Source organism: Balaenoptera borealis, assembly GCF_965194805.1.
Source record: "Balaenoptera borealis genome assembly, chromosome: 3".
NCBI lineage: Eukaryota > Metazoa > Chordata > Mammalia > Artiodactyla > Balaenopteridae > Balaenoptera > Balaenoptera borealis.
This window is the reverse complement of record NC_138866.1, coordinates 62,080,723-62,141,670: the sequence shown is the minus strand read 5'-3', so window position 1 is coordinate 62,141,670 and position 60,948 is coordinate 62,080,723. Positions and strand designations below refer to the sequence as shown.

General features: G+C 37.0%; 1 pseudogene across 1 annotated transcript; it reads left to right on the top strand.

Annotated features, from left to right (window-relative positions):
- The first annotated feature begins 2,997 nt into the window (after positions 1–2,997).
- Positions 2,998–31,192, top strand: LOC309625822 (large ribosomal subunit protein uL15m pseudogene; annotated as a pseudogene). Its single transcript, XR_014249426.1, has 2 exons — positions 2,998–28,963; positions 31,160–31,192. The product of XR_014249426.1 is annotated as a large ribosomal subunit protein uL15m pseudogene (transcript).
- The last annotated feature ends 29,756 nt before the right edge of the window (positions 31,193–60,948 follow it).

Genomic DNA, 60,948 nt, shown 5'->3' with positions numbered 1-60,948 from the left:
AGCAGATATGTAGGCGGGAAGTAGAACAGTTTAACCAGAGTCAGTGACAGAAACAAACACTTATAAAGTTGACTTCCTCTCACCTAACAAAAATCCTGATATAGCAAATAACTTCTAAAATAAAAGCAAGAGTAAAAATAGTTAAATTATCTATTAGCCTTGATAAAGGAGAATAAGAACAGGAAACTTCAGGGAAACCTACAAATGTTTTTTTAAATGAGTATTAAAGTTCGTGATATTTAGAGCAAAGACTAGACCTTCGTTTTCCCTGAAGACTAAACAGAGAAGCTGCGGTCCATCTCACTTGTGTTTGAGTGAACGTCTCGTTGTTCTCCCCGCTCCTGTAATGAAGTCATTCCCCCACGGCACCCTTCCTAGGAGAAAAGCCTCTCCAATATTTATGTGCATGTGAATCACCTGAGGATCTTGATAAAAATCCAGATTCTGATTCGGTAGGTCTGGAGTGGGGCTTGAGAGCCTCAGGTTCTGACCAGCTGTTGATGCTGCGGGACTGCACAGAGCTGAGCGGCACTACTCCTCCCCTCCCCGTGTGGTCTGGGAGGGGGGCTGCCACCCCGAGCAGCTGGCGCATCATGCTCCCTCCACTCTGCACTCTGCACGAGGCAGGAGGTCCAGACTGGGCCAGATAAAGTTGCTACCTGGAATTTTGTTCTCCTGTCCCCAACTCACATGCCTCAGAGAAGCCTGGCCTCAGGTGGAGGCAATGAGGCCCATTAATTGAGAGATTCTGAGAGGAAGAGGAAAGCAGAGGGGAGAGAGAACAGGAGAGAGGCCAGATGACATGCCTTGAGTCCTGGATGCCCTATCCCGGAACATCTCAGTCACACAGCCAATGAAGTCCCTTTTTTGCTTAAGCTAATTTGAGTAATTTCTGTTATTTGCAATTAAAAGGGTTCTGCACAGTACAGGAGCGATTTAGACTTGCTATAAAGGAGAATTCTTTACCGTGGCAGGAGGGTGGCTGTAACTCTTACTGAAGATCCTTAGGAAGGACTGGCCTCATCAGAGGCTGCTGTTAGTTCACGGGAGAATGAGCCAGACATCCGTGCTGAGAAAAGGTGACGTGTTGTTGCAGGAAGATGACCTAACAGCCGGCCAGATCATGAGGTCACCCTGCTAATACGCTGAAGGCCCAGAAAGCAGGTGTAGGTCATGACCTGTAGGCTGGGTCTCTGTATCAAGCGTCTCTACCTGGACCTGTGATAGTGCCCTGAATCCACCATGATTGCATCTTTCCTTTGGACCACTAAGACTTTCATGATTGCACCTAGTGTTGACTAGGAGGGTTAGGGAATGGAGCCTGAGGCAGAGAGTGGAGGTTATTTTGGAGGGACTTGCAGGAGTAATGTTAAAGTACTTGTATGGCATGGACCCTGACCAGTGAAAACAAATACCAGTCATGGTGACATTCCAGGGAGCGTTAGTTGAACACCAACCATGGTCTCCTGGATGCCCTTTGTAGTAGGTACAGGATCTGCAGTATTTTTGTATTAGTACTGAATTCTCTAGGCATATAGTTTTTCAAAAGAGATTTTTAATAATGTTTACAAATACAATGTTCTTTTACTGTTTGTAAATTAAAAACATCTATTTCCCTCAATATTTTTATACAGGGTGTATTCACTGTCATGCCAGGTGATCACCTTTAGGTTTTCTAGAATAATCTTCAGACTTTTCTCCTATAAAACTAATGGGTCATTGATTAAATGTTTCCAGTTTTGTAATATTGTTAATCTTTTGGATTTTTAGAATGTTAGATAAGTCAAGAGTGATATTATAATTTGGTTTTATTAAACATGATAAAAATCTACCGAAAGAAGCCCAAGGAGAGTCAGTTTTCAGGAGTTACAACCATGGTGGACTCTTATCTTTAGATGTGCTGTTAATTTCACCAGGAATAGAAGAAATTCTTGTCCATTAGTGATGGTGATGGGAAAATTGTGGAGACTTTTTAACTTACTCAAGGCTAGTCACTTTTTTAATGCTTTCTTTGTTTACTTATTTGAAAGGCAAGAGCATTGCATTAGACGTCCAGAGATCTGGGTTTTAGTTTAACACCTTTTTGGCATTTCTACTCTATACCTCCACCTCCCCTTTCTCAGTTCCCACCTCTGAGCCCCAGTTTTCTGTAGACAGCATTTTGTAGAGCACAGCAGAGGGAAGAAGCTCTTCCTTGGAATGAGGTGCTATACATGGTTTTTACAGTGAACAATAAGCAAACTTATGAGTGGAGACTAAGATTCTCCAAGAAAGTAAAAAGGCCTTGACTTAAGACAGAGCAGCCTGGGTTTGTTCTTGTCCAGAGTATGGGTGGTTCCCACGTTGGGGACAGTGGAAATATTACCAGGGGTCTGTGAATCCTGAACAAACATCCAGCCTTGTGAATATACTGAATAAGTACCTCACACGTATTGCACTACTGTTTTCCAATATATGGAGGTGATGTTTTAATGACCAAGTAATTCCCACAAAGTTATGTGGAAATGAATTCACTGTTGCTTTCTGCTGTATTTTTCTTAATATAAATATAAGGTCTAAAATATAAGATACTAAGTCTCGATCCTATGGCATTTGACTCCTTTAAAATTTTAAACATGTTATACTAATTGAAGTAAGACAGACAAAGACAAATATCATATGATATCATTTATATGTGGGATCTAAAAAAATGATACAAATGAACTTATTTATAAAACAGAAATAGACTCACAGACATAGAAAACAAACTTACGGTTACCAAAGTGGATAGCAGGGGGTGGGAGGGGTAAATTAGGATTTTGGGATTAGCAGATACACACTACTATATATAAAATAGATGAAGGACAAGAACCTACTGTATAGCACAGGGAACTATATTCAATATCTTGTAACAACCTATAATGGAAAAGAATCTGAAAAAGAATATAGATTTATATATATGTATGACTGAATCACTTAGCTGTGCACCTGAAACTAACACAACATTGTAAATCAACTATACTTCAATTAAAAAAAAAAGATTGAAGTTCTGATGCATGCTATGACATGGATGAAACTTGAAAACATTATGCCAGTTGAAATAAGCCAGTCACAAAAGGACAAATGTTGTACGATTCCACTTATATAGGGACCTGGAATAGGCAAATTCACAGAGACAGAAAGTAGAATAGAGGCTGGGGGGAGGGAAGAATGGGGGGATGTTGTCTAAGGGGTACATTCTGTTTGGGATGATAAAAAGTTCTGGAAGTGGGTTGGTGGTTGTGCAATATTGTAAATGTCATGTCACTTAAAATGATAAATTTTATGTTGTGTATATTTTACCACAATAAAAAAGTTATGTAATATTTCTGAATTACAAAAAAATTTTAAGCATATTAAAAATAGGTCCATAGAATTTTATAGGTAACTTGGATTTCAAAAAAATGAAAACTGAAATTCTCTCAGCAGCAACTTTTTAAAAAATTCCCTGGACTGATCAGAGGGTGTTCTCTAATATCCTTAGTTCTGTGAAGAATTACCTAGAGGCATGATGAGAGCATTAATTAAATATTTCTGTACTGGACACTCATCCTGCCTGACAGTTCTCTCATTATGTGCCCCTGAGAGGGATACTAGTTGTCAGCAGCTGATGTAAAATAATTTTCTCGCTGCTGTAACTGGAGGAGAAAAGGCTTGATAGCAGTTCTTCATGTCTATTAGGTAAATTATTCGAGGAAAAATGGTTTTGCACTGAAGGGAAAGTCAAAACATCTCATGCAAAATCTTAATTTGTTTTTCATGACAAGAAAAAAATGAACTTTCTCCAAATGTAAACATCTTTTGCTAATGCCCCAGGGACCCCTCCACCTTTGCATTGCTGCCTCTTTCCTCAGGTATATTTCTTTTTTTATTATATAAAGAATATTCTACATGCCTTGATGCACTGTAATACAAGTGCTGAGTGTGAAGAATTCAGTTGTTTTTAGTGAATATTATAAACAAATTCAGCAATTCTTTGTGACCTTTTTGGTGGGCAAGATCTCTGGGTACTCTCTCAATATTATTTTTCTTAACAGAAATGAACACAGTTAAAAATCCATATCTATGTCAATGATCTACATCTATATCTATATCTAAATGGAATGGAAATTTTTGCTTTGTGGGTTCTTTTTTACATGAATTGCAAAAGTAGAGATCCGGTCATTTGGACAATTATGCTGGTTCCCATAAGTAGACCAATCACATCCTATTTTCATAGCTGGTTCAAATGAAGCAAAGAAAGGCACATCTTGAAATGCAAAAAATGGCCATCTGAGACTTTGCTCTGGAAAAGCACTGGATCCAGATAGTTTTACAAGTAGTTCTTGAAAACTTTCATGAAAGAGACACTATTTTAAATATTTCAAAGCTTCACAATTCATTTTATAATAACTCTAATGCTCAAAGTAAACCACATATAAAACTAACTTGAATACAAAAGTATCAGATTAAAAAAAATAAATGAGCTGGACTAAGGCAGGTTTATTCTGTAACACAGGTGTTGCATTTGCCTTGGTGCTCCACTCACATCCCTTGGCCTGCCTCTGCCTCCCACCACAGCTGGTCTTTCAGCTCATCTGCGTCAGGACTTCTCCAAGCCTTGGGTGCTTGCTCAGTCTACATGCAGAGGTACAGCCAGAGGTGTGGCCCAGAGGTGCAGAGGAATTTATGTCCCCAGAGACAACCTTCTATCATTGGGATTAAAAGTCAATGAGGAGGGCTTCCCTGGTGGCGCAGTGGTTGAGAATCTGCCTGCCAATGCAGGGGACACGGGTTCGAGCCCTGGTCTGGGAGGATCCCACATGCCGCGGAGCAACTGGGCCCGTGAGCCACAGTTACTGAGCCTGCGCGTCTGGAGCCTGTGCTCCGCAACGAGAGAGGCCACGATGGTGAGAGGCCCGCGCACCGCGATGAAGAGTGGCCCCCACTTGCCGCAACTAGAGAAAGCCCTCGCACAGAAACGAAGACCCAACACAGCCAAAAATAAATAAATAAATAAAAAATAAAAAGTCAATGAGGAGGCATTCCAAGGTGCATCATACCCAATTCCTCTGAGGGTCCCCAAAATAAATTAAACCCCAGTTGCCCTCAGTAGTCATCAGCTCATCCATGCACCTTTTCTTTTCTTTTCCTCCTTCCCTGTCTCACTCTCCCCACTCCCTCACTCCAGTTTCCTGGGATCATGTCTCAAGTAGACACCTTGTACCTAGGTACCTATATTGGGCTCTGCTTTTGGGGGAACCTAAACCTAAGGTGTGAAAATGATTCCATGTTAGGAAATCTTTTAATGTAATTAATTTCATTAATATCAATAGAGAAAAGCAATACAATCCTCTTAACCGATTCAAAAAGAGCACTTGACATAATTCAACATCCATTCTGATGAGAACTGTTCGCATTTGAATGGAAAAATTCCTTACTCTGTCTATCAGTTAGGGCTCACTCAAGGAAACAGAAACCACTCTGTATATGTAAAACAGAAGTTTAATATGGGAATTGATTACAAGCGTAATGGAAGGACTGGAGGAAGGTGAGGTTACTAAAACCAGTAATTGCAGTAAACGACAGTACCCTCGGGGCTTGAGGGACAACGCTTCCCGGCAGTCAAGGGCACTAAGCCACAAGGGCTCAAGGTTTTTGAAGGCAGCTGCTGTGCAGGACCCAGGATCCTGCACTTACCACCACTGCTGCTGCTTTGGGCCATTGCCGCTGCTGCAAGCTGACATCGTCCTCGCTGCTGCTTCTACTGCCAGAAATGTCATCAGAAACCAGAAGGAGGAAGAGTGTTGTTTCTTCTGTCCTCCAGTCTTCCAGTAGTGCCTTCCATTGGCAGAATCTGCCAGAAGTCAGCTGGCAAGAGTGTCTTAGGAAATGCAGTTTTTGAATTCCAGCCTCTTCACTATATATCAAAGCACAGAAGGTTGGGAATGAGACCTTGGAGCAAAATGATTTGCTATATAAAACTGTAAGCAAAATTATATAGAACTGAAATACCAGCTTGGAATTTTTTCTTTTAAAGTCAGGACAAGACAAAGAAGCAAGTTGTCAAACTCTTTTTTTTTTTTAAGCTTTTTTTGAGATCTAATACACATGCCATACAATTCATCCTTTTAAAGTGTACAATGCAGTGGTTTTCAGTATATTCACATATATGTGCAACCAGCACCACAGTTAATTTGAGACTCACCTCAAGAAGAAATCCTGTACTCTTTAGCTATTACCCCTGTATCCCCACATTCCTTCCCCACCTCCAACCCTAAGCAACAATTAATGTGTTTTCTCTCTCTATAAATTTCCCTATTCTGGACTTTCATATAAATGTAATGGTATAATATTTGGTCTTTTATGACAGACTTCTTACACTTAGCATGTTTTCAGGTTCATCCATGTCATAGTGTGGATCAGTAGTTCATTACATTTTATGAATATGCCATATTTCATAACTCTTATTTAATATTTTCTTTTAAGTTATAACTAATTTAGTGTGAAAATTGGCATAAGTTTTGGGAAATAAAAGACAAAATTATCCCTATTTTCTGGTTATATGATTGTCCAGCTTGAAAGCCAAAAGGATTAAGGAAAAGTGATTATAACTAATTAGAGAACTCTGCATGGATTTTTCTGTATAACGCCAGTTAACAAACACTGTGGAAAAGTATTTCATTTATAGTATCAACAAAAGCTTCTATACCTATGAACAAAAGTAAGATGCAATGTACAAGATATATACTCACACTCACATCTTCTCAGAGACATGCAACTTCCATAACTGAGAAGCCATAATATTGCTGGAGTAAAGACAATATTGTAAATATAATATAAATTAATTTACAAATATGTTGTTTTTAAATCAAAACCCTAATGACACTTATGTGGGAACTTTATAAAACAATTCTTAAGATTACCCAGAAGAATAAATGGAAGGGAATATATCAGTAAAATTTGGAAAAAGTAGTGAAGTGAGAGGGACCTGCATTATGAGATATTTAATGTAAGAGAGAGAAAAAATAAGGAACTTGTTTCTTTACTGAGAATAGACGGAGTAGTCAGTAAAATATGATACATAATCTAGAAGCAATGTTAAGTATGAATAAGAAATTAGAGTATGATAAAGGTATAATTAAAATTCATCATTATTATTCAACAGGACACCTGACTAGTGATTTGCAACCCTGTAGTCATCAAGGTTCATAGTTGCAGACATCAAAATCCACTTTAATAAGCTCACTTGTGCTTAAATTAGCTAATGCTATTAGGTAACATTCAGAATTTCCAGATCTGAAAGAAAATATCTGCCAACATAGAATTCTATATCCAGTAAAATATCCTTTAAACAGAAGGTGAAATGAAAGTATTTCCAGACAAAAAATGAGAAGATTATTCAATAAACAGACTTGCACTAAACAAAGTACCAAAGATAGGTACTTAGGCAAAAGCAAAATCATCTCAGATGGAAACACAAAAATACAGGAATAACTGAAGAGCCACAGAAGAGGTAAATAGGTGGGAAAATATAATGGAATATATGCTATACATAATAATAATAATAATGGCTTATAGATTTTAAAATATATGTATAACTAAAAGGCATGAAAATAAAAATAATTTAAAAGGTGATGGTGAAGTAAATGGAGTTAAACTATTCTAAGGACCTAACATTGTCTGGGAATTGATAAAATAATTAATTTGTATTCTAAGAAATCAAGAATGCATTCTGTAAATGAGGGTGACAACTAAAAGATTAGTAGAATAATAATTAACAAGTTAATAGAGGGGAAATGGAACAAAAATATACTTTATTGATTAAAGACAAGAAGGAGAGAAATAGTAACATAAAACAGGTTGAAGAAATGGTGAAGAGGGACTTCCTTGGCTGTCCAGTGGTTAAGACTCTGTGCTCCCACTGCAGGGGGTGCAGGTTCAATCCCTGGCTGGGGAAATAAGATCCCACATGCTGTGTGGCCATGGCCAAAAAAAAAAAAAAAGGGGGTAAGTAAAACAGGAAAAATAATAGTTGATAAATACGAACCCAAATTAAACTGTAAGTATATTCAATGTCAATGGAATAAATTCTACAGTCAAAAGACAAAAGTTACCAAACCATATTTAAAAATAACTATACCCAACTATATAAAGCTTAGAAGAGACACACCTTGAATATGAAGACAAAGAAAAACTGAAAGTTAAAAGAATAGACAAAGATATACTATACAAACCCTAAACAAAAGAAAGCTATACTGCTGTCAGTCAGAGTAAACTTGAAGACAAGAAACATTTCTAGAAATGAAAAAAGACATTTCAAAATGATAGAAGAGGCTAAGGACCTTAAAGATAACACAATTATAAATTTGTGCGCACCTAATAAGCTAGGCTTAAAATATACAAAGCAAAATTTGGTATTACTAAGATTAGAAATGTAGAACTCTATGATCATAGTGGGAGACTCCAAAACACATCAATCAGTAATTGATAGAACTAAAAGACACACACACACACACAAATAACTATAAGTGAAGATCTTAATGATATGGTTAATGAAACTAAAAAAATTGGTGCCATCAACAGATATAGAATACTGCAATCAACAGAGTATGCTTTTTTTTCAAGCAACATGGAACATTACCAAAATTTAACAGATGCCGAGCCATAAAACATTTCTCAACAAATTTTAAAAGACAGACTTGTACAGATTATGTTCTCAGGCCTCAATGCAATTAAGCTAGACAAGAACAGAAAGATAACAAGAAAAGGCTGAAATTTTTGGAAATAAAGTACTTAACTATGCAAGGGTCAAAGAAGACAGTACAATGGAAACTAGAAAATATTTTGAACTGAAAGATAATGAAAATATGACATAGCACAACTTATTGTAGGATATAGCTAAAGCCATGTAAAAAGGAACATTAATAGCCTTAAAAAAGCTTATATTGCTGAAAAAGCAATGACCAGTATCTACTTTAAGAAACTGAAATACTATTTAAAATTGAGGCCAAAGAAAGTAGAAGGAAGGAAACTATGATGATAAGAACAGAAACTAAAGAAGTAAAAAGCAAACATACAATGGAGAGAATAAAAATGCCAAATTTGGTTCTTAGAGAAGATAAGTCAAATTGATAAACTTCTAGGAAGACTGATAAGGAAATAGAAGAGTGAAAGCACAAAATTAATATCCAGAATTAAAAAGAGGACAGCACTACACATCCTACAAAATTTATAAAAAAGTAGGAGGGTATTATAAAGAACTTAATGTGAATAATTTTGAAAATGTAGATAAAATGGACACCAAATCCTGAAAAATAACAACAATTTATCAATTTACCAAAAATGATAAATCAAGAAATGGAGAATCTGAGTAGTTTTACAGTTATTAAAGGAAACATCTTCCCATATAGATATCGACAAGCCTAGATTGCTCAACTTCTCCTAATCTTTTTTTTTTCTAAATTTTTATTTAATATTGGAGTATAGTTGATTAACAATGTTGTGTTAGTTTCAGGTGTACAGCAAAGTGATTCAGTTATACATGTATCTATTCTTTTTCAAATTCTTTTCCCATTTAGGTTAGAATATTGAGCAGCATTCCCTGTGTTGTACAGTAGGTCCTTGTTGGTTATCTATCTATTTATTTATTTACTTATTTCTCTTTTTTAAAAAAATTTTTATTGGAGTATAGTTGCTTTACAATGTTGTATTAGTTTCTACTGTACAACAAAGTGAATCAGCTATATGTATACATATAATCCCTCTTTTTTTGATTTCCTTCCCATTTAGGTCACCAGAGTGCACTGAATAGAGTTCCCTGAGCTATACAGTAGGTAATCTATTTTATACATAGTATCAGTAGTGTATATATGTCAATCCGCATCTCCCAATTCATCCCACGCCCCCCTCCCCACACTCTTGGTGTCCATACGTTTGTTCTCTACATCTGTTGTCTCTATTTCTGCTTTGCCAATAAGATCATCTATACCATTTTTTTCTAGATTCCTCATATATGCATTAATATATGATATTTGTTTTTCTCTTTCTGACTTACTTCACTCTGTATGACAGACTCTAGGTCCATCCATATCTCTACAGATGACCTAATTTCATTCCTTTTTATGGCTGAGTAATATTCCATTGTATATATATATATATATATATATATATATATATATACCACATCTTCTTTATCCATTCCTCTGTTGATGGGCATTTAGGTAGCTTCCATGTCCTGGATATTGTAAATAGTGCTGCAATGAACATTGGAGTGCATGTGTATTTTTGAATTATGTTTTTTTCTGGATATATGCCCAGTAGTAGGATTGCTGGATCATATGGTAGCTCTAATTTTAGTTTTTTAAGGAACCTCCATACTGTTCTCCATCGTGGCTGTATCAATTTACATTCCCACCAACAGTGCAGGAGGGTTCCCTTTTCTCCACACCCTCTCCAGCACTTATTGTTTGTAGATTTTTTGATGATAGCCATTCTGAGTGGCGTGAGAGGATACCTCATTGTAGTTTTGATTTGCATTTCTCTAATGATTAGTGATGTTGAGCATCCTCTCATGTGTTTGTTGGCAATCTGTATATCTTCTTTGGAGAAATGTGTATTTAGGTCTTCTGCCCATTTTTGGATTGGGTTGTTTGTTTTTTTGATATTGAGCTGCATGAGCTGCTTGTATATTTTGGAGATTAATCCTTTGTCAGTTGCTTCATTTGCAAATATTTTCTCCCATTCTGTGGGTTGTCTTTTCGTCTTGTTTATGGTTTCCTTTGCTGTGCAAAAGCTTATAAGTTTCATTAGGTCCTATCTGTTTATTTTTGTTTTTATCCTCATTACTCTAGAAGGTGGGTCAAAAAATATCTTGCTGCGATTTATGTCAAAGAGTATTCTGCCTATGTTTTCCCCTAAGAGTTTTATAGTGTCTGGCCTTACATTTAGGTCTTTAATCCATTTTGAGTTTATTTTTGTGTATGGCATTAGGGAGTGTTCTAATTTCATTCTTTTACATGTAGCTGTCCAGTTTTCCCAGCACCACTTACTGAAGAGGCTTTCTTTTCTCCATTGTATATTCTTGCCTCCTTTGTCATAGATTAGGTGCCCATAGGTGGGTGGGTTTATCTCTGGGCTTTCTAAGAAATAACATCCTTCTTATATTCTTCCAGAGAATAGAAAAAAAAAAAGTAACTTTTCTCAATATATTTTATGTGGTTAACATGACCTTGATATGCAAACATGATAAAGACATTGTAAGAAAGAAAACCCAGTCTTTCTGTGAACACAGATGGAAAAGTTCTAAACAAGATAGTTGCAAATGGAATCTAGCAATTTATAAAAAAGATACTATGTCACAATCAGCTTACTTTTATTCTACAAATACAAGGTTGCTTCAATATTAAAAATATCAGTTAATGTAACTCACATTAATAGTATGATGGAGAAAAATAAAATGATTTTCTCATAAGTTGAAGAACACATAGTTGGTAAAATTTAATACTTAAAATTATTATTTTAAAAACTTAGGAATAGAGGAAAACTTTAATCTAAAAATATGTATTGTCAAAAAACATACAGTAAAATGATATTTAATGGTGAAATATTGAAAGCTTTCCCTTTGATACCAGGAAAGAGACAGATGCCTCTGTCATCACTTTTATTCAACATTTCCTGGAAATCCTAGACAGAGAAAAATGCAAATAAAAGAAATACTATGTGTAAAGATAGGAAACAAACAGATAAATTATTATTTGCATGTAACATGATTATGTGTCTAGAAAATCCAAATGAATCTGAAGAAACACTGTTTGATGAGTGAATTTAGGAAGGTCACTAGGTATAAGATCAATATACAAAATCTTTTATATATATATATATATATGGCAGCAATTAGAAAATGAAATTTAAAAATAATATCACATCACCAAAACCATTAAATAACTAGGAGAAAAACCTAACAAAAGATATGCAAGACTTTTATATAGAAAATTATAGGACTTTATAAAAACTGTAAGACTAAACAAGTAAAGAAATATATCATTTCCATGAATTAGACAACTCAGTATTTTAAAGTTGTAAATTCTCCTGAATTCATCTGCAGAGTCAGTGCAATTCCAAATAAAATTGCAGCAGAAAATATTTACAACAAAACCAAGTGACAATGTATGGGACACAGAGATACGCTCTCCAAGGCAAGACTTCCTGCCCAGCTATGGGGAGCTCTCAGCTGCTTCAGAATATGCCTCAGCTGCAGAGAGTTGCTTTGCCTGTAATCACACATTTTCAGGGTAGCCCACATCCAATGAGCAGATGAGATGAGGTATAAACTTTTGGCCATTTTGACCTGGCTTGGGACGATTCTGACAAGCAGTATTTGCTCCAGACACCCCCTGCTGGGCTGTTGGCAGCATTGTCAGACTTGCCTTGCAGTTCTTCATCTCCTTCTGCCCAGTCCCACTTCCTCTCATTCCTTTTATCTGTGTTGTTTCCTAGTAAACATTTTGCCCTCTAAACTCCATCTCAGCAGATGCTTCTGGCAATCTCAACCTGAGATATAACATATCCCTATGAATTTCAAAATACAAGCAAGTAGGAAGAACACCAACTGTCATAGTATCTACATAGGACCTGCATCTTCAGGGGGGAATGCAGTGGGAAGCAAAGCATTGTTTGACTGACTTGAGAAGAGGAGATCTTCAAAGTCACTTATAGGTATTTACTGAAAAGCCTGATGGGCCAAGTTGCAATCCATGAAAATGACACATCCCATCTGGGAGGGGTTTTGCTCACTCTAATAATGGGTTAGGCCAAGGGGACAATGGTAAGGTCTGAAGAGGATGGAAAATCTAGCCCTTGTGAATTCTCAAAACTGATCATCCAGGATTCTCTTCCTGGACTGCGACCCAGATGAGCAGGACAGGGATAACATAACAGATGAAGGAAACAACAGGTCAAGATAGAAGTGGGAGATGGGGACAGACTCTGGAAATCTCAGAAAGTAAGCTGCTGTGTTTTTGAATACTATAAGAAAGCAACAGAAGAGGGAGCTCTGTGAAGTTAGAAAAGCTGCCCTGAATTATGCCTCCATACAAAAGTGGATGGACCTAGACACTGTCATACAGAGTGAAGTCAGAAAGAGAAAAACAAATATCGTATATTAACAAACATATGTGGAATCTAGAGAAAATGGTATAGATGATCTTATTTGCAAAGCATAAATAGAGACACAGACATAGGAGAACAAATGTATGGATACCAAGGGGGAAAGGGGGGGTGGAATGAACAGGGAGATTGGGATTGACATATATACACTATTGGTACTATGTATAAAATAGATAACTAATGTGAACCTACTGTATAGCTCAGGGAACTCTACTCAGTGCTCTGTGATGACCTAAATGGGAAGGAAATCAAAAAAAAGGGGATATATGTATACGTATAGCTGATTCACTTTGCTATACAGTAGAAACTAACACAACATTGTAAAGCAACTATACTCCAATAAAAATTAATTAAAACGAACAAAATAAAACAAAGTTTAGGAAAACTAAGTTCACATGAGGAATAAGCCACAGAAATGATTGAGGTAAAATCCCATGCAAAATGATAAGAAAAAAAATCATCCTTACAGACAATTAAACCAGACCAGAAAGACATGTGAACAGAATAGATGAAATCTGTAAACTCCTATTTCAGTGCGAGCTAAAAGACATGGAGAAAATATAAGGCATGAAGAAAGAAAACAACTTCACAAATCAGAATTAGAAAAACATAGAAATGAGGTGACAGGACTCAGAAAGAATTAGAACTACCATATGATCCAGCAATCCCGCATCTGGATTTACATCAAAGGAACTGAAATCAGAATCTCAAAGAGATATCTGCACTCTCATATTCTTTGCAGCACTATTCACACTAGTCAAGACATGGAAGCAACCTAAATGTCCATTGACAAATGAATAAAGCAAATGTGATATTTAATAAAATAAAATATTATTTAGCCTTAAAAAAGAAGGAAATCTTGCCGTTTGTGACAACGTGGATGAACCTGGAGGACATTAGGGTAAGTGAAATAAGCCAGACACAGAAGGACAAATACCACGTGATACTACTGATATGAGGAATCCAAAATAGCTAAACTTATAGAAGCAGAGAGTAGACTGGTGGTGCCAGGGGCTGGAGGGAGGGGGAAATGGGGTGGTATTAGTCGAAGGGTACAAAGTTTTAGTTACACAAGAAATTTACTGTAAAGCAAACTGCCTATAATTAATAATACTGTATTGTATACTTAAAAATTTGTTGACAGGGTAGATCTTAAGTGTTCTTATCACAGAATAATAATAATGATGGTAATAAAGAACAAGAGGAAACTTTTGGAAGTGCTGGATATGTTGATGTCATAGAATGTGGCAATTGTTTCATGAATGTATACTATCTCCAAACTCATCAAGTTGTACAAATTAAATATATACAGCTTTTTTCTATGTCAGTCATACCTCAGTAAAGTAGTTAAAAAAGAAAGAATTAGAAATAAAAGAAAAAATAATTTCAGACAAACACTAAGCTAGAAGGAACACACAATAAATAAGTCTAACAGACAATGCTTTAAGAGAAATAGGTGAGATGAAGGAAAATTTTTTTAAATAAAAAAGAAATGAAAAACAGAAAGAGAGAGATGAGAAGCACTCAATAGTCAGGATCTGAGAGAGGTTTTAGACCTGGAAGGGGGACATGGAGGGGCTCCAGGTGTGGTAGGTAAAGTTCTGTTTCATGACCTGGGTGGTCTTTGACTCAATAATTGACTAAGCTGTACATTTGTTTGTGTGATTTTTCTGCATCTGTGTTTTATTTTACAATAAATACCTCACATCATTCACAAATGTCAGTTCCAGATTGATCGTAGTTGTAGGTGTGAAAAACCTTCTACAGGATATAAAAAATAAAACTTGCAGAAGAAAACAGAGAAGAATATCTTCAGGAGGAAGCAAGGATTTTTAAGCAGGACACAAAAAGCACTAACTCTAAATAAAAAGATGGATAAAAATGCTTAAGTTAAAATTAAGGACTTTTGTTCAGCAAAAGATAACAATAAGAGAATGAAAAGAAAGCCAGAGAGTGGGAGAATATACTTGCAATATATAAAGAACTCATCCAAATATGTAAAGAACTCATCCAAATTAATTTAAAAATACTGTTAACCCAAATAGAAAAATGGGCCAAAAAGACTTGAACAGACACTTTATAAAAAGAATATCTAAATGTCCAATAAACATATGAAAAGGTATTAACTCAATTAACCTCAGGTAAAGGGAAATTAATATCACACTGAAATACTACTTTGATAAAATGTTTCTACTTCTAGATGTTTACCATAAGGACATGATGAGCTATACACGTGAGAATGTTCATTATAAGATTATTGTAATTTCAAAAAACTGAAAGCTATCAAGATGTCCTATTTAAGAAGATATGTTTTTGGTTAGTCTCCCTCCCTCCCCCCACCTCAAAAAAGGAATTTAAATACCTCTGTCCATGACTATTGGTTAAAACATATAATGAAACATGCTAGAATAGTAATTAAATCTTACTTTTATTTATCATGCACATGTGGTTACATGCTTATTCATGAATATGTGGAATTCTATTCCTAAGGAAGATATACACACATAAAGAATCAGTTAGTGAAAAATTAGATTATAACATCATGAGTTAGAAAAAGGATGTTTCCTCACTCTAGGGGAAGAACTTTTTTTAAAAAAATTGAAATACAGTTGATTTACAATATTGTGTTAGTTTCAGGTGTACCACAAAGTGATTCCGTTATACATATATACACATATCTGTATATATATATATATATTTTTTTTTTTAGATTATTTTCCATAGTAGCTTATTACAAGATATTGAATATAATTCCCTGTGCTATACAGTAAATCCTTGTTGCTTATCTATTTTATGTACAGTAGTTCATATCTCTTAATCCCATACTCCTAATTTATCCCTTCCCACTTCCCTTTCCCCTTTGGTAACCGGAAGTTTGTTTTCTATGTCTGAGTCTGTTTCTGTTTTGTATATAGATTCATTTGTATTATATTTTAGATTCCACATATAAGTGGTAATATATAGTATTTGTCTTTCTCTGATTTACCTTACTTAGTATGATAATCTCTAGGTCCATCCATGTTGCTGCAAATGGCAATATTTCATTCTTTTTTATGACTGAGTAATATTCCATTTTATATATAGACCACATCTTAAGCCAGTCATCTTTTGATGGGCACTTGGGTGGTTTCCGTGTCTTGGCTATTGTAAATAGTGCTGCTATGAACATAGGGGATGCATGTATCTTTTTGAATTAGAGTTTTCTCTGGATATACGCCCAGGAGTGGGATTTCTGGATCATATGGTAGCTCTATTTTTAGTTTTTTAAGGAACCTCCATACAGTTTTCCATAGTGGCTGCACCAGTTTACATTCTAGGGGAAGAAATTTTAATGTTACCAAGCCAAGCTTTCCCCCACTACCCTCCTTGTGCACCTGGAATACTATATTGCCTAGCTTTCCAGGGACTTTGTTGCCACACTTCTCTGGGTTAGAATACTCGCTGAGTGATCTTGGACAAATTATTCAAACTCTCTGGGCTTCATCTTCTTCACCTGTAAAAGCAGATATTATATATAATGTATCAAAGGTTTAATGTGAGTATTAACTAATTTCTGCCGAGGATCTGGCATCTAATAGTGCTCGGTAAATGTTAACACTCTTATCACCTATGATTTGACCCTTCAGTTTATCGTATTTAATATAGATTGACTTATATTGTTCTCTGATTGTTTCACATACACAATGGTTAATCTTATGTGTTCACTTGGCTAGGCCACACTACCAGATATTTGGTCAAACAGTATTCTGGATGGTTCTGTGAAGATATTTCTTAGATAAGATTAACATTTAAATCAGTAGGCTTTGATTAAGCAGATTACCCTCCATAATGTGGTGAGCCTCATCCAATCTGTTGAAGGCTTTAATTTTAAAAAGGCTGACCTGTCCAGGAGAAAAGGGAATTCTGCCAGCAGACGGCCTTTGGACTCAAATTGCAACTCCTTCCTGGGTCTCTCGCCTGCTGGCTCACCCTGTAGAATCTTGGACTTTGCAGCCTCCACAATTCCGTGAGCCAATTCCTTAAATCTCTCTCTCTATACACATTTTATTGATTCTGTTTCTCTGGAGAACCCTGATTAATACAACATATGATGTGTAATTTTTTAGTACTTCATTAAGAATACAGGACTTTAAAGGTGGGAACTGCATACTTTTAAGCGTTTCCTGTACATGTCAGCCACCTCCCCAGCTCTTTCCTATATCCAGCGTCTAGCACATGACAGATTTTTACTAACTGCTTATGAAATGAATGATTGAATGCACAAAAGAATGCTGTAGAGGGAATCTGAAAGGAAAAGGAGTTCATTTAATTTAGGAAGTGTTATATATATATAATTGGCTCAAACCTTGGGGGTAGTTTTTATTTAATTTTTCTTTTGATTTGTTACTAAATATGAGGAGAAAGTCTATGGCTCTATAGAGAGTATACTAATTAGAAGGGGGGGAGACTTTGTTTATTAGTTGGTATGTGGGCAGAGAACAGGTGCTTCATAGACTTGCATTGGATATAGAATGCATAGCAAGTATTGGAGTAGTTCTGTGTGGTCACCAGCCATGGGCCCCTTGAAAGATGCTCCCAAACCACAAGGACACAAATATAATATGGATAATATTCTATCTATCTATTTATCTATCTATCTATCCATCCACCCACTCATCCGTCATAATTTTTTAAGTGACCAGAAGCAAAATATTTGAAAACTAGAAGGAGAAGAGAAAAAGAAAACCACTTCTTATACTGAATTTCCAATTTGAATTAAAAAACTGAGTCTAAAGTCTGTTATAAAGGATAAAAGTGATCAGATTACAAACTAGAAGGAATACAAATGAGGTTTAGAAGTGGCAGATGGGAATATGACAGAGAAAGCAAGCTGAAGCTTTTTGCCACTGAAGAGGCTCAGAGAAAAGGATAAAAACAGAGCGAAAGCTGAAAGCTTTGAGCCACGGTGAGGAAGAGAGAATGCTCCAGAAACTTGAGGCTATCCAAAAAGAGACTGGTTGTTTATAAAAGAATATCTGAAATGTCCCTTTTCCCTCTCTGGTCAAAAGCTACCCCCACAAGTCTACCCTATTCCTCTTACCAACCTCATGTCACAAATCAAACCACCTTGGGTTGTGACTAGGGGGCCTGGAAGGTGGTGATGCCTTCAGATTGAATCCATATGGTGCATTCTCCAACGATGGCCCTCCATGGCTCTGGCAAAGGCCACTCTGATTCTAGAGGCTGAGGACTTTTGAAGGGACAAACAGCTGAGGGGGAAGAGAAATAGCCTTTGTGCCAAGCCCTGAGCTAAGCACTTTGCATATAGAGTAAGAGTCTGGATATGAGGGGCCTTATCTTCTGCTTTTCTGAAAACCTGCTTTCTTTTCCTCTCTTCTCAACCCCTGTCTCCCTTCCAAAAAACAGTTAATGAGCTGGTGCTATGCTCCTGGCATTGTTTATAGGTCACAGAGATGCATCAGTGACCAAGATAAAGTTCTGTACTCTTGAAGTATGAATTCTAGTGGGTGCAAAACAGGCAATAAACATGCATAAAATATAAAATAATTTCAGATAGTGACAATTGCTAGGTAGAGAAGGACTGAGGGGTGCTGTTTATCAGGATTAGGCAGGGAAGTCTTGACATTAAAATTAAGACTTGAATGATTAGAAGAAGGCAGCACACTGAGCTCTTTGCAAACATAATTCCAAGCAGAGGGGACAGAGGCAAGAACAAATATGGCGTGTTTGAGGGACAGAAAGAAGAGTGAAGTGTCTGGAGCACAGTGAGTGAGGGAAAAGTGGCAAGAGGTGAAGTTGGAGAGGGACACAGAGGTCATATCACGTGAGGCTTTGGGGGCCAAAGTAAAGAGTTTGGATTTTACTCTAATTGGAATAAAACGGCCAAGGGAAGCCATTTGCAGATTTTAAACAGGAGAGTGATATGATCTGATTTACGCATTCCATGTGTTGTTGACCCTTTCACTTGAACCCTGGCTAATAATTTTGAGCCTAGCAGTGCCATTAGGGAGCTTCAAATTACTCGCTCTAAATCAAATTGACCAGAAGTGCTGTCATCCTTAGTAGAAAGTTGAAGTCAACGTAGCAGGAATCATCACAACTTAAAAATGATCAAAAGATTTGAACAGACATTTCATAAAAGAAGATATATGAGTGGCCAATAAACACATAAAAAATGTTTAACATTATTCAGGGAAATACAAATTAAAGCCATAGCGAGCTATCACTGCACACAGACTAGAATGGCTAAGATTAAAGATTGACAATATTGAGCACTGGTAAAGATGTGAAGTAACTGGAACTCTCATATGTTGCTGGTGGGACTACAAAATGGTACAGGATCTTTGGAAATTTCTTGTAAAGTTAAACATTCACTTTGCTATATGATTCAGGAATGTGCTCTTAGATATTTACCCAAGAGAAATGGAAGCATATGTCCACACAAAGACTTGTACATGAATGTTCATAGCAGCTTTATTCATAATAGCCAAAACTTGGAGACAACTCAACTATCCATCAACAGGTGAGTGGATAAAGAAATTGTGGTGTTATCCATTCAGTGAAATGCTACTTGGTAGTACATAGGAATGAGCTACCACTACAAATAGCATGGATGAATACAAAAGACATTGGCTTAACCAAATACGCCAGACAAAAAGAGCATATATAATGTAAGACCCCACTTATATGAAATTCAAGAACAGACAGTAATTCACCGTGACAGAAATGAGATCAGTGCTTGCTTGCGGCTTAGGGTGAGACTATAAAGGAAACTTTTTTGAGGAAACTTTTTGGGATAATGGAGGTATTCTATATCTTGTCTGGGGTGATGATTACATGGGTATATACATTTGTCTAAGCTCATCAAATTGCATATTTAAAATGGGTGCATTTTATTTATGTGTTAGTATATTCCCACTAAGGAGCCCTCACCTCTCACAAAAGCCTGTAACCAGGTTCTGTCAGGCCTTGACTCAGTGAGCACGTGGGGACCCAGAGTAGTCAATTCAGAGACTCATCTTCGAACTCCTCTCCTCCACTTTCCCACTTCCAGCTCATTCCCTAGAGCTCACTCTGTTCTCTAACCTGACTCTTGACTCTTGAGCCACAGAATTTCCTGCCTTGCTTGTACGGTTTACATCATTAGGCTCCATTAGGGTGACCCAGAGATCTCATCTTCTGGGAGCTATGGATTAAGTTGGTATAATCAGCATTTCTTTGGGGGCATATTGGCTAATTCACCCTCTTATACCCTATTGATAGGCTGTTTCTATCAGATTATTCTGAAAGACTTCCAGTAGTAATCTTTTCTTATTCTTAGTCTAGTTCCTATGTTTCTCTGGAACTATCCAGATTATTATAGTTTCCTGTATTCATCAGTTATTGCTACGCTGGTAGAAATACGTGTGTATACTTTACAGACAGATATATCCTTATTAGAGGAAACAGAACACCCATAGATGCTAAAAGTTAAATGTGCTACTGCAGAAAACGAAGAGAAGACTTTTCTCTATTGGTGCCCTAACTGTGGGGTGCCTAAAATTGGGTCTACCACTTGAGTAAGTGGCTGAGTTAAATGTTTTGACTCGAATTTCATAACTTGTCACAGCGATCCCATTGGCAGTAGAGTGGTGGGTTGCCAAGAAGGCAATTCATTATCTCTCTGTCTCCCTGTGTGTTTAAATTTTGTTCCCTGTCCCTAAAGAGAGGTGATGCTATGGCTTACAACGAATATGCTCTTGCAGAGCTCTCCACACCAATTAGAAAAGTTCTGTGTTATGACACTCTTTGATAGGATGTTATGACACTCTTTGATAGAAAGCCATTGTCCCATTGAAGCGGAAACTTCATCAGAAGCACGGAGAATCAAGGGTATGCTTTAGACATGCCGAGTGGGAGGGGACTATCTGTGCTCACTGGGTCCATCAAACAAAGTATCTCCTACATAGGTCTTTCAATGCAATCTAGCTGGTTCCCTGCATTTACCTAGCCCCACCCTTATTTAGTACACAGTTGGAGGGAAGCCAGTAATACAGCATTTCTTAACTCACTATTTGGAACTCTTACCTGTTTATTTAAAACTCTGAAAGCCCTGTTTAGTGAAAGGCAAAGTTGCCTGCAGTGTATCCGTGGGTAAAGAGGATGGGGTCACCTCTTGACTGGAATCATGCTTTTCTTTGGGAATGGGTGAGAGTCATTGCCATAAACTATGTCACAACACTTTTTTAGAATCATGAATTTTAATATCTCCATCTCCAACTGTAATTTCCTCTTAAAAAGGCTTGCCTATGGTCTCACACTGGACTTCTCTGTCTGGAAAGTGGGAAGTTTAATTTCAGAGATGTGAAACCAAGTTTATATTTACTTGGCACCCAAGATTCCTAGATACTCTTATGTTCCCTTTATGAGGACTAAGAATTGCATAGTTAACTTATTTCATCTTCTCTCTTTAGCTTTAATTAGAGCCAACTAAATTACAAATAATAATGAACAAACAAAACAACATCAAAGTGGAAATTCAAAACACTGCTTTTTCCTATTCTTGGACCTCTTCTGATCAAAACGTCTACGACTGAGCATATGGTATATCTCATTAAGTAAGTGTAAAGTTTTATGGGAAAAAGATGTACAATTCAACCACCTAGCGTCTTGTATAGCTAGACAATTCCTGACCTTGATATATTCACTCTCATCAGCATCTTTGAATCCAGACAGATTCCAATTAGACATATGGTGAAGAATTATGTTGAATTAGATGATAACTTTCAAAAGTGAATAAAAATGTTTGTGTTAATAGTGATGTCTTCTTGGAAAGTTTCCCAGTTTTTATTCAGGGAAGAATTGCTCTGATATGTTTACCCATGGTCCTTCCTGATCTTTATATTCTGGGTAGGATTACCTTTTAATTTTCCTATCCATCAATACCTGGCCATTATTATGCCCCCACTTTTTTGGGGGTCCAAAGTTTGAAATGTAAAACTGTATCAGAAATTGATGAGGCAATTGGGTAGAGTTCTCAGAAAGAAGACTGTCCGGTGAGTCAGGAAGACTGTATTCTAGTCTAAGCTCTATTATTTACCAGCCATGTGATCTTGGGCAGATCACTTAATCTATGTCTTAGTTTTTTCGTCTTTTAAGTGGAGATGATGATGTCTGCTTTAAGTGGGTAATGTTGTATGGAAGTAATTAACACAGAAAGAGGCATAGACGAGATGCTGAATAAATTCTACATCCAAAAAAGTTAATGTCTGCAGGTCTAAATTTTCACAGGCTCTACAATAAGTCTAATAAAAATATGGTTGCATTTCTCAGAACCAGCAAATGGCAGAACATGAGGGTCATTGGGATAAAGATAATAGCAATAAATTCTGTAGTAGGCATTTGTTTTTAATCCTTAGATGGTTCCAAGATATTGGTGCTTATCTACATATTAGAGTTAAGGTACAAAGAAGGAAGAGGATAAAAAATGAATAAGGCAGGCTGTGGCGGCCCAGCGCCCTTGCAACTTGTTGGGTGCGTGGGTCATGGCTGGCCCAGTGCGGGGCAAGGGGGCCCCAGGCCCTGGACCTGGTGCGGGTCCTGCCCTGTGTGAGCCTGGCTAACCTGAGGCCAAACCCGGGCTCCAGGAAACCGGAAAGATGACCAAGAGGTCAGAGAAGAGGTAGAAAATGTGACAGGGGCCACAAGGGAGAACGACAGAGAAGAACCCGGCCCCGGCTGGGCTTTGAGAGAGGCCAGACTCCATTTTACCTTCAAATCCCAAAATATGGGTTTAATGAAGGACATAGCTTCAGACACCAGTATCAGCCTTTGACTCTCAACAGGCTGCAGTATCTTTTTGATTTGGGTCGAGTTTATCCTACATAACCTATTGACTTAACCCAACTTGTCAATGGGAGAGGCGTGACCTTCCAGCCATCTAAAAGAGATTATGGTGTCCAGCTGGTAGAGGAGGGTGCTGACACCTTTAAGGCGAAAGTTAATATTGAAGTACAGCTGGCTTCAGAGCTGACCATCGCTGCAATCGAGAAGAATGGGGGTGTCATCATGACGGCCTTCTACGACCCGCGAAGCCTGGAAATTCTGTGCAAACCTATTGCATTCTTTCTCCGTGGACAACCCATTCCCAAGTGAATGCTCACCTCCAAGACACTGGTACCCTACTACACTGATGCAAGGAATTGCGGTTACTTGGCGGATCCTGCTGAATTTCCTGAAGCAAGACTGGAGCTCGCCAAGAAGTACGGTTATATTTTACCTGATATCACGAAAGATGAACTCTTCAAAATGCTCAGTACTCGAAAAGATCCAAGGCAGATTTTCTTTGGTCTTGCTCCCAGGTGGGTAGTGAATATGGCAGATAAGGAAATCCTCAAACCTACAGATGAGAATCTCCTCAAGTACTACAGCTCCTGAGTTCCTTCCAAGAGAGCAGATGGTAAAAGAGCTCCAGAAAGGGACTGAAACACATGTGTTTCCCATGGCATTTTCTTAATTTGTAATTCTGCAGATGTTGATGTTTTCTGTGTAATCATAACTCTCTTTTTTATCTAAATTAAAAACACAGTAAGCAAGGACTGTGTAGAGGATCTGGCGGATCTGTGTGCTTCTGTCTCAGAGATCTAAGCTCCCTGGTTCTCTGCCCAAGGAAGAGTGTAACTCTTAGACAATTTCCAGTTGAGTTTTCCATCATCTTTCCATCCAGGTCTTGTCTTATTGTTGCAAATCAGAATGAACGCGCAGGTGGAATGGGATTGCTTTGTCAGCTGCTTGGCCAAGGTCAGAGGGCTGCTAATGAGCTGGTGAGCTTCTTACTCGGTAGCCGCGAGGAAGCGCTGCTACCCAGCGTCAAGACAGTAAGCCTTTAGCTTGGGATGATTAAAATGTGGGATGTGAGCTGAAGGTTTAAGACTGGTGAGTAGCTTCTAAGTAGTTCAATATTTGCTAGTAAAATTGAGACAAAATTTCCAAGGGAATTCATTTTCTCAGCTCATAGTAGATAAAACTGTTCAAGCCAGTAACATTTTTTTCCTTGAGGAAGGTAAATGTTCTAATTCTAATTGATAAGATTTTACTTATTTCATAGACTTTGGAAAACCTTTGTTTTTCAGTCATTTTAAATGCTTTTGAAAAAATGGTCAATGATTATATAAGCCATAAAAACAATTGGTCATGTGAAAATTAAACTCAGTTAATTTAAAAGGTTCAGCAGTCAGTAAGCTCATTTAGCTTTGCAAAGATCTGTTGTATTGAAACCACAGTGAAAGCTTAGTTTATCCTGATGCAATTAAATCTTGAATAATTCATGATAATTCTTTGACAGTAGAAATAAAATGATTCCTGCTTGTTTATTTTACGAAATAAAAAAAAAAATGAATAAGGCGTATACCTGCCTTCTGAGAACTTACAGTCTCAGGTCCACCATTAGCACAATAAGAAATCTTTTGTATTGATGAATCAGTTGTATGCTATTTGAGTTTCTCAGCTTCAGTAAGAATTGTTAACTTACTTGAAATTGTTTGAAATTTATTTAGAACTTGTGGTAGTTTAAATATATACTGAAAATTATGAGATGTTAGTTTAAAAATTGAAGAACACACAAACAAATGGAAAGATATTGTGCTCATGGATTGGAAAAATTAATTTTGCTAAAATGTCCATACTACCCAAAGCAATCTACAGATTCAGCGTGATTTCTATCAAAATACCCATGCCCATGGCATTGTCACAGAGATAGGATAGACAATCCTAAAGTTTGTATGGAACCACCAAAGTTCCCAAATAGCCAAAGCAATCTTGAAAAATAAGAATAAAGCTGGAGGCATCATTGCCTGATATTGTTAATATTGAACTATATTACGAAGCTATGGTAATAAAAACAGTATGGTATTGGTGTAAAGACAGACACATAAATCAAAGGGACAGAACAGAGAGCTTCCAAATAAACCTATGTATATATATGGTCAACTAATTTACAGCAAAGGAGTCAAGAATGTACAATTGGGAAAGGACAGTCTCTTCAATAAATGGTATTGGGAAAACTGGACAGCCACATGCAAAAGAATGAAACTGGAACCCTATCTTTACACCATGCACAAAAATTAACTCAAAATAGATTAAAGAATTGATGTAGGAAATGAAACCATAAATCTCCTAGAAGAAAACATAGGTGGTAAGCTCCTTGATATTCATCTTGGTGATGATTTTTTTGAATCTGACTCCAAAAGCAAAGGCAACAAAAGCAAAAATAAACAAGTGGGACTATACCAAACTAAAAAGTTTTGCCACAGTAAAGGAAACTATCAACAAAATGAAAAGACAACCTACTGAATGGGAGAAAATATTTTCAAATCATATATCTGATAAGGGGTTAATATCCAAAATATATAAAGAACTCACACAACTCAATAACAAAAACCCCAAACAATTCAATTAAAAAATGGGCAGAATATCTGAATAGACATTTTCCCAAAGAAGACATACAGATGGCCTACAGGTACATGAAAAGATCTCAACATCGCTAATAATCAGGGAAATACAAGTCAAAACCACAATGAGATATTGCCTCATACCTGTTAGCATAGCTATCATCAACAAGACAAGAGATAAGAAGTGTTGGCAAGAATTTGGAGAAAAGGGATCCCTTGTACACCATTGGTGGGAATGTAAATTGGTGTAGCACTATGGAAAAGAGCATAGAGGTTCCTCAGAAAATTAACAATAGAACTACCATATGATCCAGAATTTCCACTTTTGAGTATTTACCTGAAGGAATGAAAACACTAACTTGAAAAGATTTGTGCAACCCCCATGTTCATTGCAGCATTGCTTACAGTAGCCAAGATATGGAAACAACCTAAGTGTCCACTAATGAATGAATGGATAAAGAAAATATGGAATATATATACAGTGGAATATTATTCAGCCATAAAAAGGAATGAAATCTTACCATTTGCAACTATGTGGGTGAACTTTGAGGATATTAAGCTAAGTGAATTAAGTCAGACAGAAAAGGACAAATACCACATGATCTTACTTATGTGTGGAATCAAAAGAAAAAACTGAGCTAATAGATACAGAGAACAGATTGGTAGTTAGCAGAGGCAGGGTGTGGGGAGTGGGAGAAATGAGTGAAGGCAGTCAAAAGGTACAAACTTCCAGTTACAAAATAAGTCATGGGGATGCAATGTACAGCATGGTGACTATAGTTAATAATACTGCTTTGCATATTTGATAGTTGCTAAGAGATTTGATCTAAAAAGTTCTCATGACAAGAAAAAAGTTTGTGATTATGTATGATGATGGATGTTAACCAGCCTCATTGTGGTCCATGGCAAGCAGCTTTATGATTAAGGAGATGACTCAGAAGCTGCACATATTCTTCTCACATCTCATTGGCCTGAACTTAGTTATGTTGCTACTTCTAGCTGTAAGGGAGGCTGGGAAATGTACTGCCTAGATGAGTTGCTGGAGATTCTATTACATAAAGAAAGAGAGACTGGACACTGGCTAATAATTAGCAGTCTCTGCCATATTCACTTACTCTTTCAGCAATTTTGGTTCATATGCGACCACTGGTCTCTCTTTTATTCATGCTGTCATTGGCAACATAGGGACATGACTGATAATCCCAAGCTGCAGTTGAACCAAGACAAGAATGCAAGAATGTTACTGATCCTTGGAATTATTTTCTTATATGTCACTGTATCTATCTATCTATCCATCTATCTATCTACCTATCTACCTATCATCCATCTATCCATCTATCATCTGTCTGTCTGCCTCATTTGTCCTGTGGATACATGTTTGTCTGAAATTCTGATATAAGAACCTCTTGGTTTTGGTTAGATTCAGTTTTGTCAAGGAATGTATATATTTTATTGAGAAAGTAACTGCATGCTAATGAATGAGTAGGAGTTAACCAAGAGTAGAAATAATTATAAAGCACCTGTCAAAAGTGAAGTGCTATAGAAATGCTAAATAATGACACTAATAAAAAACTGATTGTCGTGACTTCAAAGGAAGTGTTAAGTTGGAGTGTTTTGACGTGTATGGCATTTGAATGATCTAAATAGGTGTTTAGGTACTCACATGAGAGACTGTTCTAGCCACTCACGGGAAATAAGAGTCTGTTCTACCCACTCAATATTTTGATGCTTCCGTGAGAATTTTCTCATCTTTGTATATTTTTATTTTAAAAGTAAGGATTGTGTTGTCTTAATTAAACTCACATAAAGAAAGGACATTGCCTATCAAAAATGTGACATTCTTCTTAGACTGCCTTGCTTTGTATCTTAAGTTCCTGGAGCACCTTAAGTTCATAAATGCCTCTGATATGCTCCAGTGCCCCTGAATCTATGGCGTAACCAGACACGCAAGTCAGGACTGCAAATAGGTGGTGAATTCTTGTTAGAGTTAGCGCTTTGGGTTAGGTAACTTCCTTGTTTTAAAGATGTGTCTTCAAATATTTATTAGATACAGGAGCCTTCTCCAAAGGCAATAATCTGGTGATTAGAATGTTAAGTGAAAGAGAAATGGATGGATTATATTGTCTGTGTCAGTATTTCTTTTTTTTTTAAAGTTCTTAGTTTATTAATCTTCTCATGAAAAATCTGCACAATCACCACAGAAGTATCAGTAGTTTTAAAACAAGAAAAGATAAGTACTTTACACTGTAAACTCCTAAGTGTTTGAGATATCCTCAAGCTCAACCCCACCCTACTCATGCATGATTTTGTTTAAAATATTAATTCCAAAGTGAAACCTCTAGCTCTGGACTCAGAGTTGAGTTCAAATCTATCCTGTGGTCTTGGGTCACAGTGTGATCTTCTTTCATACCTCCATTTCATCACTGGTTAAATGGGTGTTGGAATAATAATAGCAACCTTCTTAATAGGATTGTGAGAATTAAATGAGAAAATGCACATGAAGTGCTTGCCATAGTGCCTAGAATATGGCAAATGCTGAGTAAGTGTTAGGGATGGTTGTCTGCTTTTCTCATTTGCTCAGATATTATATGAGACTAGCCTTCACAATCTTTTCTGTGGGTGATTTCAAATCTCAAATTTTCTGAGGTTTCATAGAAATATTCTTTCATGATATGGCAGTATGGCTTAGTGGTTGAGCTAAAAAAAATTCTAGCTCCACAAATCAATCTCTAACTGTGTACTTGGGTGAGTTAGTTAACCTTTCCATTCTTGAGTTTTTTCATTTGTAAAACGGAGATAATAATAGTACCTACCTCAGAGGGTTCTTGTGAAAACTAAAGGGTATGTAAAGTACTTAACCCAATGTCTGGCACATAATAAATGTTCAACAAATATTACATCTCACTCATTTTAAAGCTTAAAATGGTTATTTATTTATTTATTTATTTGGTAAAGCGAATAGGTATTTTGGGTGCCTGGTTTTACCATTTTGAACACTGTAGATTTCCCCACTCTAAGAATGTTTTTTTCAGTGCCTGTGGTCTTCAAAGTGGGTTCTCAATTGCACATGTTAGGACAGGGTGTGCTGTCATGAACAGATGAAAGGAAAACAACCCCAAACTGAGAATCTAACTTTCTAACTTTCCAGTTACGTGCTTAGTTCTAACACCCACGCTCAGATTTCTTACAATAGATGCCAGTGAATACATCTGGGAGTTTTATTATCTTCTCTCCTTTTTAAACTTCCTAATAAAGTGAACAGATGGTAGACAACTGGAGTCAGAGGTGAAGAGAACTGGTACTACAATGATTAATTTCCTCTCCCAGAGGACTTCTGGGCATTTTCCTAGCGTCCCAACTGGTTACTTGTAGTTTCGATGGGGAGGCCTGAGGGCTGAAGAAGAGGGTGCAGGAAAGGGAGTCGTTGTGTTTGGCTGCTCCTTCAAAACCACCTGGAGCAGATACAATACGGGTGAGGTTGTGAACAGAAGCTCTGCCCTGAGAACCTACACCTAGTGGGCTGCAGTGCTGGACGTCTTTGTGGCCCTGTGGGAGCTTCAAAGGCAGAACGTGTATCTTACTAGATTTGGTTTATCTTGCGTTTAACACTGGCATGATAGCTGCTTAATCGTTGTTTATTAGCCTAATACCTGAAAGTAAAAAATACCTCTCGATAATCTGTGTTAAATTTGATTTAGTTTAGGTGTTGCTAGTGATGGGCGATTAAACTCTGTCCACTTTATACTCAATAATTTTGTAAACTAAAACAAGATTAATATGTAGTAAAGAAACTTAAAGAAACCCGTGAAAAATCCTTTTGTGAAAATTGATTAATCCTTGCCTACTGTGTACTTTGTAAATTTCTCTCTTCCTAAAGTAATAGAGAAGCACGAATCTAAAATAAAATGCCACAGAACAAGCATAACACCCTGGGGAATCTGAAGTCACCACTTCTTCAATTTTAAAATGTAGATCTGTCTACTTACCACTTTCTTCTTTGAGGATTTCCTGCCACCAAATGTTAAATTAAAACATCTCTATGGGTAATTGAAAAAGCAGATATGAAAGCACTATAGACTCTTCAGAATGGAAGTGTTATATTTCACTCTTCTGTTATTATTTAAAAGTGTTTGCTTAATTCCTTGTGGAGCCAAATCTCTGAGGTAGAAATTTTAAGGTTTTCCTCTTGGGGAAGAGGTGTAGGGGGTGAGGGAAGGGGGTAAGATTTTGGAGTTTCTTTCAGAAGTTGTGCAGAGAGGGTTCTCAGATGAACTGTCCCCTGGCTCTGCTCTCATTGGCTGTGAATATTGGGATGGGGGTTAGCCTTTTCCTGCAGTTACCGCTGAACCAGGGCATGGACATGGAAAAGAACCAGGCACGACATATTGGGTGTGGCTCCAAGAGAGCCCTGGGGCTCACCCATTGACCCACCTTTATCTTTCAGCAGAAGGAGGAAAGTGAGTCCTTTCCAGAGCTTGTTCAGGGCTCCATGGTGCTGGGCTCAGGCAGGATGCAGCCACTGAAGTGTAGTGCATTTTAAAATACTCTTTCTGGGAAATGAAAACATGATTTTGAAGTAGTCTGTAGTATTGAAATGCAGCACTCTGCTTCTGTTCAAAGCAAGACTAGCTTTAGACTCACTGGTGCAGAAGGGTTCTCAAGGCGAAGAGGCTCAGAAACAGCAGGAATGGGATCTTCAGAAAGGTATCGCTCATCCTACAAAACAAATTGCCCTAATTTAAAAAAAATGCATCACATTAGCAAGAGTAGCTCAGTTGGTAATGTGGTGGTAGAAGCAAGTTGTAAAAAGCCTCCATAGAAATATCTGCTATATATTGGATATATAAATATCCAGTTTATACAATAATATGCTGTTTTGAGTTATGATGAAAAGGATTGGAAATTGATGGTCAGTGGCCTCCAACACTTCTGTCCATTCCCTACTCCTTTCATTCTCCTCTCCCAGGAATAGAAATCTTGGAAAAATTTCTCTTCCGTTCTCCTTTTCATCCTCCTGTCTGAGTACTTGGCTGCAATAAGGAGAGCTGCTTCAAGGCGTTGATTTTTGAAAATCAACTTTTGTCTGTTTCAGCCATCACTTACAAATTCCTATGAAATTTAGAATACTTAAGATTTATTAATTTATGCATTTGTGGGAAATTCTGTGTCCTTAGTAATGAAAGAAGACCACCAAAAAGAAAAAATTACACGTAATGACATATACACAATATTTGAGGTCATAAACCTTTGTGTCTACCTAGAAGTGCTCTCCCGCATTTTCATTAATGTTTATCTTCTTGTTTTTGTTTGAACCCATTTGCATGGATTGAAATATTTTGCCATCTGTTTTTAGAAATGCTAAAATTTAGACAATTTTAATTGAATCATATTGCTTATTTGTGTAGGGAATTTTCATCTGTTTCATAATAGATGGGAAACACCAAAAGCAAAATGCTAGATTGAAGCAAAGTATACATGTTTGGGGATTATAAATCTCTGTAGATCCTTGGAAGTAGTATTCCAAATTTATGTAGGGACTAATTTTTTTATATCAGTGTTTCTCTAAGTTTACTGTGCATACAAATCAGCTGGGGGCTTGTTAAAATGCAATTCTAATTCAGTAAGTCTTGGGCAGGGCCCAAGATTATATATTTCTAACCAGCTCCCAGGTGCTGCTGATGCTTCTGGAACACAGACACTTTGAAGAGCAAAAGCAACCATACACATTTTCATTTTAGTTTCTTTGGTTCCAGTTGTATGATTCTATTGGTTGGTGGAACTCAAAGTTAACTTTATTTAGCAGGATTTAAGTTATAATAAAAATTGCCATTTTAGCAATGAGTTGACAATGATCAACATCCCTTTTCTTAAAGGAAGAAAAGCTGAGCTCCACAAATTAATTCTCAACTGCTGTTCATCTCTGGGCCCTCAGACCCCTCTTGTGGTTGTCTAATGGGTTCTCTAGGGCTTCGTCTGTGTCTCCTAGTCATATGGAATTAAACTTTCCATCTTAGGTATCAGTTAGAAATGGCTTTTTAAAATTTTTTATTTTAAATGTAATTCATTTAATTACATGAATTAAATAAAATATTTCCTTATCATTCAGCTGTTACCAAATTCCCTGAAGACTATACAGTAATTTGGGGCCTAGGACATGAGAACTACTCCCCAAACTTCTGGCTGATTACAACTCATAAATAAATATCTAAGTTAAATAATGATAAAATAATCAAAATTTCTTACATTTAGTTGTTTAAATGTTGTTCCTTCCATTAGACCATAAATTCTTTGAGAGCAGGGTGTATGTATGTTTTGTCTTTGTAAAACTGTGGTTGATGATAGGGGTTTTAGAGACAGTTGGTGCACCACAGATGGTGGATGAAGTAAATTCAAATATCCAGTTAATATCAAGATTTGAATATAATAAGATCTCTAAAAATGATAACAGCCATTCGTGGGGAAGCCTTGAGTTCATTTTTTTCTTAGGACTTGAGGTTCCTCAGACGTGTCTGTTGCTGACCCCACGTTGCTCCCTGAATCTTCATTTCCCCTCTTTTAAAATGATGAGAAAACATTTTTCATTAGCCAGGAATGGTAAGAGTAAGCATAGGTTTGAATGTTCTGTGATTCTACCAGTCTGCTTCGCTGGATATAAGGGCACTCATGGCACATACAAAACATCCTGAGAAAGAGTAAGACTCCCTCACCCACTGGCAAAGACAATGTTTCATGTTCTTTATACTGTCTTTTTTTCACCATCCAGAAAGGTTACATGTTCTAGCCTCCTTTGTAGGTAGATTTGGGACCATATGGCTAAGTTTTGTAAAATAGAATATTGGTCAATATGATGCACACTATTTTCAGACTTGATCTTTAAAAATACCCTGCATCAACTGCTAGTCTTCTTTTCCTATTCTTTGGTGGCCTTGGAAGTCACATGCTCCAAATTGTGTAGCCACAAGATGAAAGCAGCCTGGATCCTCAAACTTGAAGAGTAGTTGGCCAAGAGGGCCACATGACCCACATTGAACTGCACTGTGAATGAGAAATAAGCCTTGTGTTAAGCCACTGAGATTTTTGCACTTGTTGTTCCATTGACCAGCATTAATCATTCTGACTAATATGCCTCCTGACACTTGTGAAAGACTTTCTAGTCTGGGGGAGGGATGAGGGATGAGAGAGGACATAAAGTGAGAGAGAAACATTGGTGTGCCTGAGAGATGGGGAACTAGGCATGAAGATAGCATGGGAAGAGCAGAAGTCCGTGTCCAGAGTCAGCCCAGCCTCTACCTGTAGGAGAACTTCACCTTCCCGTCACCAAGAGCGATGTTTATTGTTGGTGCTACTGGCATAGGATGAGGGTTTTCTCTCCATGGTAGGCAGTAAGTCCCCTATTGACTGGGCTTGACACTCATCTCTGTTTCAAGACTTTGCTTGGTTCCTGTAGAGCTCAGGTTCATTCCTCTCCCTTCCTTCCTCCATCCCCATATACATGAGGTTCTTGGACTTTCATAAATCAAATAACATGAAGATGGGTCCCTGACTATCCAATAGGGTGACAGTGGAATGGAAGAAAAAGATCTCACTGGTATACTTGGAAAAAGCTATACAAACTAGCTCAAAAGCAAAAGAGTGAGAAAAAGCATAACGCTGTTATAAAATAGCTAACATTAAATGGTGTTTACTATGTGTCTGGCACTGTGCCAAAGGCTAGACCCATACCATCTCATTTAATCATCACTATATCCATACAAGGTAGTTACTATTATTATTTTTATTTAATATAAGAGTAAACTAAGGCACAGAGAGGGTAACTGAATTGTCTTGATCCCATAGCTGGTAAACAAAAGAACCAGAAGGTGTTCCCATTGCTTTTAAGATAAAGACCAAATATCTTGATGTGCCTTACAGAATCCTATATTATCTGGTTCTTGTCTGTGGACCCACCCTACTACTGAAGCCAGATATACTGACCTCCTTTTAATTTTTCAGTGGTATAATGCTTTTCCCCACACTAGTATTTTATTTTATTTTTACTAGTACCATCTACTCATCCTTCAAATTTTAGCTCAAAAGTCACTTACTAGGGGAATTCTTCTCCAACCAACTCCCAATCTGAAATTCTGTCAAGTTCTCCTGCCCTCTATGCTCCTAGCACTTTGTGCTTTTCCCTCATGGCACTATCAGAAATGTTTATTTGTATTATACTTGGAATATTGTCTATCTTTTTTGGAATGTTATCTCTGTGAGGCAAGGACTAGGACTGGTTAGCTCATTATTTCTGCTGGGCACATAGTAAGCTCACAGAAAATGTTGAGAACAAATAAAATGAATGACCCTCAGATTTTAAATTAGTCCCAAGAACAAATATTGATAGAAGATGGTATGAGAGCAGAAGAGTAGGTGAAGAATATTGCTATTTGGAAAGAACTATGAAAAGCGTATTACTTACTAGTATTAGCAGTTTCATTGTATTGAAAAGAGAATTTTGTTTTTTTATTCTTTTCACAGTTTGCAACGATGGGTACTCTTGATATTTTTTAAGATAATATTATTTTATAAGACAGTTTGGAGATTTTCACTCTCTTGGGTGACTCTGAATTTATAACGTGTCCTTGAATTTATAAAAATATTGGGCATTGTATGTAGATTGATTAAATGATATGCCTTTACATACATACACTGCTATTTAAAAGATATATGTTGATGCTATTGTAAATGATATAATTTATTTAAAAGCATTAACAAATTCATAGTAACTTTTTATAATAATTTATTTTCTTTAATCAGATACTAAAATTACCTTCACTATAATAATTTTAAACATTCTAAATATTAAAAAATAACCTGCATACTTAAGTGGTGAAAACTTCTAGATTAGAGAGAGCTAAATCTTCCAATGCTATTATAAACCTATTTTTAAATGTTATTAAAACAGAAGTTATCTGTAGGTATCAATGTTCCAGTTTTATATTGTATTTTTACATTCCTTATGGAAATTGGTTTTTTAAATCGAGGCTAGCTCCAAAATTGTGTTTGATTTTCCTTTTGTGAGATATCACTTCGGTTGGTTGGTTGTTCATTCTCTCCTTAGCTTTCTTTTGTTATAGGGAGTAGTCAGAGACCAATTACTAAAGGTAAGAATTGACAATTAAGGGAGATTATGAATTAATTTGACTTCTTACAAAATTAGGAGAATATTATCATGCTATGAAAAATTTGTATTCATTTGATTGTATTATCAGTCATTAAGAAAAGTGAAAAAGTGTCTTTCCAATGAATCAAATTTCATACACTATCACTTCAATCCATCCTATCCATGCATGTCTCCAAAATAATTTTCCTAGACCTCTGATTTTAACTTTTTTTTTTCTGCTTAAAAATCTCCAATGGCTCCAACTGCCTATGGTTTATAGCCCAAATATTTTATCTTAATATGCTATATTCTCCCCAATCGGACTCCAATTTACTCTTCTATTCTTATTTCTCAATATGTCCCCACAAACCTGCTATAGTGTGGAGGTTCAGCATGTGGTTTAGAGCAAGAAAAACTTGGGTCAAATCCTGGTTGTACCACTTTCTACCACACACTGAGCTGAGTGTCTAATTATGTGTCATGTGTAAACCCCATGGCCGTTCTTTGAGAGGCATTAGTATTACCAGTTTACAGGTGAGAAAACCGAGGCTTAAAGGAGTTAGGTGGCTGGTCCAACACCACACCTATATCAAGTAAATGGGCTGGAGAATGAGATAGAGTTTCAGTTACTGAAAATAGTCTACACATGTTAATTTTTAAATAAACTTGAAGCATAAATGATATTTTTGAGCATATTTGATTTGAAAACAAATCCAAATCTATCTAAAAGAGAGAATTCAAATAGCAACATAGAATTTATTAAGTGGAAATAACTTATTTCCACATTTATCATAGGATTTTTCAGAAATAAAGCCTGACAATTATGGTAGAAGAGTAATGTTGACAGTAGCAAGGTGTGGGGAAAGAGCACCGAGTAGAACTCAGAAACCACTTTGGACCCCCTGTGACTGGGCATGACGCTCAGCTTCTCTGAGCCTTAGATTTCCATATTCTAAAATGTGTGCCACAAGAGTCTTCTTTGTGACCTCACAAGATTATTTTGAGGATATGTGAAAGTACTAGAAAATGTATTAAGTGCTGTGCAAATATAAGGTATTATCTTCTATTCAAGATGTGACTTTTTTCTATATCGATAGAGGGTAAAATCATACTATTTCCACCATGGGACTAAACCTTGATTATAGGAATACTTTTCTCAGGCCATAATATTTTTTCTACATAATTATATAGATATTTGAATTTAGTTTTATTTTCCATTAATACAAACAGCTCCATTTTGACTGTTGAGTACATTAATAAGTTGATTCAGATAATGATAATAATGGTCAGCTGATGAATATTAATAAGCAACTTGTTCATGAGTTTTAAAAATATATCCAGGAAAACTTTAACCACTTGCAAAAATGTCATTGGCTTTTCTCTTTTCCCCTCTTTATCAATGCCCTTCCTCATTATTCCCCAGCTCCCGAGCTAAGGGAGTATGAGCAGACAAATCAACATTCCCTTCTGAACAGCAAAGCAATTGGTTGGTGTATAGGGGATTCCAAAATTCACAGATCCTGCTTCTTCTGGTTTCTCTTTTTATCTTGAGTATGTGTGACTTAGCCTGATTGTAGCATGTAAAGTCAAAACTGTACTCATATGGGAAAAAAATGAAGAATTTAAATCATTAGTTTTTGCATAGAGAAAGTAAAAGAAGACAATATAAAAAGTACCATTTCCATAAGCACTACACATTGCTTTGCTTTTGCATTTGGGATGGATTTTGTGAAACCAAATCAGTCATTCACTAGTGTTTAGTCCTAATATGATGTGGCACATAATAAACAGTACCAAAGATGTGAAATACAAGAAACATGATTCACAAAATACAAAACATTTATTCCAAGTACCCATTAAGATAAATGAAGAGCAATAAAAGAAAATAAATGGATAATCCATGAGTTTTCTTTTATGCTCATACTTGGAATAGTTTCATATATTTAGAAAAGAATAAAAGATATGAATACTCTCCATGAAGCTGAGCCAAAGCACTGGAGAACTTTATACTGTAAAATCATTTTCAAGCAGAAATGTTTATGTCCTGAATTTCAAGATGAACACTTAAATGTTTGTTTCAGGACTTCCCTGGCAGTCCAGTGGTTAAGACTCCATGCTTCCCCTGCAGGAGGCACAGGTTCTATCCCTGGTCGGGGAATTAAGATCCCACATGCTGGGCAGCACAGCCAAAAAAAAAAAGTTTTTTTCAACAAATCCTTTCAATGCTGATGTAAAACTATAAGCTCAAAATTGTGTGGAAAGGTTTTTAAGACCAAATGTATTTCTTCTTTTGAAGACACACATACACACACTCTCTCTCTCTCACACACACTTAAAATGAAAGGACCTGGGCTCATTTTAGGGTTTCGTTTTATTCAGAATACTTTCTTCCAACTCCACTGTTCCTCTTCTTCCAAGTTGTTGAGATAAATGCCTTATCAGAATAAAGGTTTCCTTCCCCTTTGAAAGTCTTATTTCAGATTAGTTGGTACCAATTAAGAATGTACTGTTCACTTTCTAGCATTGGTATGCTGGTGGGTTCAAACCCATCTGCTGAAGTTGTAGAATATACTTGACCAAAGTTGCAGTTAGGCAAGAGGTGAAGAAAAATGGATAAGGGATCTCCTCCCAGAGTTTAGAATCAGGCCCTAATCAAGGAATCTCCCCTTCTTGCAGGATGTAGGGCATAGCGGGGTGGGGAATGGTTTCACAGTTTTTTATCCGTAGGGTTTTAAGAATTGCTATGGACCAGAGAATGCTATGTATCTCCTCTTATTTCCCATTTTAAAGTGGTAACATTTTTGTATCATGTCCTTGCTCCCCTTTTGAATATTAGGTGTGCTGGAAGCAAAGAACTTGTCTTTTTAGTCATAGGTTACCAGCCCAAGGGGAGCCCCAAGGGGAAGACTGAATACCACCTGGAGATCCTGAATGTTGAGCTGGATTCAGCAATGGGATGGGACTTTGGTTTTCTTCCTTGGGTGGGGTGTTTTAAGTGTGGAAAAAAGAATGAAATATTTCAGTGACCAAAAGGTACAGAAAATTTCTACCCATTCACCATACTGTTTTTTCTTTCTGGAGACACACAAAGTCTACATTTCTCTGTCTCCATTTTTTCTCAGCAGAAGGGAGGCATTCTGCAAATGGTTGGGGGACATAAACTGAGTCCTGGCCAATGATATAAGGGCAGAAATTATATAGACCACTTTCAGGTCTGACATTTTAAAAAAAGATCAAAGATGTAGTTATGGTTATGAGTGAGATAGGTAAACTTATTTCATCCTTTCTCTCCCACTGAATATAATTATAAAACCTGGGCAGAATGCATGGGGAAACTACTGAAAGATTCTGAGAAGTATATAGCAGCAGGTAAACTGGAACAACATAGAATTTAAAGTACAATCCAATTGGTGGTGAATTTACCACTTTTTCCCCCTCTGGTATACCCTGACCTCAACTCAATGTTTCAGGCCTGGAAACCTGGAATTGAGCACTATAGCTCAGACAGAGGGAGTTCCAGGAGAAGTCTTCTATCCCTGGCTTGAGGCCTGGAAAAGAAAAGTTCTAATGCTCAGCGAGAATATAGATATGCTGTAATTCCTGTTTTCTGATCTTTTCCTCTTTTCTTCATTCTTTTATTCCCTAGTCCCCTTAGGTAATTCTAATTTAATAATGGTACAGGTAAGGTAAAAGTAAAAGGATGGGAAAAGATGCACCATGAAAGCACTAATAAAAAGAAAGTTGGAATGGCTATATTAATATCAAACTGAGCAAAAGAAATTGCCAGTGATAAGAGGGATATTATATATGCTAAAGGATCAATTTACCAAGAATACATACAAATACTAAGTGTATATGTAACTAATAGCAGAATTCTATGATACATGAAGCAAAAACTGACAGAAATGGAAGGAGAAAGAGACAAATTCACAATTATATTTGGAATTTAACACTCCTCTTTCAGTCATACTTATAATGAATACATGGAAAGTGAGTAAGAGTATGGAAGAAATGAGGAATGCTATCACCCAACTGGCTCTAACTGACATTTATAGAACATGCCACTCAACAGCAGCAGAATGCAGATTCTTTTCAAGTGCATGTGGAACATTCAACAAGATGGACTATATCCTAGATCATAAAACAAATTGAAAAGAATTGAAATGATACGAATTAAGTTCTGAGGCTATGATAGAATCAAACTAGAAATTAATAACAAAGCTAACTAGGAAAATTGTTAAATACTTGGAATTTAATAATCTAATTTCTAAATAATTAATAGGTCAAAGAGGGAGTCTCAAAGGAAATTAAGAAATATTTTGAGGCAAGTAAAAGTAAAAATACAAACTATGGGATGAAGCTAAAGCAGTGCTTAGAGGGAAAATTATAACATTAAATGTATATATACATATTAAAAAAAGAGAAAGGTCTCAAATCAAGAACTTAAGCTTCTAACTTAAGACACTAGAGAAAGAGCAAATTAAACTCAAATCAGAAGGAAGGAAATTATAAAGACAAGAGCAGATAAAAAATAAAATTGAAAACAACAAATAATAGAGAAAATCAAGGAAACTAAAAGCTGATTCTTTGAAAAGATCAGTAGAATCCACAAAACGCTAGCAGGATTGCCAAACGAAAAAGAGAAAAGACTCAAATTACTAATATCAGGAATAAAAGAAGGGACATCACTACAGACCCTGCAAACATTAAAAGGAAAATAAAGGAATACAACAAACAAATCTACTCACATAAATTCAACAAATTAAATCAGAAGAAATGGAACAATTCTTGAAAATAGCAAATTCCCAAAACTTACCCCAGGTAAATAGATAACCTCTATAGTTCCATAAATATTAAAGAAATTGAATTTGTAGTTTAAAACTTCTGAAAAAGAAATCTCCAAGTCCAGTTGGTTTCACTGGCAGTTGGCAAATTCTATGAACCATTTAAAAAAGAATTTGCACTAATTCTCACAGTCCCTTTCAGAAAAATAGAGGAAGATGGAATACTTTCAAACTTATTTCATTAGGTCAACAGTATACTAACAGCAAAATCAGACAAAGACATTACCAAAAACCCTACAGATCAATATCTCTCATGAGCATACCTGCAAAAAATCCTTAAGAAAAAATTAGCAAGTTGAATTCAGCAATATGCAAAAAGAAGCATACACCAGAGCCAAGTGGTATTAATCCTGAGAATGCAAGTTTGGTTCAATATTTGGAAATGAATCAGTGTAATTCACCTTATTAACAATCTCAAGAAGAAAATCCACAAAATCATATCAACTGAGGAAGTAAAAACATTTGGGAAAATATAACATTTATTTATGATAATAACTCTCAGCAAACTAGAATAAAGGAAACTTCCTTAACCTGATAAAAGTTATCTACAAGAGAATCTACCAATAATATTATACTTAATAGTGGAAAACCAAATGCTTTATACCTAAGATGGGGAAAAAGGCAAGGACTTCTGCTCCCCTCACTTCTATTTAACATTATACTGAAAGTCTTAGCCAGTGCAACAAGACAAGAAAAAGAAATAATAGGCATATGGATTGGCAAGGAAGAAAGAAACTGTTCCTATTCCCAGGCATGATTGCCTATGCAGAAAAATCTGTGAAAAACTTTTAGAATAATAAATGCATTTACCAAGGTTACAGGATATAAGCTCAATACATAAAAATCAGTCTTATTTCTAAATTCTAGCAATATACAACTGTAAACCAAGATTTTAAAATCAATACAATTTAAAATATTTTTAAAAATGAGATATATGGGTATGAATCTAACAAAACATGTGCAGGACTTGTATGCTGAAAATTACAAAACCCCTATGAAAGAAATAAGAGAAAACCTAAATAAATAGAAAGACCTATCTGTTAATTGATTAGAAGACTCCATGATAAAGATATCAATTGTTCCTAAATGAGTCTGTAGATTTAATGTAGTACTAATCAAAATCCCAGCAGAGATTCTGGTAGATATAGAGAAACTGATTCTAAAATTTATATGGAAAGGTAAAGACACCTGAATAGCTAAAACAATTTTGAAAATGAAGAATAAAGTTTGAAGAATCACACTGCCCAATTTTAAAACTTACTATAAATCTACAGTATTCAAGATAGTGTGGTATTGGCAAAGGAATGGACATATAGATCAATGGAACAGAATAGTGAATCCAGAAATACACCCACACAAATATGGCTAATTGATTTTTGACAAAGGTACAAAAGCAGTTTAATGGAGAAGAGATAGTCTTTTCAACAAATGGTGTTGGAACAACTGCACAGTCAGATTGAGAAAGAAAACAAAACTTCTTGATGTAAACCTCATACTTTATACAAAAATGAACTCAGAATGGATGGTAGATATAAATGTAAAAAATCTAACTAAAAATTTTAGGAGACAACAGAAGAAAAAAAAGTCTATGTTGGCTTGGGTTTGGTAATGAATCTGTAGATGTGACACAAGAAGCACAAACCACAAAAGAAAAAATGGATAAATTGGATTTAATTTTTTTAAAGTTTTCTTGTATTGGGGCTTCCCTGTGGCACAGTGGTTAAGAATCTGCCTGCCAATGCAGGGGACGTGGGTTCAAGCCCTGGTCCGGGAAGATCCCATATGCTGCGGAGCAACTAAGCCTGTGTGCCACAACTACTGAGCCCACTCCCTAGAGCCTGTGAGCCACAACTACTGAGCCCACATGCCACAACTACTGAAGCCCGCGTGCATAGAGTCTGTGCTCCGCAACAAGAGAAACCACCACAATGAGAAGTCCACACACCGCAATGAAGTGTAGCCCCCGCTCGCCACAACTAGAGAAAGCCTGTGCACAACAACAAAGACCCAATGCAGCCAAAAATAAATAAATAAATTTATAAAAAAAAGTTTTCTTGTATTAGGGCATTTATGAGAATGGAAAGACATGCTACAAATTGAGAGAATGTTTGCAAATTACAGATCTGACAATGGACTTGTATCTAGAGTATATAAAGAACTCAAAACACAACAATAGGAAAACAAATAATTCAAATAAAAATGCACAAAAGACACTTCACCAAGAGGATATAATGAAAACTAATAAGCACATGAAAAGATGTTTGACATCATTAGCCATTTAGGGAAATACAAATTAAAACCATGACCAGTTACCACTATATATCTATTAGAATGACTAAAATAAAAAAAATACTGACAATACTAAGTGCTAGTCAGGATGCAGAGCAACTAGAACTTTCATACACTGTTGTAGGGAATGCAAAGTGGAGTGGAGCAATTTTCTCCTTTGAGTTTCCTTCATTCACTCAACAAATATTATTGAGTACTCACAGTAGGCACTCAATAATATTTGTTGAATGAATGAACTCAGGGGAGAAAAATGATTCCCTTCCACCTTGCTTTCCCATAACTGTAATGATTAATCATGGTGTAACTGCCCCACGCTGACCTTTTTGAGTAGGAATGGGATGGATATTGTGGGTGCCTGAACTTGGATCTTCCTAAGTCATTTTCCATGGGTTTAGCACTCCTAAGGGAGGAATTTTCTAGAGATCTGAGGTTAGGACCCTTTCTATGGCTCTGTTTTGTATTCAGAGCATGTTTGGTAAGAGTATATAAGCAAGTATCAACCCCCTGAAATGCCAGGCTTGTATAAGTGCAAGTGTACTTCTGTTTTCAACTGCCTTACTACATCTAGCAACTGATATCAAGCCACTAGGTTACTTAGGTCTGAGGAGGATTTGAGTGGAATGGCCATTTGCATATCTACAGCTTCTTCAAACAGTGGAAAGCATTATGGTTTCCTCTTGTGTTGGAAACACAGAGATGCTTTTAGATGGGACATAGTTTGACTGCTTTGGCTGATTTCCCTGATATGCCACCATCACACAATTCCATGGCCTGTCCAATCATCATCTGTCTGGGGCAGCAGCTGCCCTGGTCTCTCAGAGAATATGTTTTCCAGGTCCCTTTTCACTCTTCATTTTTTTCTGAAAGGAAATATCTAAATAATTTAGGTGGTGATATAGATGTGGATTTCCCAACACTTACATCTTTCTTCTTGATAATGCATTTGGACCAAATCCTAATAATCTATTCTTTAAAAATCAAGTAGAATCATGATTAAAACCTGAACTGCAGATTCCTGTGAATTCCCATCTCCCATTCCCTTCTCATGAATTTCCCTCCTGTGGATTCCAAGTTCACAAAATGTTGAGCTGATCAGAAGCAAAATTTATCTTTAGGTGTCAAACATTAGTATTAAGGGATTCTTTGGATTTTATCTATATTGGTGTTATGAGACTTCAGGATTTCCAGTTATATGTGTAGAAAAAGTAATTAAAATTAGTTTCTAATTAAAAATATTAGAAAATAATTTCCATCTGAAAAATTCCACAGGGATTGTTATTCAAAAGGTCATTAAAATCATTGTGTTGCTGTTAAAGACTCTTCATTTCTTGTCATACATACAAAACTTTGGGATTTTCTTCCTTTGGTCTTGACCACCTGTGACTTTATCCTGTTAATTATGAAACATTGTCTTAATAGAAAGTTTCCCTTAGTTAGGGGAAAATCAGTATTTCCCTGAGTATAATTTTTTTCTTGATGAGAGAAAAAAACATGAGAAATAAAGTGTGTTAAATTATGTGGAGAATAATTTACACAAGTTGCTTTATAACTTGCAAATAAATATCATTTTATTTTTGCCTGTGTATAATACTAAACACAGTGATGTCATTGAGTGTTTTTAGGTGTGGCCCATGATGAAGCAAAGTAATTGGTATGTTTGTGTGCAAGTTATACCCAGATATAATATATATATGTATATACATATATATGTTTTTTTGCTAATCCTTGTCTCGTGGTTGCTAAAGTTAAGGGTTTAGATTAGAAAAAAATAATGGTTGGGAAAGGAGGTCTGTAAAGATTGCTTACTATTTTAAACTGTAGAGAAAGACCAAACATTTTAATTATAATCTTCCTATTACAAATATCATTAATAAAACTTCACAGTCAATCAACAATGGCATATTTTATTGTAACATTGAAATAAGAAAGAAAAGTGGGGAAGTTGTAGCATTTCCCACTTTTAGTTTACAAATAACAATATTTAAGCACAAACTATTAAACCAACATAATTAATGCTCTTATACCTCGAGAGTCAGTTAGCAATAATATTGAAAGTATCTAAATTACTAAATGGTAGAGGAACATGCTCCTGTGTAGTCTAGCTGCACTAAAATAGAAATGTCTAAACTGAAGTTAGTGCAACGTTTTCTAAAGAACAAATCAGGCTTCTGCAGTTGGTTTGAATAAGATGTCTGAAGTGTGAATGTATAACGTTGACTGTCATATGTGATGACCCCTCTGGAACGCTCCTCTGCTGGGTTCACGCTTCTCTCCTAAGTGTGGCTTCTTGAAGGCTTGTGTGAGAGCTGTTGAGAGGAAGAGTACATTTCCTAATATTTCTCCTACTTCAGGAAGAGAGTTAAAAAAAGGTGGGGAAGGGGTGCTTCAAAACACATTCTTTTTTGCCCACATTTTTTTGAAGGTTCAAAGGTGGATAGGTGAAAGTTGGATACATCAAGTCTAGTAGTACTTGAGCAGCTACAAACTTCCTACTATAGGAAAAATGGTGGTCTTATGGTTGGTTCAGATGTACACCTCAAGATAATTGAAACTTTCACCAGGGGTTTTGGACTTTCTATAAGGAAAAAAAAAACAATAATTGGAAATTGTTCATTGTGAATACATTAGATTAGTACAGACAAAACATTCATGAAGTGCAATTATAGCCAGTGTTGCTATATTAGTATGAATGTTAATAGCATGTTTGTTTTTGAAATGGGTTATGCATTCTGATAAATGTCTGCTTTAATCTAGTCATCTGTGTATCACTTGTCTAAGTACTCTCATTTAAGATGCCATATCCCTTCTTGTAGCAATAAAGGGGTAAAGCAACATTAATATTAAATAATTAGAAAAACAAAAGGGGAATGATTAAACATATTTACATAATTGAAATAACACTGTGTCGCAGTGGGAAATCGGGACAATGTTGTCTCCTTTCAAAGTAATTCATAATTCAGATTTTTAATTATGGCATATTCATTCATTTAAAGATGATTCTGGATGAGAGGGCCACTAATGAAATACAATCATTAGCATCTAAACAAAGTAATTTACAAAGTCTCCTTTAGGGGAAAAGATTTCTAGAACATCATCAATCACACAAGATATGCAAAAACAAGCAATTAAACCACACACAAGAACTACAACAGCCTTATATATCAGTAATGTACACATGAAAACATAACTGATTACAATGATTAGACTAGGGTAGTGTGGTTAATTTGTGTTTTATGTAGTCATTGCATGGAAGAATGAACCCGGACAGACACATTACACACAAGAGGAACTTCATTTCATTAATACTCACTTAAAACACATGACCCAAAACCCAAAAAACCAAACCATGAATTTTGAGTCATTGCCTGGACATCCATGTAGGGTCAAAATCCTGCATACTTTAATAAAATATCTCCCTTTCTCCTGCATATCTTTTTGCCTGCTGTTTGCTTTTATAAACTGACAGAATGTGGGTTTAGAAAAGTATTTTGGAGAGGCAGGTGCTGCATGGGTTTCTCATTATTTGTTCAAATCCTGCTTTAGGCTTCCAGTGACAAAGTGCTTCCAGCCCTCACAGGGTCAGCGATTTACTGGCTCTTCCTCCATATACACAATTACAGATCATTAAGCATGCAGCAGGACTAAATGGATAGTATAATTCTCTAATTTTTAATGCCTGTATACAGTATTTTGCTAAATGGGCCTACAAAGAGGCTGGCTTCAAACACTTTTCCTACAGGCCACATGATAATCTTATTAAAAACCTGTACTCCTTAGTTCTGCAGGTGGGTTTTTCTTTGTGAAGGTGGAAGGAAGGCATGGGTGTAAGAGGAGAAGGAATTAGGAGAGTGGTGTTGTGTCGAGGAGGGTGGAATCCTCCTGGCACCCCTGGTGTAAGCTGAGCTGCCTTCGATAACCACCAGCTACAGAAGCCAAAATATGCTCTATTGGATACTCAAAGGATAAAAATACTGGTTAATTTTCAACAGTGCTCCTTCATTTGACTTTACAATTTACAACAGCGGACATTAATGCAGGAATGGCTTGGTTGAGGAGGAGTTTAAAATTAGAGCCCCTCTTCTCATTAGTCCCAACTGCCTGACCCAGGGTGACTGAGAAGCAATTTGTCGCCAGATTCTCATTTTGCTTCTGTTAAGGCTCCTTGTAAATGAAGCGCAGCAATTTATTGTAGCACCTCTAGGAGTCAAGAACATAATGTGTAAAACACATACAAAAAAAATCTTTCTTCACATTCATTAACACCCAGCACATAGAGGCTGTTCACTTTTCCCTCTAATGAAGGAGGGGGATCTTAAATCTAAAGCTTTCCATCATGTGAAGAAGTCCTCTTCAGGCCATTAGATGGAGGCTGAGTTGGATTGAAGAAAGGTCATTGACAAAAAACAGAGAGTGGCAATACGAGGAAAAATAGAAAATGGATAAAAGAAGAGACTTTAGAAGCCTCAAAGAATGGAAAATACATTTTTGGCATCAATGCTCAACCCCTTCTTGTCTCTCAGTGTATTTTTTGTTGTCAGCGAAGAAAAGAATATCTGGCTTTTTACTTAGCTGGAAATTGCTCTAGTGTTTGGCCAATTCTCATTTCTTCACCCTTGATCTGACCTTGCAAGAGGCATTAAGTTAGGTTCATTTGAAGAGCATATTGTCTATGATCTTTAAAACATGTTTGCTATTTCCTCACCCCTCCCTTGCAGCCTTTACAAGAAATTGCTGTGTCCATGGTTTTAATGCATTCTGATTGTAACAGGCTGCTCCTGCCCCAGGGCTGGCTGTGGGCTTTTATCTTACTTCCGTGATTAATTCTGATGAATGGTTTGGTTGCGTGGGGTCTCACAAATGCCACCTCCTGATGAACCTAATAACAAATTACTATATGGAAAAAATTGCTAGAGGGTCCAGGATTGCCTGTTTGGATTAAATGCTTAATGTTGCCATACAGTATACTTGGATACTCTTACCAGTTTTATGATGTAGTAATAGGCACTCAATATTTATGGTAATAATAGTGGGCTTTTAAAACTCATTTTAGAAAATGAAATTTTGAGTATATAGAACTAGGTGAAAATGTCAGTACAATCTGAAAGATTTTCTTCTGAGAGTTTACTGAGTGTTTCTGAAGTATCAGGTACTGTGCCAGGTGGATCAAATGAATTGACTAAGTCACTCTTCAGGGCACCAAATTAGTATAATTAAAGTAGAAACAGGAAATTATATATGATAAAATAGAGTACAAATATTATTATCCTCCTTCCTCCAGTTGAGGAAACTGAGGCACAGAGAGGTTAAATTACATGTTCAAACTTAAAGAGTTAGGAAGGGGCAGAGCTGGGATGCCAGCCGAGGCCATGTTTCACCCAGGCCTGCGAGTATCCCCTCAGCCATACGGTCACCTAGGGCACATTTTTTTTTTTTTTTTTTTTTTTTTTGCCACCACCAAAAAGGATTTTTATTGAAGAGGTTTTTTTTTTTTTTTTTTTTTTTACAAGAGATAAATAGACTGACACCAAGCATTGTACATGGATGACCACAACAAAAGCAACAATGATTGCAATTACCAAACATGAAACACACTCGTACTATGTCATAATATTGACATTCAGTCCAGTAATCCTCCACTGTAACAGCTCCTTTACTTTGCAGTGAAAATTGATTTGTATATTCTTTGCCTCTGAGTCCTTGTGGGATTTTTTTTTTTTTTAAATTCAGACAGAAAGTCACAAAAATTATACTCATCCTCATCAGTTCACTCAGTCCCATGTAATTCATTTTTTTTTTTCATCTTGATCTTTTGTTAGCACTTTTATGAGTTCATCAGTTTTTCATTAGAGTTCTGAAAATGCTTATTCATTCAGTTCAGCAGTACAGTCAGTTACCAGAAACCTGTACTTGTCAGAGTCTTTTCCATGAATTTCTTGAAGATGAAACCCTTTTATAGGAACATATTTGCAAAATCATCAGAGTACACCCAGAACTGTCTGTAAATGACAAAAGACTTAAAAATGACCACGGTTAAAGATTTGATGAAAGTTCATAATAATGCAGTTGACAAGAAAATTAGTTATTTCTGAGATATACATTTTAAAGTAATAACTAGGATTATTACTTATAACATTATACCAGAACATATAAGATTTTTAGAAATTTCATGTAATGTCTGAAACATTTATATTAACATATTTCCATACAAATACAAATATAAGATTTTTAGAAATTTCATGTAATGTCTGAAACATTTATATTAACATATTTCCATACATATATCCATACAAATACAAATATAAGATTTTTAGAAATTTCATGTAATGTCTGAAACATTTATATTAACATATTTCCATACAAATAACCCAATGAAAGTTTAGTATTACTTGTTTTGTTTGTGTTTTTTTATACTGCAGATTCTTATTAGGCATCAATTTTATACACATCAGTGTATACATGTCAATCCCAATCGCCCAATTCAGCACACCACCATCCCCACCTCACCGCAGTTTTCCCCCCTTGGTGTCCATATGTCCATTCTCTACATCTGTGTCTCAACTTCTGCCCTGCAAACTGGCTCATCTGTACCATTTTTTTAGGTTCCACATACATGCATTAATATACGATATTTGTTTCTCTCTTTCTGACTTACTTCACTCTGTATGACAGTCTCTAGATCCATCCACGTCTCAACAAATGACTCAATTTCGTTCCTTTTTATGGCTGAGTAATATTCCATTGTATATATGTACCACATCTTCTTTATCCACTCGTCTGTCGATGGGCATTTAGGTTGCTTCCATGACCTGGCTATTGTAAATAGTGCTGCAATGAACATTCGGGTGCATGTGTCTTTTTGAATTACGGTTTTCTCTGGGTATATGCCCAGTAGTGGGATTGCTGGGTCATATGGTAATTCTATTTTTAGTTTTTTAAGGAACCTCCATATTGTTCTCCATAGTGGCTGTATCAATTTACATTCCCACCAACAGTGCAAGAGGGTTCCCTTTTCTCCACACCCTCTCCAGCATTTGTTGTTTGTAGATTTTCTGATGATGCCCATTCTAACAGGAGTGAGGTGATACCTCATTGTAGTTTTGATTTGCATTTCTCTAATAATTAGTGATGTTGAGCATCTTTTCATGTGCTTCGTGGCTGTCTGTATGTCTTCTTTGGAGAAATGTCTATTTAGGTCTTCTGCCCATTTTTGGATTGGGGTGTTTGTTTCTTTGATATTCAGCTGAATGAGCTGTTTAAATATTTTGGAGATTAATCCTTTGTCCGTTGATTCATTTGCAAATATTCTCTCCCATTCTGAGGGTTGTCTTTTCGTCTTGTTTATGGTTTCCTTTGCTGTGCAAAAGCTTTGAAGTTTCATTAGGTCCCACTTGTTTATTTTTGTTTTTATTTCCATTACTCTAGGAGGTGGATCAAAAAAGATCTTGCTGTGATTTATGTCAAAGAGTGTTCTTCCTATGTTTTCCTCTAAGAGTTTTATAGTGTCCAGTCTTATATTTAGGTCTCTAATCCATTTTGAGTTTATTTTTGTGTATGGTGTTAGGGAGTATTCTAATTTCATTCTTTTACATGTAGCTGTCCAGTTTTCCCAGCACCACTTATTGAAGAGACTGTCTTTTCTCCATTGTATATCTTTGCCTCCTTTGTCATAGATTAGTTGACCATAGGTGCGTGGGTTAATCTCTGGGCTTTCTATCTTGTTCCATTGATCTATGTTTCCGTTTTTGTGCCAGTACCATATTGTCTGGATTACTGTAGCTTTGTAGTATAGTCTGAAGTCAGGGAGTCTGATTCCTCCAGCTCCATTTTTTTGCCTCAAGACTGCTTTGGCTATTCGGGGTCTTTTGTGTCTCCATACAAATTTTAAGATGATTTGTTCTAGCTCCGTAAAAAATGCCATTGGTAATTTGATAGGGATTGCATTGAATCTGTAGATTGCTTTGGGTAGTATAGTCATTTTCACAATGTTGATTCTTCCAATCCAAGAACATGGTATATCTCTCCATCTGTTGGTATCATCTTTAATTTCTTTCATCAGTGTCTTATAGTTTTCTGCATACAGGTCTTTTGTCTCCCTAGGTAGGTTTATTCCTAGGTATTTTATTCTTTTTGTTGCAATGGTAAATGGGAGTGTTTCCAAAATTTCTCTTTCAGATTTTTCATCATTAGTGTATAGGAATGCAAGAGATTTCTGTGCATTAATTTTGTATCCTGCAACTTTACCATATTCATTAATTAGCTCTAGCAGTTTTCTGGTGGCAGTCTTAGGATTCTCTATGTATAGTATCATGTCATCCACAAACAGTGACAGTTTTACTTCTTCTTTTCCAATTTGTATTCCTTTTATTTCTTTTTCTTCTCTGATTGCCGTGGCTAGGACTTCCAGAACTATGTTGAATAATAGTGGTGAGAGTGGACATCCTTGTCTCGTTCCTGATCTTAGAGGAAATGCTTTCAGTTTTTCACCATTGAGGACAATGTTGGCTGTGGGTTTGTCATATATGGCCTTTATTATGTTGAGGTAGGTTCCCTCTATGCCCACTTTCTGGAGAGTTTTTATCAGAAATGGGTGTTGAATTTTGTCAAAAGCTTTTTCTGCATCTATTGAGATGATCATATGGTTTTTATTCTTCAATTTGTTAATATGGTGTATCACATTGATTGATTTGCGTATATTGAAGAATCCTTGCATCCCTGGGATAAATCCCACTTGATCGTGGTGTATGATCCTTTTAATGTGTTGTTGGATTCTGTTTGCTAGTATTTTGTTGAGGATTTTTGCATCTATATTCATCAGTGATATTGGTCTGTAATTTTCTTTTTTTGTAGTGTCTTTGTCTGGTTTTGGTATCAGGGTGATGGTGGCCTCATAGAATGAGTTTGGGAGTGTTCCTTCCTCTGCAATTTTTTGGAAGAGCTTGAGAAGGATGGGTGTTAGCTCTTCTCTAAATGTTTGATAGAATCCACCTGTGAAGCCATCTGGTCCTGGACTTTTGTTTGTTGGAAGATTTTTAATCACAGTTTCAATTTCATTACTTGTGATTGGTCTGTTCATATTTTCTGTTTCTTCCTGATTCAGTCTTGGAAGGTTATACCTTTCTAAGAATTTGTCCATTTCTTCCAGGTTGTCCATTTTATTGGCATAGAATTGCTTGTAGTAGTCTCTTAGGATGCTTTGTATTTCTGCGGTGTCTGTTGTAACTTCTCCTTTTTCATTTCTGATTTTATTGATTTGAGTCCTCTCCCTCTTTTTCTTGATGAGTCTGGCTAATGGCTTATCAATTTTGTTTATCTTCTCAAAGAATCAACTTTTAGTTTTATTGATCTTTGCTATTGTTTTCTTTGTTTCTATTTCATTTATTTCTGCTCTGATCTTTATGATTTCTTTCCTTCTGCTAACTTTGGGTTTTGTTTGTTCTTCTTTCTCTAGTTTCTTTAGGTGTAAGGTTAGATTGTTTACTTGAGCTTTTTCTTGTTTCTTTAGGTAGACTTGTATAGCTATAAACTTCCCTCTTAGAACTGCTTTTGCTGCATCCCATAGGTTTTGGGTCGTCGTGTTTTCATTGTCATTTGTCTCTAGGTATTTTTTTATTTCCTGTTTGATTTCTTCAGTGATCTCTTGGTTATTTAGTAACGTATTGTTTAGCCTCCATGTGTTTGTCTTTTTTACGTTTTTTTCCCTGTAATTCATTTCTAATCTCATAGCGTTGTGGTCAGAAAAGATGCTTGATATGATTTCAATTTTCTTAAATTTACTGAGGCTTGATTTGTGACCCAAGATGTGATCTATCCTGGAGAATGTTCCGTGCGCACTTGAGAAGAACGTGTAATCTGCTGTTTTTGGATGGAATGTCCTATATATATCAATTAAATCTGACTGGTCTATTGTGTCATTTAAAGCTTCTGTTTCCTTATTTATTTTCATTTTGGATGATCTGTCCATTGGTGTAAGTGAAGTGTTAAAGTCCCCCACTATTATTGTGTTACTGTCGATTTCCTCTTTTATAGCTGTTAGCAGTTGCCTTATGTATTGAGGTGCTCCTATGTTGGGTGCATATATATTTATAATTGTTATATCTTCTTCTTGGATTGATCCCTGGATCATTATGTAGTGTCCTTCCTTGTCTCTTGTAACATTCTTTATTTTAAAGTCTATTTTATCTGATATGAGTATAGCTACTCCAGCTTTCTTTTGATTTCCATTTGCATGGAATATGTTTTTCCATCCCCTCACTTTCAGTCTGTGTGTGTCCCTAGGTCTAAAGTGGGTCTCTTGTAGACAGCATATATATGGGTCTTGTTGTTGTATCCATTCAGCCAGTCTATGTCTTTTGGTTGGGGCATTTAATCCATTCACGTTTAAGGTAATTATCGATATGTATGTTCCTATGACCATTTTCTTAATTGTTTTGGGTTTGTTTTTGTAGGTCCTTTTCTTCTCTTGTGTTTCCCACTTAGAGAAGTTCCTTTAGCATTTGTTGTAGAGCTGGTTTGGTGGTGCTGAATTCTCGTAGCTTTTGCTTGTCTGTAAAGCTTTTGATTTCTCCATCAAATCTAAATGAGATCCTTGCTGGGTAGAGTAATCTTGGTTGTAGGTTCTTCCCTTTCAGCACTTTAAGTATATCATGCCACTCCCTTCTGGCTTGCAGAGTTTCTGCTGAGAAATCAGCTGTTAACCTTATGGGAGTTCCCTTGTATGTTATTTGTCGTTTTTCCCTTGCTGCTTTCAATAATTTTTCTTTGTCTTTAATTTTTGCCACTTTGATTACTATGTGTCTCGGCGTGTTTCTCCTTGGGTTTATTCTGTATGGGACTCTCTGCGCTTCCTGGACTTGGGTGGCTATTTCCTTTCCCATGTTAGGGAAGTTTTCGACTATAATCTCTTCAAATATTTTCTCTGGTCCTTTCTCTCTCTCTTCTCCTTCTGGGACCCCTATAATGCGAATGTTGTTGCATTTAATGTTGTCCCAGAGGTCTCTTAGGCTGTCTTCATTTCTTTTCATTCTTTTTTCTTTAGTCTGTTCCGCAGCAGTGAATTCCACCATTCTGTCTTCCAGGTCACTTATCCGTTCTTCTGCCTCAGTTATTCTGCTATTGATTCCTTCTAGTGTAGTTTTCATTTCAGTTATTGTATTGGTCATCTCTGTTTGTTTGTTCTTTAATTCTTCTAGGTCTTTGTTAATCATTTCTTGCATCTTCTCAATCTTTGCCTCCATTCTTATTCCGAGGTCCTGGATCATCTTCACTATCATTATTCTGAATTCTTTTTCTGGAAGGTTGCCTATCTCCACTTCATTTAGTTGTTTTTCTGGGGTTTTTTCTTGTTCCTTCATCTGGTACATAGCCCTCTGCCTTTTCATCTTCTCTATCTTTCTGTAACTGTGGTTTTTGGTCCACAGGCTGCAGGATTGTAGTTTTTCTTGCTTCTGTTGTCTGCCCTCTGGTGGTTGAGGCTATCTAAGAGGCTTGATGGGAGGCTCTGGTGGTGGGTAGAGCTGACTGTTGCTGTGGCGGTCAGAGCTCAGTAAAACCTTAATCCACTTGACTGTTGATGGGTGGGGCTGGGTTCCCTCCCTGTTGCTGTGGCGGTCAGAGCTCAGTAAAACCTTAATCCACTTGACTGTTGATGGGTGGGGCTGGGTTCCCTCCCTGTTGGTTGTTTTGCCTGAGGCAACCCAACACTGGAGCCTACCTGTGCTCTTTGGTGGGGTTAATGGCAGACTCTGGGAGGGCTCATGCCAAGGAGCACTTCCCAGAACCTCTGCTGCCAGTGTCCTTATCCCCACGGTGAAACAGAGCCACCACTCGCCTCTGCAAGGGACCCCCCAACACCAGCAGGTAGGTCTGGTTCAGTCTCCCCCAGGGTCACTGCTCCTTCCCCTGGGTCCCGATGCACACATTACTTTGTGTGTGCCCTCCAAGAGTGGGGTCTCTGTTTTCCCCAGTCCTGTCAAAGTCCTGCAATCAATTCCCACTAGGCTTCAAAGTCTGATTCTCTAGGAATTCCTCTTCCCGTAGCCGGACCCCCAGGTTGGGAAGCCTGACGTGGGGCTCAGAACCTTCACTCCAGTGGGTGGACTTCTGTGGTATAAGTGTTCGCCAGTCTGTGAGCCACCCACCTAGCAGTTATGGGATTTGATTTTACTCTGATTGCGCCCCTCCTACCGTCTCACTGTGGCTTCTCCTCTGTCCTTGGACGTGGGGTATCCTCCTTGGTGAAGTCCAGGGTCTTCCTGTCAATGCTTGTCCAGCAGCCAGTTGTGATTCTGGTGCTCTCGCAAGAGGGAGTGAGAGCACGTCCTTCTACTCCGCTATCTTGGTTAATCTCCACCTAGGGCACATTTTGTTTTAGACTCTAGTAACAACTTCCTCTTCTTGTTTCAAGCATCTATTTTTTGATGCTATAGTTAAACTTTTCTCTTTAAAATATTGAAGTTTATACAACTAAAGCACATAAATTTCTATTTTACTGAATGTATCAAACTGATTGTAGGGTGTAAAGCATTACTGTCTCTTTTCTGTCTAACCCAAATAATCAACACCCATTTCTATGTTGCTTTATTCTCCTATCATCTATCTTTCTTAGTCCCACTCTTAGTGTATCTGAAATTTAGATTGGTGTTGCTTTAGCCAGTTGAGCTTTGGTTTTTAATGTTTTATTGCCCTCATTCATAAAGAGCATGTCTACTGACTAAGCATGGTTAATATTTAAAGGTCAAAGGTTGGCACACACAAAAAAGGAAAAATTAAAATTTAAGAACAATTGCCTTAGGCAGTTTGGGCTGCTAGAATAAAAATACCATTACACAGGAGGCTTATCAACAACATAAGTTTATTTCTCACACTTCTGGAGGTGGGAAGTCTGAGATCAGAGTGCCAGCATTGGTCATGTTCTGGTGAGGGCCCTTTTCCTGGTTACAGATGTCTACCTTCTCACCATGTCCTCACAGGGGAGAAAGAGAGCTATCTAGTTCTACGGCTGCTTCTTATAAGGGTACTAATCCCATTCATGAGGGCTCCACCCTTATGACCGAATTATCTCCCGAAGTCCCCACCTCCAAATACCATTATATTGGAATTAGTGTTTCAACATATGAATTTTGGGGAGACACAAACATTCAGTCCATAACAATTTAGCTAAAAATATTTTTGTACAAGTCTCAATTTCTCTCTGCTGTGAAGTCCCAGATCAGCACCTAAGTGCTGCCAAACAGGCTGGTGGTGCTGGCTGCTATCCGAAGCTCATTCCTGGATGGGATCTCGAATTACGTCTCCTGGGCAGCTGCTGCCACCCGCAGATTGCAAGAGACATGGACCCAAGCAACATAACAGGGAAAGAACATTAGCTGCTCAGTGGTGCAGCTGAATCCCACTGTCACCTTGTGATTGTGACTGTGTGTATCTAGTTCAGCTAGACAGTAACTCCGCTTGGAAGGGATGTGTCAGTCTTATTGTATCCCTAAGGGAACAGCATGGTGCTGTCATGCAGTAGGCACACAAGTTATTACTGAAGGAATGATTCTTCTTCAACTGAAAGAGCCCTGGAGCATCTGCACTCTGCAGGCTTCAGGCACACTTGAGCAAATGTGACATTGGTTAGAAACTGGTACGCAAGCAACTTCTAATTGTCTATTAATTTGGCTTAGAGCCATTCAATTCCTTTAAATTAACTGTCATATTCTCACAACTCTTATTGTCTTAAAATAAAATATGATTCCTGAGGGACTAGCGATACGTTTTCTGATATAATGCTTTGTGTACAGTAAGCACAAAATTAAAGTTGTGGATTAATAATCTAAACATTTATTGATTCCTTGACTGATTCAAAAATGCATATATTTGTGGGACTTCCCTGGTGGTCCAGTGGTTAAGAATCCGCCTTCCAATGCAGGCGACACAGGTTCAATCCCTGGTCAGGAAACTAAGATCCCACGTGACACGGAGCAACTAAACCTGTGTCGCACCTACTGAGCCCGTGTGCTCTGGAGCCCGTGAGCCGCAATGAAGTGCCTGCGTGCTGCAACTAAGACCCGAAGCAGCCACATAAATAAATAGATAAATAAGTATTTTTTTAAAATGTATATGTTTGCACCTACTGTATACAGCCAGTATAGGCTTGGTGCTGAGCTAGGTGCTGGGGATATAAAGATGAAAAATTCCTGTTCTTAAGAAGCTTATGAATAATGGGGGGCAGATGGACGCATAAACAGATGCAAAAGGGAACAACTTCCTCACTGATAATGTTCTTAACTGAGGAGCCAAGAGCTTTATCTACACATCTAGCTGTCCAAGACTGTGTAGTTGTGTTCATAATTTTATGTATTTTTTTGGAAAGAGCTTCTCCCCCAATTGTATAAGCTTCAGGCTGTATAAAACCTGGATTGGCCTCTAGAAACCAGGTTGGATGGGGGGAGGTCTCCACTAGCCCAAATACCACGTCAAATGACAGACGGACTAAGGCTGAATTCCAGCTACACCCATCCCTTGGCTGGGTGCCCTCATACAGGTACATATTGAAAATTCTGCACAGCAGCCCTATCACCTGCTATACAAGATGCTCAAAGTGGGGTTTGATCTTGTCAGTGTAAAATGACTATCTTCTCCTTCTAGACATTATAGTTCTAGTACAAATTTTTTCACAAGTGTTAATGACTGTAGTTTGGGCACTGATGTGATTTAGCACTCCCTGTTTTCATTAATTTAGAAAATATTTTTCGAGTACCTATCCTGTTCAAAGCCCTGTTATAGCCAAAAAGACGAGTGAGGCCAGATTCTGTCCTCAATTTATAGTCCAGTAGGAGAGCAAAAACATATTCATGTGTTAGTACAATATAGTATAAATAGTGAAAGTCTCAGAGAGGCTGTGAGAAAGCATTATGGGTAGAGTGATCATATAATGTGTTTTTCAAACTGGGATGATTTTGAGAGTGAAAGAAGCTTCTGCTAACAATTAAACTGAGACAACAGGGACAAAGTTGGACAGTCCCGGGCAAATCAAAACTTTCGATCATCATCATTATGGGGAACTGTGGGAGAGGAAAGTCACAGTGGAAAAGGACATCTAGGATAGTTAATTTTGTGTCAACTTGACTGGATCAGGAGATGCCTACATATCTGGTTAAACGTTATTTCTGGGTGTGTCTGTGAAGGTGTTTCTGGATGAGAGTAACATTTGAATTAGTGGACAAAGTGGTGGTGGGGGCCTCATGTCATCTTCTCTTGCCCTTCAACTGAGATTTATATCATCAGCATCCCTGTTTCTCAGGTCTTTGGACTTGGACTGAATTACACCACTGCCTTTCCTGAGTCTCCAGCTTGCAGAAGGCAGATCATGACACTTCTCAGCCTCCATAATTGTGTGAGCCACTTCATAATAAATCTCCTTTTATATTCTATTGGTTCTATTTCTCTGGAGAACTCTGACTGATTCAGCATCCATGTTAGATGTAAAAACTGAGGCCCAGGAAACTAGTGACTAAGAAAAAGGCACGAGAAGAAAGTAACAAATCATCAAATTCTGATCATTTGTGTCGAGGTTGACTAGACCATGGTTCTCCTGATCCCCCCAGGGAAATGTTTATTGTACATTACCTACCTTATGATAGTGAAAAACCTCAGAGAGATGCTGATAAGATTACGCATCTCTGAGTAGTCCCTATTCTATAATACAATCATGTGTCAAACGGTATTTTTCAGCAGTGGTCGAAAGAATTTTCCTAGGAGGTAATGTTTTATGATCAAATGCTTTTTCAAAATTGTAACATTATACTGTCTTTCCTACCTTTTTCAGGGTGTCTGCAACCTGATTAGTTTCTTAAAAGATTATTATTTCCCTGTGTTGAACGCACACGTCTGCAAAGATAGGGGTGCGAGCAACCAATCAAAGCCCAGAGTTTAGAAATGGCCAACTATCATACAATCCGTGGACTATGTTAGATACTAAAATTCTGACAGCTTGCTCTTGTGACAAAGATGTTAACAAGGAAAGAAAATGGCACTAATTTAATCTATTCTTATAGTTCATTGTAAAATGAGACTAGCATGCCACCAAGTTATAATAATAAATACTATAGTAATTTCACAATTCTTCTTACATGCTGTTCACAGTCCTTTCACATGCAAATTTGCCATCCATTGCTTCATGACAGTGATTTTAAGTGCATTAAAGAGTTCTGAATTTTCTTCTACTTGATCTCCTAATTATGTTGCAGGAACAAACACAGAATAGTACCATATACTGGCATTTGTCTGGTTTATAGCATTTCTCCATTCAGTGGGCTCCCCTCTTCTCCTGATATATAATCTGGGTTTTGGAACATAGGTTTCACCAGTCTAATTTGATTATTATTCCTATACTAATTATTACAGGATTAGTACAGCAGTGATAATTGAATAATCAGATTTGGTTATTACTCCGGTAATAATTAGTACAGGAGTAATAATGGAATATTCACTAGGAGTAGTGAAAGAGAGAAGTAAAATTTGCCCAAAATCAAGTCATTGAGAAATACCAAATATATCTTTATTTTGTAATAGAAATTTACATTTATAGAAAATTTTTAAAAACCCACAGAGAACTTTTAATAGATATGTCTAAAGATTTTTTAGGTTTTGAGGACGTGTTTGAAAAGACTACATTATAACTATGAAGTAAAGCTATGTAAGATCAGACCTTCTGGTATCCTACTTTACTTCAGTGCCTTTGGGGGAGTGCCCTGGGCTGGTGTGCTAGATGCAAAGCACAGCACTGGTGTTGTGTGAAAGAAAGTAGAAATGTTATAATTCTTTTTTTTTTAATTTATTTTTTGGCTGCTCCGGGTCTTAGTTGCAGCACGCGGGATCTTCGTTGCAGCATGAAGCATCTTTAGTTGGGCATGTGAACTTCTTAGTTGCAGCATGTGGGCTTCTAAGTTGCGGCATGCAGGCTTCTTAGTTGTGGCATGCAGGCTTCTTAGTTGCAGCATGAGGGCTTCTTAGTTGTGGCATGCATGCGGGATATAGTTCCCTGACCAGGGATCGAACCCCAGCCCCCTGCACTGGAGGCGTGAAGTCTTACCCACTGGACCACCAGGGAAGTCCCAGAAATGTTATAATTCTTTAAGGACCTTGCAACCCAGGCCAATGGGTATTTTCTCACATGTGTTAGTGAGTGCATGTGGCTGACACACAGAATACTTAGGTCTACTATGTTGGATGAATATGGGGTTTGGGGGGCTGTGAAGAGAATAAAAAGTCTGGAGAAAGTACCTTCCCCTGACTTACCTAGCTTATGACCCATGAAAAGGTGGTATCCAAAGGTAGCCTGAAGTGAGTATCTTGGAAAATTCTTTACCTTGACGAAACTATGGAGAAGCGGTAATCAATCCCATTATATGCTTAAAAAACTATGTATACTATGTCATGTTTGGTGATTCAATGGTGAGAGATTATGGGACACTGAATTAAAGTGTCCACTTTCTGTGAGATGACTTTGCAGTGTTTCCTTATGAATAGAAAACTGTGACTGAAGGAGAGCTCTAGGTGACAGCCCTTCTCGCCCGTTTCTTCAGCATCTTGCCCACCAGGAGAGTGAAGGCAAGGTTCTGACTTTGGCAGTAACTTCTCTGCATGTTTGTTTAATTAATTAAGAGCTGTAGGTGTACCACAGCCTCTGAATTCAGCTTAATAGCCTTAATTATGTAGGAAAACAATACACCGTGTAAATTAGTACACACCAGACATGACATAATTACCAGGGCAGGGTGGACAGCATTTTGTTGAAGCACTGCTTTAAATGAGTCATTTCAATGCTGAAAAAATATTTTTTGTGTTTGAGAGCTACTGTACTGAATTGTTCTTTCAGAAACCTGGTTACAATTGCTCTAAAATGCCAGGTAGGTGGAAAATAATAAATTCTGTGTCTTCTGAGATAAAAACCACATTTCGTATTATACTGCTGGGCATCAGAATCACTGTAATTTTGGAAGGTTGCTATTATTGTATGAGCAAATTTTTTTTGTATTATTACTGTTTATTTTAATTCAGGGACATATTCTCTACTAGATGCATAATGAAAATGGCCTTGTATTAAAATTGTTTACCCGCTGTTTGCTGAAAGACATTGTAAAATTAGAAATAGGAAAGACCTCCTATGTCACCTACCTCATCCCAGGCAGGGCAGAGAACAAGATTATACCCTAAAGCAGCTTTGCTAGGGAAGCCAAAAATAGATCATGCTCTTTGCATGTCTCACTGAGTAAATTGTAGGCAGCAGGATGGGATTGTTTGTGTCAATTCAGGAGGAAAACTGTATTCCTACAGATGTTGAGAAAGAGGGGTACCAATTTACTGACAAATTTATTGACTGGGGTCCCCACTTTGGAGGGTTTTAAGGTCAGAAGAAATTTTTTTAATTCATCAACTTGATTGTGCTGAATTACACAATCATTTAGTTTCCCAGTTCACTTATCCAATTGTCTGTGTAAGTACATCAGCATTGAGAACATGGTGGAGAATGGTTTTTTTCCACTCTAAAGTGTACTTAAACACTGGATTGGTTTGAATTTTACTACTTCATTTTTCCCTTTTGAATTTTCCAAAGGTACAAAGGAGCAAGAAATGGCAAAAATGTACATAAAAGCAGGAAGAAGCAGATGAGACACAAGGGGCCTAGATAATTCACACCAGAAATGAGCCCTCAGTGGACAAGGGTTGAAGTGACACTGCAGTGATAAAACTGAATTGCCCCTTTGCAAAATTATGAAGTGGTCCTGGTTGTCCCTTTTCTTGGTTTCTGAGACATTTCTCTCCTTTCCTCCACCCTTTCCCTCTCCTGTCAGTACCCACCACTCCCCTTTTCCTTCCCCAGGGACCCAAGAACCTACCCGAGTTAGTGAGACTCTTCACCAAATTAAATTGGAAAAAAACTGATGTTAGATATTTACCCATGTATTTTTTTGTTAATTTCCAATTGTATCATAACTTTTTAAAAAGTTTATTTCTTTGGTTCAGGATCCAAATGAGGCTAATATATTGTGATTGGTTTAGAGCTTTATTTTTTTAACATCTTTATTGGAGTATAATTGCTTTA